The sequence below is a fragment of the Hemiscyllium ocellatum genome, chromosome 26, assembly GCF_020745735.1.
Source record: "Hemiscyllium ocellatum isolate sHemOce1 chromosome 26, sHemOce1.pat.X.cur, whole genome shotgun sequence".
Classification (NCBI taxonomy): Eukaryota; Metazoa; Chordata; class Chondrichthyes; order Orectolobiformes; family Hemiscylliidae; genus Hemiscyllium; species Hemiscyllium ocellatum.
Window position 1 is genome coordinate 11,085,830 of NC_083426.1, and position 72,089 is coordinate 11,157,918.

At 42.7% G+C, this 72,089-nt stretch overlaps 1 protein-coding gene across 1 annotated transcript; it reads left to right on the plus strand.

Annotated features, from left to right (window-relative positions):
- The first annotated feature begins 7,508 nt into the window (after nucleotides 1-7,508).
- LOC132828330 (ethanolamine kinase 1-like) lies at nucleotides 7,509-59,819 on the plus strand. The gene is made up of 8 exons (XM_060845343.1): nucleotides 7,509-7,817; nucleotides 20,648-20,907; nucleotides 34,263-34,403; nucleotides 39,069-39,211; nucleotides 47,286-47,369; nucleotides 49,493-49,653; nucleotides 53,539-53,612; nucleotides 57,068-59,819. Exons 1-8 carry the CDS (start codon nucleotides 7,671-7,673, stop codon nucleotides 57,138-57,140), a joined length of 1,083 nt encoding a protein of 360 aa, XP_060701326.1. The 5' UTR covers nucleotides 7,509-7,670; the 3' UTR covers nucleotides 57,141-59,819.
- The last annotated feature ends 12,270 nt before the right edge of the window (nucleotides 59,820-72,089 follow it).

Below are 72,089 nucleotides of genomic sequence, written 5' to 3' on the forward strand. Positions count from 1 at the left end.
CAGCTGATTGTGTGAATTTGCACAGTCTCCCCGTGTCTGCGTTTCTTCCGGGTGCTCCGGTTTCCTCCCACAGTGCAAAGATGTGCAAGTTAGGGTGGATTAGCCATGGGTAATGAAGGGCCAAAGGGATAAGATAGGGGGATGAGTCTGGATGAGATGCTCCAAACCCAAACAGCCTGCTTCTACACAGTAGGGATTCTATGATTTTATGATGATAGTGACATAGAGATCTACAGCACACAAAAAGGCCTTTCAGTCCATCAAGACTAAGTCAATCAAAAACAACCCCTAACTATTCTAATTCATAAAGGCCCATAGCCTTTATGCTTACAGCTTCACTCCAAGGCTCACAATCTCCCTTTCAGAGACTATCGCGCAAGCTTCATATTAAAAATAAATAATGGTTCTCGCATCAATGGCAATCTGCAGAAGAAAGTTCCAAACTTTTACCATCTTTTAAAAGTAGAGGTTCTCTCTAACTTGACTATTGGAAGGTCTGGTTCTAACAATTTATACAATGCACCCCTCTCTCCTCGGCCTTGACTCCTCAACCAGTGGAAATGGTTTCTCTCTCATTCACCAAACCATTGCCGTGACTGTGCTGAAAGTCAATCAAATCACTCTTACCATCTAAATTTCTAAACTTTAGGGTGGCACGGTGGCACAGTGGTTAGCACTACTGCCTCACAGCACCAGAGATCCGGGTTCAATTCCCGTCTCAGGCGACTACTGTGTGGAGTTTGCACGTTCTCCCTGTGTCTGCGTGGGTGTGCTCCGGTTTCCTCCCACACTCTAAAGATGTGCGGGTCAGGTGAATTGGCCATGCTAAATTGCCTGTAGTGTTAGGTAAGGGGTAAATGTAGGGGTCTGGGTGGGTTACGCTTTGGCGGTGTGGACTTGTTGGGCCGAAGGACCTGTTTCCACACTGTAAGTAATCTAAATTTAAATGAACATATTTTGACAGCTGAGAAACCTGGAAGTAGCAATGAGCCAGGAATAAACAAATACATCGCAATAAATTTTGTGGCCTCCATTCTTTCTATTGTAACCCAATGATCAAGACAGTGCAGGGTGTTATGGACTAGGCCAGATCACTCAAAATATTGTAAATTGTTTCGTTGAGTGTACAGTGAAAATTACCTGGATTAAGTTAGCAAGGTTGACTGCCAAATTTAAAACAGGCAAAAAAAATGTCTTCACAAAATTACACAATGAAACACAAAGAACAGAATGAAGAGCCCCTACAGAACTCAGTCTATCCAAACTAGACTTAATTATGCTGTTCTGAATATACACAACAGTCCCAATAAGCAAACTCCCTTTAAAACCCACTATAAATGGAACACATGCTTACAGGTTGAGGTTTAGAAGGGCAGAAAGACAGTGAGTTTGTTTCCACCAAGCTCACTGTTGAACTCCCAAACAGTTCTGGACTGGAATAAACTGCTCAGCTAGAGAGCTGTCCACCACCCCCCCCCCCTTTCTTTATACAGGTCACTTCTAAAGCATGACAACTTTGGCCTGAAGTCTCATCTGTTTACATATAAACAAAAGGCCTCTCAAAATCCTTTTCATCTCTGTACCAAACCAGTCTGATTGGAGCCCGGTTCGGTTTATTACCCCGCTGACAAAAAGTCAAGGACAAAAGCTGCTCCTTGAGCCAAGGAGCAGCTTTTAGAAAAAAAAGGACTTGTTTTGTGACAAGGATAAAGCTGAAATCTCCCCAGGCTGTGATGCCAGCAGCTGAGCCAGAACGATCGCTGATAATGCACTCCAATGCTGACCCTGGCCACGTTAATAGTATCAGTGCCAAGGTCTTACTCTCAAGGCCCTTTGATGCCCACCAGTCATACAGGTAGCTGGAAGCTTTGATCATCACCTATCCTTAGCTGAAAGCCAGCAAGTTTTCTTGGGCCCTCTTTATATAAGGTTACCCACCGTTCCCCAGAACCTTTCCTATCTCAGGAGTAAGGGATGGGTGATTAAGTCGGCATTAATCTTCGGAATTCTGTCAAGGAATTACCTGACTTCTGTGGGGGCTCTGGTTCAATTGTTTTTCTCTTGATCTATTGGACACTACTGATTTGTTTGAGTTACCATGCTGGGGTCACTATCCATGACAGAGACTGGGAACTCCAGGCAAAGAGCGATCCTGCCTCTGGCCTTCTCCTGACCTGTCCCTGAACTATCCCTGTCCTGTGATTTGTCTCACGTGGGATAGACCAATGTGACACCAGTGCAGCCATTGAGGTGGAACCTTGGGAAATTGTCTATGACCTGACATACTAGGTGTGACCCATATCTTTGCCAGGTGTTTCAACTGCATACTGGCAGGGGAGTGGTACCACCCTCCCATTTGAGTTCAGGATCAGACTTGCTATCTGGCAAGAAGCTACTGCCTGTGTTGTTTTAAATCTGAACAAAACTCTGAAGAAATCTTGTATTGTTAGTCAGGCCAGTGAGGGATGAACCTGCTTAAAGATATTGCAATAAATGTGTAAAGAGAAAAGATTAAGATTGCAATTTGGCGTTTTGAGATTGGGATCATATTGATCAATAATGTTTAACTGAGATTCACCCATTTTGTGGGACCACAGATTAACTTAATAGGCGTGAGTAAGTTTTAAGGTTTGAAAGCCACAGATTACTCAAACAAACAAACCTACAGTTGGAGGAGGAGAAAGTGAGGACTGCAGATGCTGGAGTTCAGGGTTAAAAAGTGTGGTGCTAGAAAAACACAGCTGGTCAGGCAGCATCCTAGGAGCAGGAGAGTCGATGTTTCGAGCAGAAGCTCTTCATCAGCTCCTGCTCCTCGGATGCTGCCTGACTGGCTGTGCTTTACCAGCACCACACTCTTTGAAACTTACAGATGGCAGAATGTATATTGATTGTTGTAGCTTCTGGTGGCAGCCTTCTGCTCTCTAGACAAAATGTCAGACAGCTCATGACATTTCCTTCCTCCTTATGAAAAAGGCAGCCACCTAATGAAGACTATCTACTGCCTCCAAGCATTCCAAGGTGACTAATTCTACCTCCCTGACATTCAAAACCTAAATACAGGTCAGACGGTGGCACAGTGGTTAGCACTGCTGCCTCACAGCGCCTGAGACCCGGGTTCAATTCCCGACTCAGGCGACGGACTGTGTGGAGTTTGCATGTTCTCCCCGTGTCTGCGTGGGTTTCCTCCGGGTGCTCCGGTTTCCTCCCACAGTCCAAAAAAGATGTGCGGGTCAGGTGAATTGGCCATGCTAAATTGCCCGTAGTGTTAGGTAAGGGGTAAATGTAGGGGTATGGGTGGGTTGCGCTTCGGCGGGTCGGTGTGGACTTGTTGGGCCGAAGGGCCTGTTTCCACACGGTAAGTCTAATCTAACACAGGTTTCGTCAACGTGAATTCACTGCAACATGATCGATAAATTGGGGATGTTGTTTCGACAGAGTGAACTTTTAAAACATGTGTTGGCTGTAACACAATTACATCGCCAACACTTTAAGTGCTGTTCCTAAAGCGCAATGTTTCTATAACACGTGGTTGGACAAGAATGCAACCGTCGCATTATAGAAGAAATGGTGTTAAGTAATAAAACCTAGCGTTTCTTATCAAAAATAATTAACCTTCTTTAAGGGAGAAGGAGGGATGTGTGGCAAAGTAACTGATTAGGATTTGATTAATGAAACCTATCAGAAATTATTTTCAAATGGTTGTTGGTTTCGTTGTTAAAGAGGAAGTTAGATAAGCACAGCTAGGAAAAAGGAATTGAAGTCTACATTGTTAGAGTTAAAAGAAGGGGGTGAGAGAGGGCTCATGCTATAAGTGCAATTGTCATAGAATCCCTACAGTGTGGAAGCAGGCCATTCAGCCCATCAAGTCCACAGTGACCCTCCAAAGAACATCACACCTAAACACACACCCCCTTTCCTGGTATTTCCCATAGTCTGCACATCACTGGACACTATGGACAACTTATCATGGCCAATCCCCCTAATCTGCACATTTTTGGACTGTGGGAGGAAACTGGAGCACCCAAAGGAAACTCACGCAGACACGGGGAGAATGTGCAAATTCCACACAGTCACCCAAGGCTGGAATCAAACCTGAGGACCTGGCGCTGTGAGGCACCGTGCCACCCCTTATTATCTTTAATAAGCATCCCCATGTTGCCAAGACTCATTGGGAAATTCTTTAGCTACATCAGCTCCCTAACCAATTCTGTTCTGAATTTGCCAACTGCACCTATGTCATCTTTTGACTATTTGGTGCCAGTCATTTTATTCCGAGCATCAATATCAAGAAATGCATTAATTTGATGACCATCAGAGAAGACAGTAGATTCTACAACTTTCCTATAATGTCAGTGGAAGATTTGGAAAAATGTTCAAACATATTCCATTCATTTTTGATATTAAACATTCCATTTCATTAAAATGAAAGATCAAGGTTAAAAACATTTCATTTCATGACCAATGCAAGGAAGCCTTTAATCAGATCTGTATCAACAAAGTAAAATACCAATAACAGATACATTATTGACTGAGAGATTCAGGCCCAACCAATTACGACCTTTGTGACCCTAGCTCCTATTTGACAAAACAGGTCAAACTTGCTGAAGCATTATTGTTGTAGATATCGAATAGGGAGGTGCCAATAACATCAAAAATGCAGATGAGTGAGACAAATTAGATTATTCTTCAAACAGTTGGAACAGGTTCAATGGATCCACTGTGACATTCTATGACCAAGAAGCAACAGGCACAAGCATGTCAAAGTGAGACTAAAGACTTGCCCTGGGAAATTGCTACAATTGCTAATGCACCAGAAAGCAGCTTTTGAAATAGAGACACAGCACAATGTCATGATAAGTAAATGGGTGGATGACATGATAGCAGAGCGAAAAGAAGGTATCACTTTGAACGAAGCTCAGAGAATGGGATATTTGCTGTCCTTACCCTGGCTGTCCTGACTCCAGTGCCACAAGCATGTGTGGCAGCTGTTATATCGAATTCCTTTTTGTAGACATTCAATGTTTTGGCCTAAACTGCTTTCTGTGGCAGAAAATTCCACATACTCACCCGTCTCTGGGTGAACAGATTTATCCTCATCTTAGTCCTAAATGTCCAAACCTGTATCCTCAAACTGTGACCCCTAGTTGTGTTCTCCCTAGTCATCAGGAGGCAGTAATGACCCCTGCTGAGCTCGGACTGAGTCAGAACAGCAGTACTCTGCTCTTAAGATGTTGCCAGTCTCCCAGTTGAAACTAAGTTGTTGAGGCAATTTTAAAGCCTCAAAATGGGGGCAAGTGTGAAAAAAATTGAGAAGCCCCGGTTTAGAAAAAGTAACTGGAAGCATAAGCAAGGATAAAGCTGACAATATAAAATGCTCCAATTTTTAAGAGATCTTCTGTAAGGCATCACATATGGTTAACTCAAAACTAAAGTCAAAATATATTGAATCATAGGCTAACCAGCAGTTTGGGTGACTAGCTGCTACCAAAACAGTAGGGTCGAAAATAGTGCTCAGATTGATGGGAGATGAGAAGTGATGTTCTACAGTCATTGATACTCTGATGGCCATGTTCCCCACTAAAATAAATCAAGGACAAAGGAATTGAAAACATCAGTTCATAGGTGGACACTCGACTGAAGGGTATTGCTAATATTGAGGAAACCGTTGATAAAATACAAGTCATGAATGAAGACAGAGTTGAAAATCACACAACACCAGGTTATAGTCCAACAGGTTTAATTGGAAGCACACTAGCTTTCGAAGCGACGCTCCTTCATCAGGTGGAACGAAGACAAGTAGAATGGCCATGAATTAGCACATTAGTGATAAGTGTGGTCCATTTTGGTATGAGATGTAAAGACCAGAAACTGCTGAGAAAATAAGGGCATAAATGGGGCAGCACAGAGATGGAGTGTACTTTTACCAATCAATAAATGCGGCAATGTTATAAGAAAAATTCAGACAAATTACTAGCATTCACTTTAGAGGACTTAAAATTGATAAGAAGGGAAGTTATTTTAAAATTGTATTTAACCTTGATTAAACCACACTTGGAACTCTGGGTACGTGCTTGTCACCATGTCAAAAAAGGACAGAAGGACACTGCAGCATGTTCATAAAGCTGATAGGGAAACAGATGTGTAATAGTCATTGACACAGATGCTCTTGTGACATGGGTTCATTTCACCATGCCATCAGGTGGAATATGAATTCAATTAATAAATCTGGTATTGGAAGTCTCCGCGATGGTGACTGTGAAGCTATCATGGATTGTTATAAAGCCTCATTAGGTTCATAATGCCCCTTAGGAAACAAAATCTTTACCTGACCTGTTCTCACTCCAGAGCCACAGCAAAGTACTTAGCTCTTAACTGCTTTCTCAAATGGCTGGAGACAAAAAAAAACTGGGATGCTGGAACCCAAGGTAGACAAGCAGGGGGCTGGAAGAGTGCAACAAGCCAGGCAGCATCAGGAGGTGAAGTCAACGTTTCATGTGTAACCCTTCTCTAGGACTGGCTGAAAATTCACTCACTTCAGAGTCATTCAAGGATATCGGCAGATCCTTGCCAATGACACTCCATCTCAAGGAAGAAAGATTCACAAGAATAATACCAGAACCAAGAAGTGATAACTATCGAGAAAGACTGAAATCTTGTTCTTTACCCTCAGTCGTCCAATGCCTTAAATTTGAAGTTTTTATCTTTGTTTTCAAATTCTTCAATGGCCTCACTCCTTCCCATTTCAGTATTCCCTTGCACCTGTCTGAGGTGCATGGCAGCAAGGGGATTCATAAACTCTGAGGCAGTAATAGATGTCCAGCCAAGTTACACAAACTGTGCTCCTTCTCTAACAAGCCCCACATTCACAGGTTTGGGAGGTAATGGGCTATGCAGATCAGGTTAGATGAAGTAGGAATACTGAGAAGCTTGTATGGAGCTACACCCATTGGATGAAGCATCCTCTGATCTCAGGAGCTGTCCTGTCATTCCACGAAATGGGTCAAAACTCATTCCTCAGCCAAACCTTTCCATGGCTGATGCACTTTCAACAGTGAGTGACAATCTGTACAGCATTGAACTCACTCTATCATGAGAAGAATAATGTAGCAAACAGGCAGGACATCCCCAAGCTGTGACATTATGAGGTATTTTTGGATCAGTAACACATACATCACAATGACTCTGAGGCACAGTATTAGTTCATGTGTGTGCATATGAAACATACGGGGGTAAGTGAGTTTTCACCCCCTCCCCCAACATTATGCATTTTCTTTGAAAGGAATACATTTTTAAAAAATCACTTATGATCCATGATCGGCTTCAGATGCCCAAATCTATATTTATGCATCAAAAGGTGCTCACCAGCTCATCTTTGGTGACCACTGCAATGTTTGGCGAGATACTGGGAAGATGCTGGTTGCAGGCAGCAGAGTTTAAAGGTCTAGACAGCACTCTTTGCTCCGATGTTCCGACCTCCGGCTGATAGGGGGCAGCAGTCGCACAGCCCAGAGGATGGCGAATCAGCCGGCGGCGGTGGCGGCTCCTCCTGCTCCCGGTGCCCGAGCTCCAAGCCGACTTGTGCCCCTTTCCAATCGGAGGCGGAGCCCCGGGCCGTCTCTCGGCGCACATATAACCCGGGCAGAGCCCTGGCTGGGTACAGGAGCCGGGCCATGGAGACCGAGGTCCACGTTCCGGTCGGGGCGCCTGCCGTGCCGAAGTTCGCCATTTACGTGGACGAGAACGACGTGATCCCGGGCGCTTTGGCGCTGGTCGGGAAGCTGCGGCCCAAGTGGGACGTGAGCCAGGTGAAGACCAAGGTAAGGAGGTGGGAGTGGGAGCGCTGCCTGCTCTGGGGTTTGACAGCATCGCCAGCTGTGCTGCCAACAGCTGGGAAACTAGTAACAATCCCAAATGGTTACATTGTTGCATCAGGCGGCGACTCGATACATTCCGTTTTGATACATTCTTCTTCCGCGGGGCTGCGGCAGCGATTCCTCTCGTTTGCAGATACAATGTTTTTTCCTTGCCTGATCGAAACGGGATTCTGCCCACTTGCCTCTTTTTCCCCCATTATTGCCAGACTCGCTTCTTCTATCCTATCAATCCTTGCTACCTATTACCAGACTCAGCCTCCCGCCCTCTTTACCTATTGCCTGGCTCAGTTCTTCCCCCTCCTGCTTTTTTTTTTGCCCCTGTTGGGTAAAAGTGAGGATGTAGATGCTGGAGATCGGCGACCAGAATGAGGTGCTGGAAAAGCACAGCGGGTCAGGCAGCATCCCAAGAGCAGGAGAGTTGACGTTTTGGGCAAAAGCCCTTCATCAGGCACTACTTTTCCCTATCTTTGTCTACCCCACTCCCACTCTGTGGTCAAGCACCCTCTCTTTTCTCTCTCTCACTCCCTCCTTTTTGCCAATGTTTGCACCTGTTGAAAGTGAGCCATTGTGCTGTGAGAGTGATAGAGGATCCTATCCAGCAGTTCAAGGTTGTGGTTAAAATGTTGTCTGTCCACTTCTCTTTCCCAATCTGAACCCTGGATTGAGGATCTATAGCTGTTAAACAGTTCCCTGATCTCTGGGATGCTGAATCCTGGTGTACTTTTCCTTGCATACCTGTTGAAATTTGTAACTTAGTTAATGACCCTGAAGTTCAGTTACTCCAGGGGACTCCTGTTCTGTAGTGGTAGTATCCATGCCTAGGGAGCTGGGATGAAGTCCAACCTGCTCTAGAGGTGTTCAGTAACCTTTATGAATAGGTTGAGGAAAATATCTGCACTTAATCCTGAAGGCTGTGCAAATGTATTGCAGTTTTATTTTCCAAGGACTAGTTATTCTTAATCCAGCTGTTTCCCATCCTCAGATTTTTGTGACTTCTGTCTTTACAACAAACCACTTTCTTTCAGCTGTATTGTCACACTCTTTAAATGCATTTACCTCAGCTGTTTGGTTCATACTTTACTTCTAAAGGAAAAGTTCACTCCCTGGAAGTGATCTTTTTAATTTCCTATTTTCTGTGAGTAACTTTTTTTTTGTTTAAAATCAACTTTTTGGTTTTATCTGTTCAAGGGGTGTATTACAGTCATACAAATCTTGAAATAGTCTGATTTTAGAAGCTACATTTAAAAAAAAAAATGCCAATTCTCCAGCTCCTCAGATGCTGCCTGACCTGCTGTGCTTTTTCAGTGCCACACACTTGTTTTTGACTCTGATCACCAGCATCTGCAGTCCCCTCACTTCTCCAAAATAAAATCAGGCCTGATTGGAACTTTGATTGCATACCAACTTGGGTTACCTGATTGAAATAGGGAGGGATCTTGTGATGCAGTGTTAGTGTCTGTTGTTGGGCCAGAAGGTTCGGATTGAAATTCTACCTTATCCGTAGGTGTTATAACGTGTCTGAGCCAGTTGGTTTTTTTTAAAATCACATTAACCAACTTATTTGAATGCATGACTCTGACAAAGTGTAGTGAAGATAGTTCAGCTATATTAATGTTACCATGTACTTGTTAAGAACTTGATCTAGATGTGCAGTCTTTGCCTTGTATTCTTGTGATATTGCAATACATTATATGTAAAAGTACTTAAATAGTTTAGTCACTGCTGTAATGTGGGGAATGCAGCTAATCTGCACAGTAAGTTCTCTCCGACATAATACGATGATCCGTATCTGTTTGAGATGTTTTGTGCGATGAGTATTGGCCAGGAAATTGCTCTTGGACTAGAACCAATAGAAACTGCCTCTTCATGGGAGGGCAGAAAGGAGGCACTTAATGTTTTAATTGAAGGACAGTACATTCTGGGAGATGGTAACATAGTGGTAATGCTACTTGGCTAGTAATGTGTATGACCAACATAATTTTCACATTCATTGTGGTGGCTGCTATAATGGTGACCACAATGATTGTTACATAAATCCATCTGTTTCATTCTATTTTTCTTAAAAATAGCTATCCTTAGCTGATCTGGCCTACATGGGATTCCAGACCCACAGCAATGTCGTTGACTCTTGGAACTGCTTTGTTCCAAAACAGGTAGGTAGTCAACCAATGCTGGCCTTAGTTGTGGTGTCAACAGCTGAAAATGTGTTGCTGGAAAAGCGCAGCAGGTCAGGCAGCATCCAAGGAGCTGGAGAATCAACGTTTCGGGCATGAGCCTCCCTTTCTGAAGAAGGGCTCGTGCCCGAAGCATCAATTCTCCTGTTCCTTGGATGCTGCCTGACCTGCTGTGCTTTTCCAGCAACACATTTTCAGCTCTGATCTCCAGCATTTGCAGTCCTCACTTTTCTCCTTATGATGTCCACATCCTAGTAAAGAATATGGACAGAAAAACTTTCTGATTTTAAAGTAGCAATCCCTGCACCCAATCCTGGAATAGACTTGAACGCAGAACTTTAGATAACTAAATTTTCTTGCTTTCAAGCCAACTGTAATTCTCAGGGGGAGTAGACATAAGCCACTCACCTGTCACTTCCTGGAGATGTGCTGGGTCAATGCATGGAATTATTTGAAATGCTGCCTTGCTGGTTGTAAGCTGGAAATAGTAACTGAAAAGGCACTTTTTTAGGTTGATTCTCTGGTAAACAAGCTGAGCAATTTGGATAAACGTTGTCATGTTATCCTCTAATGTGAATTGTTTGAAACCTTGTTTCATTTTGCCCCTTAATTAACTTTCAGTTACAGAGAAGGAAACTGTTGGGAAGAAATTTGAGCAACTTGTGGAGAGTGACCAAATTGTGTAATCATAGTGACAGGTTAGTGCAAGCTGTTCGTATTATGTGCAGAATCTATAATAGAAATGTACTTTTTTGAGTAAGGACAGCATTTTAGTTACAGTAGGAACTAGATTTGTATGCCTTGGTTTAATGGTAGACTTTGAAGTCATGGCAGGGAAAATACTGCTTATGATTGAGACGGTTTCCTAAGTGACAACTCCTTTTTCGATGTCTGTGCTTGCTTTTGTTCCTGACTCTCTAACTAATGTAACTCTTTAGTAACCAGAAATGCTTAGAATTATCAGAAAGTGAAGTGAGCTGAAGTCTTATGAAGAGGAGAGGTACTACATATTGTGTTTGGAAGGAATTTGTTAGGAAATGACCAAAGAGCAGGTAAGGGTGTAGGACTAGATGAGGTTAAACTATAACTCAACCATGACTGAAGTTTTTAAGATGCTGAATGAGCTACTCCTGTTCATCTATTCCTAACTGGATTTTGAGGAGCTGGCTTCATGCTAAGGGCTATTACAGTCAGCTGAATGGCCATTGCCAGTGCTATAATTTCTGTGTAGTCCTAAGGCAGTATGAAATTGGGCAATTTAAATAGAAGTGATTGCATCATTCAAGAATATCTGGAATTAGAGTGCATGGTTTTGGTGGAGTTCATGCCACTTTGTTTTTGTGATTCATTGTATCTGCAAGTCATGAGTCTTTCAGTTGTCATTACAATTCAATCCCTAGGTGATCCAACAGGAGATCAATCTCTTTCTCCAGGTTAGAAAGTGGATGGCTGCTATTATTCAGCATTACATAATCCATTCATCTGCTAGAATGGGTACCTGTTGAACATTAAACCTCTTCACAGCTGCTTGCTGGATGTTACCTCCACTGTGTCCAATTTCAAAGTGAACTCCTGTGCGTAAGTATGGAGGAGCACTGTAGAGCTTTTACTGCTTACAGTCATGACCATAGTCTTTAGAAACTTGAATCAAATTCAAATAGCAATTCTGAATTGATCCCATTTAGCCAATGAATGGAGATGGGTTCAACTAATGTCTGTAAGGTGATTCATTCCTAAAATAGATTTGATGGTCAAGGAAATTACCTCTAAATTCCTAATCCAGATTTGAATTAACCAGAGGCACTATCTGTCTCTAGGAAGGTCCTTGCCTTGAACTCTATTCTAGAATGTGTAATGTTGAAGATGTAGGCATCACTGGAGATATTACACTTTTTTTAGTTCTCTTGGAATGTATGTGCTTAAAGCGGTCATTCCCTGTTACTTTGTTTGTCACTGTTCATTCAGTGCAATGCTTTAGTGAGAAGGTATTTGATTAAAGTAACGTAGTATTTGGAGCCAGGAGCAGGTGGACCTCATTTGTCTGAAATCTGAGTTTGGTATTAACTTGGGGCAATCAGGGAGCCCTGGCTGATGAACACAAGAGTTCAGAAGGGCTCCTCGGTCTCGGGACTGTCTGAGTTAGCTGTTCACTGCCCATTTACTGTGCACATGGAAAGAAGGGCCACTTGGTAACAGGATACCTCCATGCAGTTTGTGTCCTCAGTGTGAAAAGCTACGTAGCTATGATATTTTGGATGAGGAACTCAGGCTATTTGGGTCAATGCAAAAATCTTGTCCTCTCAAAGAGGAGCCAAAATGCTGGCTTTAGTCAACTGTTGTCTCTGGTGAAGAGCCAAATAGGAGCCACTGAAACATCTGGGTATCCAAATTTAGGAACCTAAAATGAAGGATCTCATCACTCTCCATCTAGGGATGGAGCTGGTGAGCAGCTAAATAACTGGGCTTGAAGAATGAGATCATGTGGAAGTAGTCAAAGTTTCATCTTGCCAAGATGCTTATCTGAGAAATGCTGTTACTCTTCAGTTTCTTTTGGCATACAGTCCTGGGGCAGCTTAATGGGATGAGGTAAGCTGGATGGCTGTGATTGAACCTGTGCTATTTGAATCAATTTCCACATGAGCTTACCATGAAGGTGCCACTTTTTTACAACTTTCACTCTGCCTGAGGTGTGGTGACCATCTGGTTAAATGACCACTAGTCATCTCCCTCAGTTAGACTATGATCTGGTAGCACTATGACTTTTAATAGGATAGATGAAATGCAGAGTAAAATTCCTACTGTAATGACTCAACAATGTACTATTTCCTTCCACAGTGTAAATGTATTTAATTCGGCCCCTTTATTTCATGAGCTGTAAATGAGATTTTTCAACGTTGCTGTTCAGAGGGCCTACTGATGGCACTGGCTGCCAACATGTTGGTGGCTGAGCAGGATTTATGGCAGTATTCACTGTAACTACTGAATTGTACAGCAATCGGTGTGCTTATTCAGCAGCTTTAGTTCACTAATGCAAACATTCTACTGTCTATTTAAGACTGAATCTCTGCAAATGGTCTGATACTGAGACCGCTGCAAAGTAGATTATATATTGTGCAACAAAGTACAGTTGGTGAAGGATAGCAATACAAGTTAGAATCAAATACTGATTCTAGCCACTTGCAGCAATTAGCCTGCTAGTATGACTGGTAAAGGATCATGTCTGTTCTGAGTGTGGTGCTGTCTCAGTGCAACCCTGAAATTGGCTGTTTAGTAATCTAGTAAATTGATCACAGCCCTACTGAACCAGTGGGTGCTCTCTAATTAGAGATGACTGGTTTAATGAGTTTCACCATGCCTCAGGTGAGGGGAAAGGTTGGGAAGGAGGGACTTTCATGGTAACCTCCATGCAGGAGTTGAACTCTCTCTCTGCCTCAAACTAGCCATCCAGCCAACTGAACTAACCAGCTTGGTCATCCAGTAAGGATACAAGTTCCTGCTGTGAATTGCTAACAAGCATGGCTAAGTTGCCACTAATTTGCAGTGTGGAAGACAATGGCTTTGTGGTATTATTGCTGGACTCTTAATCCAGAGACCCAGGTAATAATCTGGTAACCAGGTTCAAATCTAGCCATGGCAGACAGAATTTGAATTCGATTAAAAATCTAGAGTTGAGTCTAATCATGAATCTACTGTCAAAAGTGGACTAGATGGGTTTCTATGCTGTTTAGGGAAGGACACTGCCATCTTTTACCTGCCTGGTCTACATGTGACTCCAGACCCACAGCAATGTGGTTGACTCTTAATTGCCCTCTGGGCAATTAGAGCTGGGTAATACTGGTCTAGCTGGTGATGCCCTCATTCCATGATTGTCTTAAAAACCTTTGATTTAATCTTGTGCAGCTTTGAGTGAGTCAAATTTTAGCTCTTTCAGTAATGCCAGTGACTAATAATTTTTTTTGTAGATTGGTAAATAGCAGCTTTTCAGAGTAAGGAAGAATGACATGGGAGTAGATTAGTGTTCAAGAGCTTTTTAAAAAATTTGTGGGTGGCACAGTGATTAGCACTGCTGCCTCAGGGCCAGAGACCTGGGTTCAATTCCTCCCTCAGGTAACTCACTTTGGAGCTTGCACATTCTCCCCATGTCTGCATGGGTTTCCTCCAGGTGCTCCAGTTTCCTCCACAGTCCAAAAAAATGTGCAGGTTAGGTGAATTGGCTAGGCTAAATTGCCTGTAGTGTTAGGTGTAGGGGAATGGGCCAGGGTGGGTTGTACTTCGACAGGTCGGTGTAGACTTGTTGTGCTGAAGGGCCTGTTTCCACATGAAGTAATCTAATCTTAAAAATAAATCTGTTCCCAGGATGTGGGTGTAGCTGGCTAGACCTGTACTTATTGCCCAACTACAGTGGAGGAGGAGCATGATGTAGGATTGGTGGAAAGTAAATTAGAAATCCAACTACAGTCAGAACAATTTTCTTTTATTTTTAAAAGACACCAGGGCAGTTTATAACCTGATGCTGAGATAAGCCCATTATAAATTTGTATCTTGGAATGCTGTTGGCTACTACAATTTGCTGAACTGGAAACAACAGTTTACAGAAATAAGCAACATAAAATTCAAATTGATCTGACTAGATTTGATTTTGGGCAGATTTTGGTTTTGTGAAGTTGACACTCAGGATGCACTATTGACATTTTTCATAATGTCTGAAGTGACTGTAGGTCTGTTGCCCTATCAATGTGCCATTCAACTTTCTGTTCCTCCAATAACTGGATTTGGTGCCTCTACATTTTGAAGTCCTCCAATGGCTGAATAAAGTACTAAACTTTCCTGAACTAATCTATGGATGGTAAAGCCATAATAAGCCTTTTGTTTATTGAGGCATTGCAAGATGCCATTCTTTCTAATGGAGTTGCATATGTTGTAATATTTGGGGTCAGTCCCACACTACTCAAATGTACAGTCAAGACTGAACTGACTCTTTCTTTCAAACCCATTCAAGAGAGCATTTTGTTTTGTAATATAATTTGCAAATATTAACTTGCAAATTTTAATGAATAGAACATTGACTTGTCTAAACCCTAGCCATGATTCCCTCCCTTAGTTGTTCTCTTGTCCTTACCCATCTCTGGACTAGAATTCTTCCCACAAGGAACTGTGTGCCTGGAAGTATTGATGGCTGCCTGTGAGAGCTCACTAGAAATTGAGATCTGCTATTTTTCATGTCATAAAAATTAGATTTTAAAAAAGTATGCAGAAGTTCATAATTTACCTGTCCTCTGGATTCAAACTGATGGAAAAGTGTGGACCAGGTTGAATAACCATGAAATGTCAACATCTTTCTACCAGGTAAAACTCTAACCCTATAAAACATTCCTCATGCATGCAGACAGTCAAGTGTTATGGGTGGCAGGGAAAGTTGGTCCCTGTCCATAGCATGGCATTTTTTTTGGGGGGGTTGGGGGGTGGGGTTTAAGTTGCAGGGAGAGAATTTAGATTTTCATCACCTTGTATGAAATGCTTTCTGATATCACCCCTATGCAGCCTAGCTCTTTTTTGCTAAAGTCATTCTCTAGGTCTGCCATTTAAGAGGAAATATTTTCTCTCTGCTCCTTCAATCAGTAAACATTTTCAATTTACGAGTTGGTCAAGAGAATGCAATCTGTCTACCATTTTAACCCTGGTATACTGGTAAATCTGTATTGTGCCCTCCATTGTCAATGTATCTGAGATGTGATGATCAGTTGGAACCTATGTTGAAGAGCAGCAGTCACATGCTGATGTAACTAAAACTGGTTGTGAAAAGTACCAAACAAACCATTGAAAATGGGCAAGGAATCAGCCCATCTAAAGGCTTCCTGCCTTTAAAAACCTACCAACCCATCACTTCAGCCAAATGTTTGATCATGCCAAACTGTCTCAACTTCTGCACATTTAAACTCCCAGCAACCCTTTGACAAAACCTATCTATATATGCCTGCAAGTAACATTCTGTTTTAGAACTGGATTGAATTGACTGACTCAGCATTGAAATGTAGCTGCAATGTGACACTAAACCAGTTGTCTCAGTAAACATAGCTCATGTTGTTCATTCATCGCACTGACCTCCCTGCTGAACTTGATGTTTGTTGCTCTATATAGCTTCCCTTAAGTGGTGGTGAGCTGCTTTCTGGTACTGTTGCAGTCGGGTTATATCCTCCTGTTAGGAAGGGGAGTTCTAGGATTTTGACTGACTGAGAAAACAGTAGTATGGTTACACATCTAGCTGGTGTGTGGTTTGGAGGTAGCCTTCAGGTGATGTTCCCACTGTCCTCCTTGATGGCTGATGTGATGCTTTTTTAAAAAGCATTGTTGAAGGAGCCTTGATCAGTTACTGCTGTGCATCTTGTAGCTGGCTGCCAGTGTCAGTGGATATTTGTAGTCATGATATCCAATGAGCCTGCTGCTTTGTCCTAGATGGTGTTAAGTTTTTCTGGTTGTTGCAGCTGTATTCACCCAGGAAAGTGGGGAATATTCCGACAGTCCTAAGTTGTGCTTTCATAGATAGTGGACAGGTCTAGGTGAGTTAATTAGATAACTTCAAGCCTCTGGTCTGGGCTTGTGGCCACAGTATTTGTATGGCTGCCTTGGAATTTTTTTGTGCTCTGGAGAATGACTTTGACTTTGACTTTGCAGTAAGTAAACTGCTGCTTCCCCCCCCCCCCCCCCCCTTCAGTCTACTTCCAGGTACTTGCCTTTTGGTGAGGTAAAGGTAAGATTGCCATCCTTCCAGAGAGCCATAAACATGGTTTCCCCAGTGAGGATTAATGGTGCATTTTAACCTGGGGTCACTGCTTCTGGGTGAGGTTGAGAAAGTGGGACCTTCAATGGTAACATCAGCCAGTGTAGGAGTTGAACCCACACTGTGATGTTTCTACATCACAAACCAGTCATCCAGCCAACTGAGCTAACGAGTAATTGTTTTGACTGTTGAGCAAATGTTTAGTCATGTAATTATACCTAATAACTGGCTATGAAACACATTTATTTACCAGAAGTAGCATAATTGTCCCTAAACAAATATTTGCTTATGGATCAGTTTTCCAAGTATCTTTGGTTTAAACAGACCCATCTAGATTAAACCTTGTTGGTATTTTGTTGCCTTTTTGGATGTACTTGATATCCTCAAGATGATATTTAAATTCTTTTTGCTAGTTGCTCAGTTGTCAAGAGGTGCACTTCCCACAAACAGTTGGAACACTCTTCCTTCTCTTTCCCCCAACTGCCCCCATTAAATATCCAAAGACATCGTTAAAGGAAAAATCATTTTCATATTGATTAAGCTTTTTTTTTTAAAACTTTCTTTTTACATCTTTCACATTTTGACACTGTCCTAAAAGCAAGTCTAACCTATGGACAGTCAGCAGACCCACTTTGTCACTGAGAATGTGATAGTGTGGCTCTTGATGCTTTTTAAGACCAACTTAATAACTAAGTTAGCTTGTTTTAGGATACTAAGCCAACAGTAGAGCAAAGTGTCAGTCTGTGGCTGGACCAAGTAAGAATAACAGTATTTGAATACAGAATATTATAGTTGTTGGAAAAACTCCACAGGTCTAGCAGCATCTGTGGAGAGTGGAACAGAGTTTGAGTCCAATGTGACGATTCAAACCTTGAGTAAGCTTTTATTTTGTTAGTCAACCACCTTTTTTTACTTGAACAGCAATCTGCAGCTTTCATGGTTGTATGTTTTTTTTTTATTTTCCCTCTGCCTATCTTTCATCAATGATCTGAAAATTACTGAAGCAAAATATAAGTTAATGCACAACTGACTTGCTATGCTTCTCCACACTTCACTCTCCACCCTCTCACCTGCAACTGCCAGCCTCACCTTTTCTCCTGATTTTGTAGGAGTATAGTGAAGAGGAAATCAGGAGGGCAAAAAGGGACATAGCTTTTGCAAATAGAAACCCTTTGGATTCTCCTTAATTCTACAAATTCCTTAAGGACAAAGGGTAACTAGGGCACCTCAAAGATCAGCAAGGTGACCTTTGTGTGGAGCCGCAGAAAATGGGGGAGATGCTAAATGAGTATTTTGCATCAGTATTTACTGTGGAAAAGGATCTGGAGGATATAGACTGTAGGGAAATAGATGATGAAATCTTGCAAAATCTCCATATTACAGAGGAGGAAGTGCTGGATGTCTTGAAACATGTTAAGATGGACAAATTCCCCAGGACCAGATCAGGTGTACCCTCGAACTCCTGTGGGAAGCTAGAGAAGTGACTGCTGGGCCCTTTGCAATATTTGTATCAATACTAGTCACAGGTGAGATGCTGGAAGACCTATGCTCGAAACGTCGAATTCTCTATTCCTGAGATGCTGCCTAACCTGCTGTGCTTTGACCAGCAACACATTTGCAGCTGGAAGACCTGGAGGTTGGCTAACATGCTGCCACTATTTAAGAAGGATGGTAAAGACATGCCAGGGAACTATAGACCAGTGAGCCTGACATCAGTGGTGGGCAAGGTTGTTGGAGGGACAGGATGTACACTCCTTTGGAATGGAAAGGACTGATTAGGGATAGTCAACTTGGCTTTGTGCATAGGAAATCGTGTATCAAACTCTTTGTTACGTCATCAAAACTCAGGATTGAGGGCAGCGTGTTAGATGTGATCTATGTGGGCTTGAGTAAGGCATTTGACCAGGTTCCCCATGGGAGCCTGGTTAACCAGGTTAAGTCTCAGAATACATGGAGAACTAGCCATTTGGATACAGAACTGGCTCAAAGGTAGAAGACAGGTGGTGGAGTTTTGTTAGTCAGACTGTGACCAGTGCAGTGCCACAAGGATTGGTGCTAGGTCTCTATTCTTTATCATTTATGTAAAATGATTTGGATGCTTGCATAAAAGGTTGTTAGCAAGTTTGCAGATAACACAAACTGGAGGTGTATTGGACAGCGAAGAGGGTTACTTCCCAATTAAACAGGATCTTGATCAGATGGGTTGAGAAGTGGCAGATGAAGTTTAATTCCAACAAATGAGATGAGGTGCTGCAGTTTGGGAAAACAAATCTGAGCAGGACTTCTACACCTTTAATGGTAAGGTTCTAGGGAGTGTTACTGAACAAAGGGACCTTGGAGTGCAGGTTCATAGTTCCTTGCAAGTGGAGTCGCAGGTAGATAGGATAGTGAAGATGTTTGGTATGCTTTCCCTTATTGGTCAGAGTATGAGTACAGGAGTTGGGAGGTCATGTGGCTGTACAGGACACTGGTTAGGCCACTGTTGGAATATTATGTGTAATTCTGGTCTCCTTCCTATCGGAAAGAAGTTGTGACACTTGAAAAGATTGATAAGGATGCTGCCAGGGTTGGAGGGTTTGAGCTATGGCTGTTTTCCCTGGAGTGTCGGAGGCTAAGTGGTGACCTTTTATAGAGATTTACAATTTTATGGGGCATGGATAGAGTAAATAGGCAAAGTCCTCTCCCTGGGTCAGAGTTCAGAACTAGAGGGCATAGTTTCACAGTAAGAGGAGAAAATTTTGTACACAGGGCGGTACAGGTATGGAATGAGCTGCCAGAGGAAGTGGTGGGGGCTGGTATAATTGCAACACTTACACATCCAGATGCCTTTTATGTGAAAAGGTAAGCTTTTTTAAGAGGGATATGTGCTGGCAGGTGGTACTACATTGGGTTGGGATATCTGGCCAGCATGGACAGGTTGGACTGAAGGGTCTGTTTCCCTGCTGTACATCTGACTAAGTGCTTTATCAGCTATACAACCAGACCTCCTTATTGTGAAGGCAGTATGTTAAACTGTTAGCCATTAAATCTGTTCCAGAATAGTTGAGATCGGTGGATGTGAATTTGGGGGAAGAGGGGGAGGAGAAAGGTGTCAACCTTAAATCCTCCTGCTAGTAAAACTTTTTTTTCAAGTCCGTTTTAGATTGGATCACTTGGTGTGGAAACAGGCCCTTCAGCCAAACAAGTCCACACTGACCCTCTAAAGAGCATCCCACCCAGACCCATTCCCCTACATATACCCCTTCACCTAACACCTACAGGCAATTTAGCATAGCCAATTCATGTAACCTGCCCACTTTTGGACTGTGGGCGGAAACTGGAGGACCCAGAGGTAATCCACGCAGACATAGAGAATGTGCAAACTCAACACAAAGTTGCTTGAGGCAAGAATTGGACCCAGGTCTCTGGTGTTGAGGCAGCAGTGCTAACCACTGCCGCCAGGTTTTTTTGAGTTCAATATGACTTGTGCTCCTCCAAATGGTAACATCCATCTGAACCGAACTGTCTTGATGGTCCATTCATTCCTGGGATCGAAGTACAGCAGGTTAGTATCCATGCTGTTGGCTTGAACTTGTGCCTTTGCATGTTCCCAACACTCCAAAGGATGGCAAGTGGAGATGGGAATGAGGTTTCATTAGAGGGGAAAGTGAAAAGTAACTTTTTCAACTTGTAACTATTTCTATTGTAAACAGAAGAGGGCATCACTTAAATCATTTTATTTTAGAGTACCTATAAGCTGCTGGTACAATGCTGTCCCAGAATTCTCCAATTATGTGGGTAACCATCTTTTTTTTTTCTCCACACCACCACCACCTCCCCAGTTATTTACAGATGGAATTACAAACAAACTAGTCGGTTGCTATCTGGGGAACCAAATGGAAGATGTTGTCTTGGTGAGAGTTTATGGCAACAAGACTGAGCTGTTTGTGGATCGGGACAATGAACTGAAGAGCTTCCAGGTCCTGCAAGCCAATGGTTGTGCTCCAAAACTCTACTGCACATTTCAGAATGGTCTCTGTTATGAGTTCATGCACGGGACAGCACTCTGCCCACAAAGTGTACGGGAGCCAACTCTGTTCAGGTACCAATGTTTTACTTAATGTGTTGCCTCAGCTTGTGGTGGTGCTGTGTAGAACAAGTGAAGATTTGTTGCCCTTTCACTTTTTTTTGTCATCTTTAACCCTGATCAAAATCACAACAGCTTGTATCTAATTTTATGGGGAGCTGTGTGTGGGGTGGGGGGGAAGGGGAAATGTCAAGCCACAATGAGGCACTCTGACAACTCTCCAAAGACTAGAGTTTGACTGCCAATGTGATAATTCTCTTGAATAAACTGGACAGGTAGGGAGGGGGACAAAATCTCCCCTTTTATGCTTTTCTCCAAGAAAATGAGACCCTTCTAATGAAGGACTTGATTGTGAACTGTCGTCATAAGAATAAGCTCTCAACTTGCCTCTTCCAACTCTGTCTCAAACAAAGCTATATAGATTTTTTTCCTTTTGACTCTGTGCATTCCAAACATTGGGACTATTTGTAAGTAGCTCTGAACTGAAGTTTCAGTCAAGTGCTTTTTTTTTGTCCTTGCAGATTTCCATCAAATGCAATTGGGTTTTGTTTTAAATTCACCTTTCATTGCCAGCTGTATGGTTCAGCTTTGATTCTTTTTACATCCATATTACATTTCAGACACTAATTTTCCAACTGCTAACTTAAATGGTCAAAGATTCGCAAGACCTAATTCACCTGAATTTTATGGTGGTGCTTGGTCTTCTTCATCAAATGATCCTCCTTTTCCTGAGGAATGTTTCACTCTTCTGTTCCCAAAATGTAGAATGTCCACTTCAATATTTAGATACTAGTCTATTTCTCTAGTCTGTTCAGTCCTATGGTTTTAGTGACTATTACCAATTTGTTTGTTGAAACCAGTGTTACATATAAAGTCTTATTTTAACATGAATCAGGGAAGCGATTCCACCCAGGGAATCTCACAGGTAAAGCATAACTCAGCTGATTTGAAATCATACTTTCTATCTTTTATAAATTTTGAATATTTTATAGTTGTATAACAAAACGCATGGTAATTTGAGGCATTTGGCTTTGATGTTGCTCTCTAGACTGAGGAGCTGAATCCCTCACTAGAGCAATACTATAGCTGGAGGATGTAATTAAAGTATGAAAGCTTTTATGTAGAGCAATCTCACTTGAAATGGAGATATCAACAATATCAAGTGACCAGAGTTGATACAGCTCCTGACACCATTTATTGGTGGATCTACATTTTGTGAAATGGTCTTGACACCAACTTGGAAAGCCCACCCAGTTGTCAACACTGCTCTTTTTTTGCTGCCTTCCCAGCATTTTTTTGTCACCACTGTGAAGGAATCTCAACACTTTCTTTGGTCTGGCAACTTGTCAAATTTTAGACTCTTTGTTTGTCAGAGGGGTTTGGAATGGTCAACCTCGAGTGAGGAAAACTGCAGAGAAACCCAGAGGCGGCCATTTCTCTGGATAAATAGGATTTCATTTCCTTTGGACTTTGGGGAATGTGATGTTTTGATTGCTTCCAGTTAAGTGACCATGTTTGAGCCTGGAAAAAGGTAAATCTGCACATGTGCTGATGTGTGTATTACTCACTAGGGTGCTGTGGCTGATCATGGATGTCATTTAACATTGTTCATATTTCTGCAGGACGAACTAATCTCGACTATCTCAAATTCTTGTTCTTTGCTGGTTTGCTTGCTGCTTATTTCCCTTGTGGTTAGCAGAATATCTTTTTTTTTGTTTTTGGAAGCCTATCTTCCAATCTAACTAAAACCAGTTTCTGTTGTAGAAGCACTTGTAACCTGAAGGCAGCCAAGAACCAAGGAGACTAATATTTCTTGCTGCTAGGTGCAGCCTGGACCACAATCTCTTTAGCAAAGAGACGTGCCTTTTCATGAGGCTGGTTTTCTTGCAGAACACTTAAGTGGCAGGTCAGTTTAGGTCACTGCACTTTCCACTAACCTTCCCTTTTTTTTTGTTGTGCCATGCTTGCTGCATCAATTTAGGTCTGGGATTTGCATGATATGATGAAGGAACCATCTACATTGCATGTACAGAGGTCTAACTGTGTTTTGAATGCATGTTTAACTCCCTCAATGAGAATGCAGTACATTGATAACCCAAATAGCTTTTCAATTAGCTGTGCAGTATAGTGGGTCTTAAATACGTTCATTGTCATGAACAGTCAAAGTGGATGTTAAATGGTAAGTTCAGATGTTGCAAGCTGAACTGCATGAACATCGTTCTACTTAAGAGAATTTCTGTAGTTGGCAGTTGTGATACTATCCAAACATCAGTCCAAAAAGTACACTTCATTCTCTGGAATAAAATGTTCTTGTACTTTAGTCAACTGTTGACTTCTTAAACCCATGGATGGTTGTATGGTTTTTAATCTCCTTTCCTGATCCCACTTCTCATGAAGTATAGAACAGATTTGCCTGTAAGTTACTGGTTCAATGCTGGCAATTTTGAATTCCCCAAAATGAATGAAGGAAAAATAAGTTTTTTTTTTGGGAAAATTTCTTTCAAAGGCAGAACCAAACCTTTTGTACGATCAGTGCTCGGGTATCAAGGTAACAAAAATGTTCACTTCTTGGGCTGGATAATCAAAATGTTTTTTCCAAAGACTTTTTTTATCTCATGAGTAATAGAGATCCTTCTCACTCGTTTGTTGTTCAACTTTTTTTTAAAAAAAAAATCAGATTGACTGAAGTTCTCTCCCTTGTGGGAGAGAGAGCTAGCAATAGATTTTTAAAGTTTTTGGTTTGGAATTGTAAATGGAGATAAGAATTGTTCTCTTCTAGTCACTATAAAAATTGCTGAAAAGTTGTAAACACAAGGTCACTGAATTTTAAGGGTGAGTTGGATGGATTCGTGATTGTTGGGAGTCAAAGTGGGGGTGGAAATGGGGGTTAAATGGCCTAATGGTCCTAATTCCTATGTCCTTTTTTTAAACAGGAGGAAGATAACGTGAGGTGTAGCAATATATACTCAACAGGCCACTGGTTTGTGCTCTTGAAGTATTTCTTTGACAGCTTATTCTTCCAACAGTGGCAGAGTCACTGTTTAAGAAAATGTTTGCAATTTGGAGTGCACCTTTTTTTTGAAAATCTTTTTTGTTCTATTATGAAAATTTTAGCACACTATATATAGCAGTTAAGTGCTACAGTCAAAATAGCGTGTGAATGAGTCCACTTGCTAACCAATTGGCACTGTCCTCTCCAACAGCATAATTTTCACACCTTCTCCTCCTTCCCCCCCCCCCCCCCCCCCCAAGCCAAACTAGTAGTAGTAGTATCCTGATGAGTGCATGACAAAAAGCCTGAACAAAATGTGCCCCCCCCCCCCCCCCCCCCCCCCCCCCAAAAAAACCTCATTCCTAAGACAGCTGAACCAATCTGATGCAGAAATCCAAATGTGGAAAAAGTTTTAGGGACTGCTTTATCATTGTGCTCATGGAATCTCCAGGCACTAACCTTTCTCAGTACTAGCAATATGTAAAGACTTTGTTCCAAGCTCCAACAAAGCAAGAAGCTTGGATCCAGGACACTACAATCTGACTGATTAGTATCCCAATGCCAATGTAAACATTAAGTCCTTGCACCACTGGTGCCAAATGACAGCAGTGTGTATCATCTGATCTGCACTACAGCAACTTGCCAAGGTCCCTTTGGGTTCAAAACCACCACCTATTTCCATCTAGGTTGTCAAAGGGTGCGGGTATCAACATCTAGAAGATCCCCTCTGATATCCTGACTTGGAACCATATTTCCATTTCTTCGCTGTCTCTGGGTTAAAATTCTGGAAGTGCTTTCAATATAGCATTGCAGTAGCCTTGAAACTCTAGGATTGCAATGGCTCAGGAAGCTAACTCCTCACCTGCATGAGGATAATTAGGCAGCAAATACAGGCCTTGTCTAGGATGTAAACATTATTGACTACTTCAAAACTCTGAGCACTTGGTGGCTAACAGCAGTGCCTGGGACAATGCTACATTTCCTGCCATCTCTAGGGTAATCCTGGAAGATTGACAAGCCTATTCCTGCTGTGGTAGACTTTTTTGGGCACATTTCATGGCCTGGCAGATCTTTTTAATTCATTGCTTTACCCATTTGTCAACTTGAAACTGCATATTCATCTGTGAAGAGAAGTCCTCCCCATCCTCCTCCTAGAGGGTAGATTTTATAATTTGCTGCTTCATAATTCCCTCACACGTTGTAAAAACATCAAATACCATTCATCAGGTGAATGAGCCAAATGATGCTTCCTCAAGGCAACAGTGCCAAGAGATATTGCAATGAGTGCATACTGGCATCTTTTTACTAGCCTCTGGCATGCTGCCTCACTTTACACTCATTTAGAAATCCCTTATCCAAAGCCATTTTAAAAGACTCGCCACTTTTCTTTTTGCAACTGTATTCTGACGAGACTTTTAATTGGGCAGCTTTTTATTCCCTCTGGTGAATAAATATGTCAAGCTGCATAGTTTGAACAACATAAAGCAGGCTTCTATTGTTGTCAAGCGGAGCAACAATTACAACTTTTTTATTTTGGTTTCAGTTCTAGCCACTTCTCCACTGTTCCTGTTTGTTTGGAAGGCTTCAGAGAGACTGCCCCATGTGGAATGAATAATATCCAAAAACTGGATGGTGTTTGACCAGATGTGGCACCAAGCCTTTCTTAATTCTTGACATCAAACCAATGTGGAAAAAAAACATTTCAGTGTTGCTAACGTTCTACAATGTGTTTTGTTGTTTTTTCTGTTTAACAGTATCGTTCATGAGCTAATCTTTGCCCTTTTGATCCTCCTTGACCTTTAAGAACCACATCTGACAAATATTCCCCCCAAGCCTTTGGTGTTTTTTTTAGTAGAGGTTTGCCTGCAAATGGCCTTGGGATGTTTGTCCCTGTATTAAAATTGGTAATGGCTCACCAACAATATTACCCACATGACAACAGCAAGCTAACATGACCACCTCAAAGAAAACGATAAAAGACACCACTTTGAGATGAGCTTTCTCCTTGCTTCTGTGGGACTTTAAAGCTCAAAGTTTAATGATCCAAGCAGCAAGTTTCTGTACATGTGTTGATCATTACATTCCTAAGTTAGTGGTGGTCTTTGGATTAAGAATCTTGTATTAACAAGGCTAATTATTCTGAGCTGAAGGTGATGGTGGTTTTTAAAACTACATTTCTGTTGTAAATGTGGTGAGTTTTTGGAGGCCCAGATACCCAAAAGCTGAAATTGTAGAATCCCTACAGTTCAGAATGAGGCCATTTAGCCCATCAAGTCTACACTGACCCTCCTGAATAGCATCCTGCCCAGACCTGGCTCCCTATCCTATCCTATCCCCCTAACCCTGCATTTACCATTGCTAATCTGCCTGACTTGTGCATCTCTGGACTCTATGGGACTAGTTAGCATAGCTAGTCCACCTAACCTGCATACCTCTTGGACTGGTAGAAAACCAAAGTCCCAGTAGAAACCTATGCAGAAACTGGGAGAATGTGTATGCCTCAGTCATCCAAGGCTGGAGTTGAACCTGGATCCCTAGCAATAGGAGGCAGCAATGCTAATGTTTTGCTTCAAATCTACTTTTATTGCCTATTCCTGCTTTCCCACAGTTCTCTGTAATGAAGAATCTGTCCACCTCTGCCTTGGAATATACACCAGACTATCTGCAGCTTTTATTAGACCGTTCCAAAGATTCAGAACCCTCAGTGAAGGTTTCTTCTCCAATCAGATCTTTTATCCTCTGGTTTTATCTGTTGGCCAGCCAAAAGGAACAATCTCTCCATCTCTATCCTCAAACATTCAGGAATTCATTTGATATTGTGACAGAATTAAAAGCTGAGATAGTGGGACAGGGTGGGGATTTCTGTTCCATTAACCTAAACCAGTTTCCTCAAAACATGGTAAAGAATGGGAATGGGCCACTCAACCCACCAAGCCTGAACCAGCATTCTAGGTCATAGCTAATCATCTCTGGGGAAAATAGCACTATCTCTATAATCCCTCCATCTCCAGAAACTTAAATTCTGTCTTGAGTCTGAGTGATTTTTAACTTCCACAGCTTTCTGGCAGGAATTCCAAAGATTCACCAGGCTCTTGACCTCCTTCAGTCTGTGCACATAACTCTTTTTTTTCAGCTGGATGTTGATAAGGATTGGCCAGTATGTGTTTCTTTTCTAGGCATCCAAGCCATTTACTGGCCCAAAGCTTGAATGTTGAGGAAAGCGGGATGAGGCCTGTAATCAGCCGAAAACAGAAATCAATGTCGTACCTTCTGCTTTCAGTGGCTTTAAACCACTCTAGGCTGTGTTTTGTCCCCAGGGCTGAGTGGCTACATTTTGCATTAATCTTCATGGAAATGATTCCTGCCAATCCAAAATTTTGTATTCACTCACTGCACATTCATTTAAATCATGGATCTGATGTCTCCTTTTCCAGTTTTTCCTCCATACCTGTCCTGTGCCTGACATTCACTATCCTCTGTGGAAACAGTTAAATCTAAACTGTCTCCTCTTAATCTGGAGTTTGAGCCCCTGATTGTGGATGTTGTGGCAGTGTGGTCTATCTAATTGCAGATCAACTTTTTTTTGATAAGTCTGAACTTTGGAAATCATGATCACTTAAGATTGCTTCTTCCAAAGCCAAAGTTCTTCACCACTCCTCCCACTTCAGCTTGATCACCCTTTGTGGGGAGTCTCCACTGTCCAAATACCCTCTGTGGTAGAGGTGGCCAGGCCAGAATTACACACTATGCTCCAGACCTAGCTGTCGTCAGGGCTTTGCACCCTTGCATGTTGGACTTTAGGATGTCTTGTCACTTAAATTCACCTACCTCCACCTCTTAAATGGTGTTGGCTAGTTTACTGAGCCCAAGTTGATCCTGCATGTGTTTGCTTTGGTCACTTGGCTTCATTACATAAGACAAATTGATTTTTAGAAGGGAGCCAACTGGCCCCATGTCTACATGTCATCTTTTGTAGACCCTACTCTTTTTGGCTCTTTCCCCATATCTCTGCAATTTGAATTTCTACAGGATGTGTTGGATCTGCTTCTACCAATCATCACTTTAATTAAAATGATCATTCTCTGCTCGTGTTTTATAAACAGGTTTCCTTTTGGCACTTACTAGCACAGTCCATGTTTGGCTGACTTTAATGTTTCCCACTTTTGCTGCCTCATCTCCACTCCAGTCTGCCTCAGTGGGCAGTGCATTTGACTCTGATACAGAAGATGGTGGGTTTGAGTCCATTACCTACTTGCCAAAGGATCACTATTGTGGAAATTCCTACCCTTCAGGAAAGTTAAAGTGAATGTGAGCATAATCTCAGGACTGTTGAAAACCTATGCTAATTGCATCATTTTGCAAGACAAACCAGCTGTCCAGATGGTTGATCCCCTGCAGGTTTGACTCCCTTTACCTGCTAAAGTCACAAAGGCCCTGCCTTAACCTCTTTCCCACCTAAAGTGTGGTGACCCTAAAGTTAAACTCACCACCAATTGTGTGCGTCTCTGAGAGCAGTCTGTGGTCCCCTTGGATTATAGTGACTTTCAGATAAAATATTGTAACCAGAGGTCTAGGAGAAAACCAGAAACAAGTTGTCTGACTACATATATTTCAACAATAATTCCATTAGGTATAGTGGATGAGGGTAAAGCAGTAGATGTTGTGTATATGGATTTTAGTAAGGCGTTCGATAAGGTTCCCCATGGTAGGCTAATGCTAAAACTTCGGAGGTATGGCATTGAGGATACATTAGAGGTTTGGATTAGGAATTGGCTGGCTGGAAGGAGACAGAGGGTAGTAGTTGATGGATTATGTTCATCTTGGAGCGCAGTTACTAGCGGTGTACCACAAGGATCTGTTTTGGGACCATTGCTTTTTGTTATCTTTATAAATGATCTAGAGGAAGGACTTGAAAGCTGGGTGAGCAAGTTTGCGGATGACACAAAAGTCGGTGGAGTTGTGGATAGTGAGGAAGGAAGTGGTAGGTTACAGCGGGATATAGATAAGTTGCAGAGCTGGGCGGAAATGTGGCAAATGGAATTCAATGTAGCTAAGTGCGAAGTCGTTCACTTTGGTAGGAATAACAAGATGATGGATTACTGGGCTAATGGTAGGCTACTTGGTAGTGTGGATGAGCAGAGGGATCTTGGTGTCCATGTACACAGATCTCTGAAAGTTGCCACCCAGGTAAATAGTGCTGTGAGGAAGGCATATGGTGTACTGGGCTTTATTGGCAGAGGAATTGAGTTCCGGAGTCCTGAGGTCATGTTGCAGTTGTATAAGACTCTGGTGCGGCCTCATCTGGAGTATTGTGTGCAGTTTTGGTCGCCATACTATAGGAAGGATGTGGAAGCTTTAGAACGAGTGCAGAGGAGGTTTACCAGGATGTTGCCTGGAATGGTAGGAAAATCTTATGAGGAAAGGCTGAGGCACTTGGGGCTGTTCTCATTGGAGAAGAGAAGGTTTAGGGGAGATCTGATAGAAGTGTATAAGATGATTAGGGGTTTAGATAGGGTAGATACTAAGAACCTTTTACCGCTAATGGAGTCAGGTGTTACTAGGGGACATAGCTTTAAATTAAGGGGTGGTAGGTATAGGACAGATGTTAGGGGTAGATTCTTCACACAGCGGGTTGTGAGTTCATGGAATGCCCTGCCCGTATCAGTGGTGAACTCTCCTTCTTTATGGTCATTTAAGCGGGCATTGGATAGGCATTTGGAAGTTATTGGGCTAGTATAGGTTAGGTAGGATTCGGTCAGCGCAACATCGAGGGCCGAAGGGCCTGTACTGCGCTGTATCCTTCTATGTTCTAAAAGTTTTTTGGGATGCCTGGAGGATGTGAAAAATACTAATAAATATAAATTTATTTGTCTGTTGGTTTATTTTTTCCCTTTTGCCCAAGCCATTTAAGTTTGGGGAACATGTCAACATGCCATTACTTGGTCCAAAGGTCCAGCTACATACACAAATTTGCAAAACTGCACTTCTGGATCATTTTATAAATAACTGCTGACCCACTTTGTGCTGCATAATAAGTCACGTTGACCAAATTAGATTAATGTTGATTATCTTTTTGTTTAGTTGTTATTTGACTAAAACTTTTTTCCAAACACCTTGTTAAAGTCAGATTAAATGATAAAGGCAGAAGTACAAGGTCCACAGAAATATGGGAAAGTTCGTGTCCTTTAGCATGTGAGGATCAGGTGGCATCAGTAAATCAAAGACACTGGATAATTCCAAAAGTTAATAGTTCAGCTACTCTGGGTACTAGTTGCAGTAGGTTCTTTCACAATTGCTTAATATCAACAGTATTGGTATGCTGCATAAGTAACTTTTGCCTATAATGCTTATTTAACAGCTGCCTGGTTCCAAAGCCCAATCATGTTCCCATGACCTTTAAGAATATCAGGCAAGCACTTAGACTGATTCTGACAATCATAATGATCATGCTGAACTGTAGAAAAAACTTTTTAATTTTGTTTTGACTCATTAGTGATTTGTCACTTAAGGTCATAGAGCTGTACAGCATGGACACAGACCCCTTGGTCCAACTTATCCAAGCTGACTACATATCCAAAACTTAATGTAGTCCCATTTGGTCCAAATCCCTCTCAACCCTTACTGTTCATACACCCATCCAGATGGGTTTTAAATGGTGTAATTGTACCAGCCTCCACTAGCTCCTCTAGCAGCTCATTCCATTCACTCACTGGAAAAAGTTGCTTCTCTGATCCCTTTTTTTAAAATCTTTCCCTGCTCACCTTAAAACCAAGCCTTCTGGTTTTGCATTCCCTACCTTGTGGCAAAGACCTTACTTTTCACTCTATCCATGCCCCTCCTGATTTTATAAGCCTCTAAAGTCATCCCTCCGCCTCTGGTATTCCAGGGGATACAGCCTCCAGACTATTCAGAGGCTGTGTTAAAACACAATGTAAGTGGTTTACATTTCTTTGTCTATATCTAGATGTGCTTTTACTGTGGTGTTTTTTTTTTTTGTTGTTGTGTATTAGTGAATCATCTGCATTTTCCAGTTGATTGAGATCATGTTCTTTTATTTAAAGGTCTCTCACCTCCCAGACACTACCACTGTCCCACATGTGCTCTTACCCTAGCCTTTCTTTTCTTTCTACACCCAGTATCATGCCTGCACACAACTGAGTGCTTTTTTTTTACTTCTCATCTTTGTTAACAACTGCCCAGTTTTTGAATTAGCTGGTTTATGTGGAGGGAAAAAAACATTAAAGGCAGGGGAGATCATGAAAGCTGAGGGGGAGAGAAGCAAGGGGCCACAAGCAGTTTGTGTATGCTTTTTTTAAAAAAAAAAACCCTAAAATTGCTTAACAGGACTGTAGGAACACCTTCTGATTTAAGAGAAAGACTTGATGCCACCCTCCTGAGATCCGCTGGGAATATACAATGCACGTTAACCTTGTCAGGAATGCCCATCTTTCTAAGAACAAATTTTTGTTTATTAGAAACACATTCATCAATTTTGTTGCTCTAACATAAGAGTTCCTGTAAATCCCTGGCATGGACTGCCTTTTGTTGGGTAGTCCTGGTTTAGCCTTGTCACCTCTTCTACTGCAAAGCTCTCCCTGATCATCTTGTTCCATAATCAATTCAAACTTTTTCCTTAACTACAGTGGGTGTAATCAGCTGGCCAACCCACTTTTTTTTAAAACTGAGCTAATTTTAGCTCAATGCCCAGCAGTTTTATTTTTAGTTAATTCAAGGACTGAGTGTTCCTAGCCAGGCCAGCATTCATTGCCTACCCTGCATTGCCCAGAGGGCAATTAAGAGTCACTATACTGCTGTGGGTGTGGAATTACATCTAAACCAGACCAGGTAAGGGTGGCAGATTTTCCTCCCTCCAACCTTTTTTAAATGGTAACTAGGCTAGCTTTTTAATTCCAGATCACTTATTTGAATTCAAACCTCCCCATCTGGCATGGTGTGATTTGAACCCAAGTCCCCAAAATGTGACCTAAAGGGTTCTGGATTACAGGTCCACTGCTGTATCATTGTGGTGTAATGACCTCTGCTACTGTTTAGAGTCCTATAGCATGGAGACAAGCTCTTTGGGCCAAACTCTATATATGTGAATATATTTTAACTGTAATAAACACCCCATTGTCACCTTCCCCAGAGACATTTAGAAGCTTTTCATTTTCCTTTTTCAGCTGTTCTGACTGTGCTTTTTTTTTATCTTCCGGACTTCCTACTGTTTTTTTCTCTCTCTCTCTCTCTCTCTGTTTTAAAACTGCTGAACTATTCTTACATCTCTCTTGTCTTCAACAGTCCACAAAGTGCTTCTAGTATGTTGTTCCACATGAGCCATGTGTTTAATTCTTCTTGTTACTTTCTTTGTACAAATTTTCAAAAGACCATCTTTTCCTTCAAACTGTGCAAGTTTAAAATAAACTTGTTCATAAGCTATGATTAACCAAATAGGCTTAGGTTTCTTTGATACTCAATTTTTGTTACCTTTTCCCCTCCTTCATAGTCAGTTTAGTTCTAATTCAGCCATTTCTTAGTTCAAGACTTGGGTTAGGGGACGAAGTTTGCCTATCTAACCATCTGTCAGTATCTTCATAGAATTTCTCTTTAAATTAAATCTTGTCAGGCTAACATCATGTCTACGTTCAGTATTTCTTGCTGTAATGGGCTCAGATTTGCAGGAGGTAGTGGCAGTGTCACTGGACCAGAATCCCACGCCAGCATTATGGGGACATAAGTTTACATTCCACCATAGCACGTGGTGAACTTTGGATTCAACAAAATATCTGAAATAAACTAGCCAACGGCACCCACGTGGATTGTCAATAAACACCTGTCCAGTTTGCTGTTGTCTTTTTGGAAGGAACTCTATCTTCACCTGATCTGGTCTACACATAACTCCAGATCTATATTTTGCAGTTGACTCTTAACTGTGCTCTGGGCAATTAAGTCATAGTCTTAGGATAAGTGGTAGAAAACCTAAAACAGAGATGAAGAGAGATTACTTAGTGTGGAAATAGACCCTTCAGCCCAACAGGTCCACACCAACCCTCCAAAGAGCAACCCACCCAGACCTAGTCCCCTATGTTTATCCCTTCACCTACCACTACAGATAACTTAGCATAGCCAAGTCACCCACCCTGCACATTTTTTGGACTGTGAGAGAAACTGGAGCACCTGGAGGAAACACACGCAGACACCGGGAGAATGTACAAACTCCACACAGGGAGTTGCCTGAGGTGGGAAATGAACCCGGGTCTCTGGCGCTGAGCGACACCATACCGCCCAAAATGTTTAGAATCTGTGGAATTTGCTACTCCAACTCCAGCGTGCAATGGATGCTGTGGCAGTTTAACGAGGAGTTAGACAAATCTTTAATTGGTTATGGGGAGGAAGCAGGAAAACAGGGTTGAGAAGCATATCACCCATGATCAAATAGCAGAGCCGAATGGCCTAATTCAGCTCCTGTATCTTATGATCTTATGAATTAGGAATGGGCAATAAATGCTGGTCTATGTTCCATGAATGAATAACAAAGATTTGGAACTGAAGTAGAGTGGATGGTCTGGGTATACTCTGCTGTACTGCTAGTCAAGGATGGAGTGACTTTCTGGGTCATGGATCTCCTCCTGGATTTGCCCAAGGGACTGAAACCAAAACCGGATCCACGGTGCATTCATTTGAGGCTTTCAATGGTTTCTCTCTTTCCATAACCACTTCTGTGAATTTTCACCAACAGTGGCCATGCCAAACCTCAGTTGAGTGCCATACTCCAAAGTTCTCTTCTTTTCTATTACTCTTTTCTCTCCTATCAATCTTTCTTAAAATCTACCTCTGACTCTATTTTCCTGCTGATGTCCACTTTATGTCTTGCATCTCTGTAATTTCCTTTCTGCTGTGCTTGGAGCGTAATCCTTTTATACAGCGAACCCTTTTAAAGTGTCATCCTTTTATTCAGCTTGTCTGATGGTTAGGTAACTGCTTTTGGTGCAGTCTTGCTGTGTGCAAATTGGCTCTCATGCCTCAACACTGAGGATACTTCACATTTATAGATAAATCAGAATACTGCAGATGCAGGAAATCTGAAATAAAAACTCAACTGACATGAATGTTCAGCAGGCCAAGCAGCAACTGTGGAGAGAAAGGGTTAATTTCTCAGATGAATAATGTTTCATCTGAACTTTTCCCCAACATGGCATTGCTGTGAAAAGTGCTATATTAATGCAAGTCCTTTCCTACAGCAGCACTTCAGTGGGAAATTCACAAGTCAAGATTCCTTGGATCAATCCATCCTAGATTCACAACATAAATAGGAAAGTGCATCTGAATGCTCTTTGGGACTGATATGTTTGAATGACATGTGCCTTCTATCTCTTCGTAGGCTCATAGCAACAGAGCTAGCAAGGATTCATTGCATTCACGCCCACAATGGTTGCATTCCGAAACCCAACCTCTGGGTGAAAATGCGGAAGTACATGGCTCTCATCTCGTCTGAGTTCACACCAGAAGCTAAAAATACCCGGTATGTGCTTGACCATGATGGTTCATTGAAGTCAGACAGACTAATGAGACAATAAGAGATGTAGTCACCCTGTTAGACCAATTGTGAATTCATTCTGTAACTACTGATCTGAAAATTATTCCAGATGTATGTTATGTTACACATTTAGGAACAATGTTTGTGTTTTCAGATACTCAAACTCGTTTTTGCTAAATTGGAAAAGAAACAATGTCTTCACTATTTCCACAACTCAGATTTCTCCAGTTTCCTCATTTCCCCTCCCCCCACCTTGTCTCAGTCGAATGCCTCGAACTCAGCACCGCCTTCCTAACCTGCAATCTTCTTCCTGACCTCTCCGCCCTCACCCCACTCCGGCCTATCACCCTCATCTTGACCTCCTTCCACCTATCACATCTCCATCACCCCTCCCCCAATTCCCTCCTCCCTACCTTTTATCTTAGCCTGCTGGACTCACTTCCCTCATTCCTGAAGAAGGGCTTATGCCCGAAACGTCGAATTTCCTGTTCCTTGGATGCTGCCTGACCTGCGCTTTTCCAGCAACACATTTTCAGCTCTTCACTATTTTCATGCAATTTGTGTATTCCTTTCTGCTCAATGCCCTGAAAAGGCTGTTTAGAAAGTTGTGCAGTTTTATTTGGAAGACCATTGATTGGAGACCAGTGTTTGCTCTTTAATTGAGGTTCCTGACCACATCATTTGATCAAGATCCCTCAGGATCCCCTCAATTTATCAAGGTCTCAGACAGCTTTCAGCATTAGTTGAAACGTAGTCCGGTAACCACACCTTCTTCAATGAAAGTGGAGAGTGAGGCAGGTCAGTGCCATGATTAAACACAAATACAAACCATGTAGAGAAGTGAATACACAATACTGTACAGATAGTGTACAATTTATCACAAATGTTACTACAGAGTACGCAATCATAGTACACATTAAACAAAGTGTCTGTTATTTTATAGAGATGATCTCTTCACTCAATGAGGTCTTATATCTGAACAGATTTAAAGCCATAATTCTCTAATCAAGGTTATGGCCATTGGAATCAAAAACTAATCTAATTACTTTTGTTTTATAGAAACTGATAACTTCACTATGTAGCCTTTCCAGCTACATAGCTACTATGTGAACATTTCCAGCAGCTGAGAAAACCAGTTCATGGGTTAGGTTTGTTTTTGATTCCAATGGCCATAACCTTGATTAGAGAATTATGGTTTTAAATCTGTTCAGAAATAAGACTGCATTGACCGAAGAGATCATCTCTATAGAATGACAGACACTTTGTTTAATGTGTACTGTGTGCTATGATTATGCACTGTGTAGTAGCATTTGTGATAAATTAGACACTATCTGGACAGCATTATGCATTTACTTTTCTACATGGTTTGTGTTTAATCATGGCACCGATCTGCCTCACTGTCCTCTTTCGTTGAAGAAGATGTGGTTACTGGACTATATTTCAACTGATGCTGAAAGCTGTCTGGGACCTCGATAAATTGCTGTTTATCCTGAGGGATCTTCATTAAATGATGCAGTCAGGAACTTCCGTTCAGGAGCAAACGCTGGTCTCCAGTCACAGCTCTCCAATCGGAGATGACCAGAATAGTCAGCCTATAAAGTCTATGAAGGGCTTTTCCTTGCACAAGATTCCTGATCTAACCCCACTCTCTTGATCAATCCACAATTTGCTAAATGTTCCTCTTCGAATCCATAGAATTGATGGACATTTTTTTTTTTCAACAGTTGTTTATGTCAGCTGCTAACGAGAGTTTTGTTTGAAGCACATTTTTGTTGTAAACTGTTAACCTCCCTTTATTTTTTGGGGGGATTGTTATAAAATTGTGCCATTTGTTATTGTGGAAGTCGTCCTCGTCCTAGAGGACTACAGGCTGTGTGTGTGTGTGTGTGTGTGTGAGAGAGAGAGAGAGAGAGCCTTGTGGCACGTTTAGCCTGGACAAAGACCAACCTTCGTGGTGACCTCAGCTAGTCTGGGAACTGAGGAAACTCTGGCATCTCTCTGTATTGCACACTGGCAACTGAGTCAACTGACCTCTCCCACAATTGCTGTTTGCTTCATCAGATCACCTCATGCTCTTCCAAGACTTCACCACCTATTCCCTTTCAAATGGAACAAAGTACAAATTGTTCTGCTGTAACATACGTTTCATTAACGCCAATTCGCTGTAACGCGATTGACAAATTGGGACGTTGTTTCTAAAGTGCGAACTTTTAAAATGTGTATTGGCTGTAATGTGATTACGTCGCCAACACTTTAAGCACTGTTTCTAAAGCGTGATTTTTCTATAATGTGGCATTGCACAACATTGCAACCTTCGTGTTAAAGAAGAACTCACTGTACTAATGCCTCAAGATTTCTGTGACTCATTCTCTCTGACATGCAGCCTCCAATACCTAGAATGACTAAGGCATCTAAGCATGGCAACATCAGCCCCTCTAAGCAGCACTCTATCCTCATTTGAGGATTCCTTCATCGTCACGGGGTCAAAATCCTGGAACTCCCTACCTGCTGTATAGGTTAGGTAGGACTCGGTCGGCGCAACATCGAGGGCCGAAGGGCCTGTACTGCGCTGTATCCTTCTGTGTTCTATGTTCTATGTTCTATGCTGTCACTGTGCGTATACTTCACATAATGAGCTAAAAAGGCACGCCATGACCTATTTGACAGCAATAAGGGATTGCTGCTAAATATCAGCCTTGCCAATGGCGTCCATAGCCTGAAAATCAATAGAAATTTAGGTGTTGTTTTGTCATATGTGTAAGCCCTCTTGCCACATTACATGCAAATGAATCTATCCTGCAGTTTCCTTTTATGTGGTGGTATGCTTCCTAAATCCAAGTACCCAGATTGGGAGCAATATTCTGTGACCAAATTGAGGGTTAAATTCATTATTATCTTCCATTGCTCTTATGTTCAGTGAGTGGTCTGCCCCACCTGTCTGTGGAATGCTGCCAGTCTTTCACCTCACGCACCTTTTGTGCGTGTTGCAAATTTGATCAATGTTCCTCCCTCAACTAAATTCGTATCATTCATGTATATCCAGCTGGGTGCTATCTGACAAGATCAAGGGGCAGCCATGAAAAATGGGGGCCCCCAACCCCAGATTCTTCCCTCCTTAATCGTAGAATCCCTACGACGTAGAATCAGACCATTCAGCCCATTGAGTCCACACCGACCCTCTGAAGAGCATCCCACCCAGACCCTACTCTGCCTCCCCTAATCCAGTAACACTGTATTTCCCATGGCTCTTCCAATTGATCCTGAACACTATGAGCAATTAGCATAGCCAATTCACCCTAACCTGCACATCTTTGGATTGTGGAAGGAAACCAGAGCACCTGGAGGAAATCCACATAGGCAGCAGTGCTAACCTTGGGTTAAGTTTGACCCAAGGACACTGAGGCCAGCTGAGGAGTTGCTCAGCCTCTGTGTTTTTATTTCTCTAAACCTGGGATCTTCCATATCATTATACTGCATGTGCTCACTAATCCACCAGGCTGGATTCTTAATTGAAGTAGGGATGTTCCAAATGACAGGAGAGTGCAAAACAAGGAGTCACAGTCTAAGGATGCAGGGCAGGCTATTCAGGAGTGGGATGAGGAGAAATGTCTTCATCCAGAGAATGGTGGCCCTGTCGAATTCTCTGCCTAAGGAAGTTGTTGAGGCCAAAAAAATTGAATGTTTTCATGAAGGAATTAGATATAACTGCTTATAGAGTCATACAGCACTTAAACAGGCCCTTCAACTCAACCAGTCCACGCCAACCACGTTTCCAAACTAAACTGGTCCCACCTGCCTGCATTCGGCCCACATCCTCCAACCTTTGCTGTTTACATGCTTTTAAATGTTCTGACTGTGTACCTGCACGACCACTTCCTCTGGCAGTTCATTCCACACATAAAGCACCCTCTGTGTAAAAAAACAAAGTTGCCCCTCATGTCCTTTTTAAAACTTCCTCCTCTCACATTTAAAAATATGGCCCTAGTTTTGATATTCCCTCACCCTATGGAGAAGACCCTATATCTATAGATATAGATTATCTATACCCCTCACAATTTTATAAACTTCTACAAGTAACCGCAGCCCATGCTTATTGTTGGTGCTCCACAGTTTTCAAAGTGAAATCTTCTATCTGATCACCCACATCATCCAGCCATTTAGATAGAGTTAGCTATAGTTCTTAGGACTAAAGGGATCAAAGGTTATGGACAAAAGCAGGAACGGAATACTTAGTTGGATGATTAGCCATGATCAGATTGAATGGTTGAGCACGGACGAGTGGCCTACTCCTGCTTCTAATTTCAATGTTTTCTTTGTTTAAAGACACTTGCATGAGAATTCGCAAATGCTAATTCTCAGCTACTTATTGACAGGAATATGGGAGCAGTTTTATCATGAATAAAGCACTACGTTATGTCAATTAAAAATAAACTGTAAAATGTAAAGCCTTTATTTTCAACTGTTTTTGCAGCATAATAGGCTCATGCAAGTCACAAAGAAATAGTGGCCATTTCCTGGGTGTCCATAACAAGGGAGGTACCCTGTATGGAAAGGATAGGGGCAACAGAGGAATGAAATCCAGCAAGATCTTGACAAACTTGTCCCAGGTTTTATGGGGTGCATTTCTAAACGATTTTCATTTTGGTTTAGGATTCAGAAGAAGGTGCCGCCTTTAGAGACGTTGGAGAAGGAAATGGTGTGGATGAAGGAGTACCTGTCAGAGCTGAACTCCCCCACGGTGCTCTGCCATAATGATCTGCTTTGCAAGAATATCATCTACAACGAAAAGGAAGGTGAGGACCTGGAGATGGAACCGTTTCTTCCCCTTCCTGCTGCACCCTGGCACATGTTTTCATTCTACTCTTTTTTTTTAAATAAAACGCCAACTGTATCAATTTACAGGAAATGGAGTGGATCACTAACCTGGGACTGGATGCTGAGCCAGTTCCCATAGATACTTGGGGCAGTACCCATGTTCTGGCCAGTAATTATCATTAGCAAGTCTTGTTCGGCGTTCATTTAAACGATCCCGGGTTGTTATGTGTGGTAACTGTGTAATTTCTCCTTTAATTGGGTCATCTTTTATTTACAAATACATTCACTGATTTGTGCGCATTTTTTGTCTAGTTAACATAACTTCATCAAGGGTTTGTGAAGCTGTTGTGAATAGATTTTACTTTGAACAAATAAGACAATCGCCAAATCATTGAGAGGTTCCCAGCTTGCCATTCAATAATTGTCGACTTAAATATGAAATAGAGATTGAACCCTGATCATTTTGAGTGTTGTCACATCCTACTGGTGTACCATGCTGCGTTTGTATTTCTTTGAGTGATCTGCCTTGCAGGTAGTCGTGCCCTCACACGCTGCCAGCATATATTATCTCTGCTATATCTGTTTACCACACAATCAGTGCCCTACCAGAGATCGTCATCACATGAAAGTAATCTGATACCTAGCCGTGATATAATAACTAAGCTGTCACCACTGAGCTGGCTCCGGCTGCTACTGTTTCTACACATCTCAACGCTAAACTGAAGTGGAAAGTTGGTACTATTAATTTAATATTTGTTTATTAGAATCTTGCTGTTAACGGGTATGAGGTTGACAGTAAAACTGTGAATGTGCAGGCTCTGAGTGAACATAGGGCTGCTCCAGTTGCTAGGATTGGCTGTGGGATAGATAGTGACCCTGTGATTGGCTGTGGAGCTGACAACGATTCTGTAATTGGCTGTGGGTCTGGCCGTTATAAAGAAAATTACAGCACAGGAACAGGCCCCTTCAGCCTCCAAGCCTGTACTGATCCAGGTCCTCTATCTAAACCTGTCGCTTATTTTCTAAGGATTAGTATCCCTCTTCTACCTGCCCATTCATATATCTGCCGAGGTAGACCTTAAATGATGCTATCGTGTCCACTTCTACCACCTCCACTGGCAACACGTTCCAGGCAACCATCACACTCCTTTTCCCCTCTCACCTTGAACTCATGACCCCTAGTAATTGAGTCCCCCACTCTGGGGTAAAGTTTCTTGCTATCCACCCTCTCTATACCTCCTGAAGATTTTGTAGACCTCAATCAGGTTCCCCCCCCCAACCTCCAACTTTCTGATAAAAATAAGCCTAATCTACTCAAGCTCTCCTCACAGCTTGCACCCTCCATACCAGGCAACATCCTGGTGAACCTCCACTGCAACCTCTCCAAAACATCCACATCCTCTTGGTAATGAATGTGGCTCCCACCTCTATCAGCGTAAAAGATCTGCGACTCCCTCGTCAGGTCCAACCCCCCCACCTCCCCACCCCCTCCACCAGCCCACACACCACTCCTGGTACCTTGCCCTGCCACAACAGGAAGCGCAAAACCTGCGCCCACACTACTCCCCTCACCTCCTTCTGAGCACCTGGGGGATCCTCGTCTCACATCTGTGAGAGTAAATAAGTCTTTATTCTTCTACTGTCTTTCTTTCAAATTTGAAGCTAATTCCAATGCCACAAACTGATCACCTAACACGCAGAGGAAACAATGGTACCCGGGTTTACCCCCCAGTTGGTATGGGCCAAACACTGAGTCCTGGGGAAGTACAGAGGCGATTTTATGCGTGTTGCCTTGCACAAGGTTATTGTTTTGTAGCTTTAGATTCCAATTACTGCCGTTTCTGGTTATCAAAATGTCTCCACGTTGGGTAGAAACCTTGAGCTTTCAAATTTGCTAACTGCTTTAAAAATGTGCAGCTAATGTTTTAAGCTAAACATACAGAAAAGTGAATTTGTGATATTGTAAATTGGAACTTCTGAACTTTGTCCAAAACTAAATTTTTGTTGTTTTTGGGGGGTAATAATGGTGGACTAGGTTTTAGCAACAAGTTTATGTTTATAGGTGCAAGGATAGATTTTCTAATTAGGAAAAAGTGAGGACTGCAGATGCTGGAGATCAGAGCTGAAAATGTGTTGCTGGAAAAGCGCAGCAGGTCAGGCAGCATCCAAGGAACAGGAGAATCGACGTTTCGGGCATGAGCCCTTCTTCAGGAATTAGATTTTCTAATTAGTTATTTATATTTATGTTTACCACGGACAAGGAGTTAGACAGGTGGCAGATGAAATATAACTGAGAAGTCTGAAGCAATACATTTTGGTAGCTGGGATAGGGTGAGTCAATATAGACTTAATGGCATAGTATCACAGAGTGTTTAGAGGAGCAGAGGGACCTGGAGTGCAAATGCCTTGTCCATTGAAGTTGCCAGCACATAATGAGAGAGTAGTTAGCAAATTGTTAGATTAGATTAGATTACTTACAGTGTGGAAACAGGCCCTTCGGCTCAACTAGTCCACACCGACCCGCCAAAGCGCAACCCACCCATACCCCTCCATTTACCCCTTACCTAACACTATGGGCAATTTAGCATGGCCAATTCACCTGATCCGCACATCTTTGGACTGTGGGAGGAAACCGGAGCACCCGGAGGAAACCCACGCAGACACTGGGAGAACGTGCAAACTCCACACAGTCAATCGCCTGAGGCGGGAAATGAACCTGGGTCTCTGACACTGTGAGGCAGCAGTGCTAACCACTGTGCCACTGTGTCGCCCACTATTTGGGGGCTTGGGCTTCATAAATAGTGGCATTGAGTATAAGAACAGGAAGATCAGGCTGAAGCATTCTACAGATGTCGTTAAGCTTCACCTAAAGTATTGCATGCAGTTTTGGTCATCACACTTTCGGAAGGCACTATTGGACATTGAGAAGATACAGAGGAGATTTACCAGATTTTTCATAGGATGGAAGCTTCGAGTTTTAACGTTTGGCTGGAAAGTTTGGGATGGTTCTTTTGAAACAAAAGATGGCAATTAATGCTGCCCTGACTGTGGACACCCACTTCCCCTGAACAAAGAGAACGAAACACTGACTGGAGAGTTGATGGAGGTGTGCAAGATCATAACTGGCTTGGATAAGATAGACAAGGGAAAACAAAACTCTAACCACTAGCTGATGGTGCGAGGACTAGGGAACACAAATTCAAGAGATGGAGGGGAATGTGGAAAGGAATTTTTTTTTATGTAGCCTGTAGTAATGATCTGGAAGTCACTGCCCATGAAACTGGTGGAAAGGGAGACAATAATTGATCTTGAAGGGAAATAGGCACATGAAGGAAATACACTTGCAGCTATGAGTATTGAGTGTCAGACTGGATAGTTCCAGAGAGCCAGCGTGGATGTAATAGTGTGAATGAACTTCTCTGTGTTGTTCGTGAATCTGTGACTCTGTGAAATTACTGCATTTTGATTGCTGCTGCATTCTGTAAACAGCACGTGTCAATCCTGTCCTCTAGAGAATATCATACAGAATGAGTGTAAAGTATAGCGTTATATATTTTGGGAAACAGTGCAAAGTACAGCTGTTACTTTGCGTAAAGGTTAACTGAATTGAATTACCTTTATTGTCATGTGTACTTTAAATGACTGAAAAGTTTACAGTCACCACATTATACGCTACCTTAGGTACAAAGGTACTTAATTATAGATACTTAAGATCAAGTTCTTAGGAAACAAAAACAAATTAGAAAAGTAAAAGAATAAATAGTCCAGCATCGTAGTTACTGTATTAAAGTGCATTATATTTATTATATTAATTTTGTCGACTACTGAATCTGTATAGTTTGCAGATAAAGTGTAGTGGATGTTTGTGAATTACTGATTCATTTGTGTGCATTAGAGACAAGGCCAGTGTTTATTACCCATCCCTAATTGCCCTTGAGGCAGTTCTCTGAGGGAGTTGGCTCAACTGTGAGCTACTAGTCTCCACATGACCCACCAAGTCCCCGAGATGAGCAAACAGTCTCCATCTTGCCCCCCAGTAAATCACCAAGAGCCCATTCTCCATGTGTTTGCTGTGGACAAAGGATTAGACTCTGGGAGACAACAGAGAAGCACCTAATCCTTTCCGTTTCCAATCTCAGCTCAAGTCATAGGGTGAGGATATCAGTATGGGGATGACTGCACAAAAGTAGGCATGAGCCCATTCACCTTTGTTGGTGGTCATGTGGTGTTGGAAATATATGAACATACAGAATTCAGTTCTGATAGGTGCTCCCTGACCTGCTGTGTATTTCCAGCAAGTTTTATTTATTCCATCATGGGATGTGGGCATCGCTGACTGATCCCATGTATTGCTATCTGTGATTACCCTGGAGGAGGTGGTGGTCAGCTGCAAACCACTGCAGTCCATTTGGTGTAGAGACATCTGTGAGTGTGGGATTCCCAGGGTTTCGACCCTTTGGCAATGACTGGGGAATTTCTATAATTCTGACCTTTTCTGAAGATATCCTGTTTGTTTTGAATGCATTGTTAAGTTTTTTTTTCATATGATGAACACTGTGAATGATGTGGGTTGTAATATTGGCTGGATGGCTGGTTTGCAATGCAGAGTGACCCAACAGCGTGGATTCCATTCCCACGCCAGCTTGGGTTACCTTGAAGTATTCTCCTTCTCAACCTCTCCCCTCACCTGAGGTGCGGTGACCCTTGGGTTCAACCACCATGGATTTTCTCTCGCTCTCATGCTCTCTCTCACGTGCGTGGTCTCTTTTTTTCTCTGCCTCTTTTTTTTTCTCGCGCTCTCTCTCTCTTGCTCTCTCTCTCTCTCTCTCTTGCTCGCTGTCTCTCGCTCTCGCGCTCTCTCTCTCTCTCTTGCGCGCGCTCTCGCCCTCTTGCGCGCGCTCTCGCCCTCTTGCGCACGCTCTCGCTCTCTCTTGCGCGCTCTCGCGCTTTCTCTCCTTTTTCTCTCTTTCTCACGTGCGCGCGCTCTCTTCTCACACACGCTCTCTCGTGTTCTCGCTTTCTCTCTCTCTCACGCTATCTTGCCCGCCCACTCTCTCTGTCTCTGTCTCTGTCCGTCTCCAGTGAGTGGTCTGCTGGGACTGGGGTGACTTTGGCTTTACTATTCGCAAATGCAGCTGATCCTTGATATGCCAAAAAGGACTGAAGAAAAATTCAGAGCTGTATTCAGCTCGCACCTACACCCCAGACAGTATACCTCCTTCCCATGATTGAAATTGTTATGCAGTGAATCAGAAGAATTGTTGTGTGTATAACTTCAGAAATCTCCCCAGTGAACTTTATTTTAAAATAAGAAGCCTTGTAATAAAAACTGTTTGAGCAAAGCCGGGGTGGAGCAGAATGGCCAAAAATATCAGTGGAAGCTGAGAATAGTGTGACTAAAACCTAATCTTCCGATCGAAGGGAAGATCAATGTTGAAGCTGTCGGGCTTGTAATTTTGTTAATAATACAGAAAAATATTCTACTTAAAAGTAATTTGAAGTGGGAGGGGCAAGATGATATAGTTGCAAATAACACACTTGACAAATGCAGTGTGCACTATTTTAGATATGAGGTGTGGCTCAGCTGGTTATCCAAGGTGAAAGTTCAATGTCGTACAGGGGACATTTTGCGCTGCAGGATGGTTTCTGACATGGTGGTGATTATGGTTATGCTGCTTTGTATTTGCTGTCGTTGTTCCTCTCGATGTTAGAGACTGTGGGCCTTGGCAGGCGTGATTAAAGAAGCTCCACTAAATTGTTGCATTGCACCTTGAGATGCAATATGTTGGTTACTGCCTTTTTATTTGGAAAGTTCCATTATGCTCTTTGCAAAAGGGGCATGCATTGAAACATTGAAAAATTTACATTTGTATCAGATGTCTCAAAATGCTATATGACCAATAATGTTGTAATATCAGAAATGCAGCAGCTAATCTTGACATCACGACCTCCAACAAAACAATTTGATAATGGCCAGATAACCTGTTTTAGTGATGTTAGTTGAAGGATAAACATTTGAAATGATGCTGTGGGATCTATCCCATCCATCAATGGGCACAGGCAGGGCTTCAGTTTATTGTCTCCTGAAAGTTGGCATTTCTGGAGCATTAGTCAAGACTGTTGGACTCGGGTACTTGAAAAGGACTTGAACCACTCGTGGTGACTTGGAGGGAGGGCACTGTCTGTTGAGTTGATGGTTTAACAGGGAGCTAGTTTGCAAATAAGCCATGGAATCTGCTAGTGTCTATTAATAACTTCTTTTCCTCTTTCTTTAAGATACAGTTATTGTCTTGTGAAGGTAAGTTTTCTCTCTTCTGGGTGGTATCTAAATTTGAATCAGAATGATCCTTGCTGACTAGACTCAAAGTTTAATCCTCACTAAGTACTTAAGAAATGTATTCAACATACCTCCACTGTCTGCCTCTGATCATCAGTGCATCTTAGCTATCATGATAGTAGCAATTCCTGCCAGTATACTATACCGTGAATAGCCTCCCTTCTTATTTAACTTGGTCAAGTTCCCTTTCTTTGAACCAGCAACGCCAATATTCAACCACTGGAAATCTGGCCTCGGTGTGGTTTTTGATTTATTATTTTCACATATACCTAGGTACAGTCAAACGTTTTGTTTTGTGTGCAGTACAGGCAGATCATACAAAGTGTATTTGGTTAAAGAACAGAGCGAGGAATACAGTGCTACAGCTGAAGAGAAGGTGCACAAAGAGGGAGATCAGCATCAAATTTAAAATTTGACAAGTCCATTCAGAAGTATAATAACAGCAAGGAAGAGGCTGTTCTTGAACCTGTTGGTTCATGTGTTTAAGTTTTTATATCTTCACACTTCGTACCTTTTTATATTTTTAATTTCTTACTGTCCTGCATGGCTCAGTTCATTCAACTCTCACTCTGTGGATTCAAAACTCACTCCAGACATGTGTGCACCACATCCAAGCTGATAGTCCGGTGAGGGAGTGCTGCAGCGTCAGGCTGGGTGCCATTTTGGATATTCCATTAAACAGAATCCTTATGTGCCATTACCCTAGCCCCAGCCCCCTCCATCTTGCCCAGATCTTTGGTGTTCATGGTGGTGATTGTAGTTGTGTTCCTATGTATTTGTTGTCTTTGTTATTCTGGGTGTTAGAGATTGCATACTTGGCAGGCGTTATTGAAGAAGCCCCACATACTTGTTGCATTGCAGCTTGAGTGGCAATATGTTTCTGTGTGGTCACATTCTGGAATGATGGTTGCTGCCTCTTCATTTGGAAACTTCCATTCTCTCTTTCCCTTTGTATTTCTGTTTTTCTCCTTTTGTTTTATTCTTTCTCCCCTCTTTAATCTGTTTCATGCTGTTCCATCCCACATCTCTTCCCACTCCACCTCGCCCTCCTAGTCATTTGGGAATGTGACAAGTGAAATTATGTCATTGTGAGGGGGTGAAGTTCAGATATTACACTAGACTAACACAGAGGAATAAGAACTTACTTCAGCACTGAAAAATAAATATAGATTATTCTCTACATAACCGTCCCCGCAAATTGGCATTCTAATGAATGAGACAATGCATTCTGTGCACTTTACCCTCATTATAATCCATCAGCTTTTGCAAATACATAAAGCAACAATGTGCTTGGAGTAATTTCAAATTTATTCTCAATCAAAACAGTTTTGCACAGGGCTTGATTGTGGGATGGATTTGTCATTTTATTGTACTGGTGATAGTATGTCTGAGCAGAGCTGAATGACAATTAACAAACCAGGGGCTCTTTTGTGCAGTGATAGTGCCTCTACCTCTGAGTTAGGAGAGCCAGGAACCTCTACACCTGCTGTAGAAGTACATCATAATACATCGGAACAAGATGATTAAAGAATATCTATAAACAAGCCAGTGTGAGTTGGGGAAGTGCTGACTCTTTTTAAAAAGGCAACAAAAGTGTTATATTTTCCAATCTGAACCCTGTTCACATTTTACAATGCCTGACATAATGGATTTGATTGTTCTCCTCTGTGCAGCCTTGCTGTGGTATTTACTAATTTTGGTTATTTATTTCTCAGGTTGGGTGAAATTTATTGACTATGAGTATTCTGGTTATAATTACCAGGCCTTCGATATCGGAAACCATTTCAATGAATTTGCAGGTGAGTGTTTAGTAATCTGCAGCTTCCCCAGGGCTGGGCTGTTCAGGAACGATTATGGGCAATGATTCTCCAGGAGGCTCCCAAGCACTGAGGATGTTACCTAGACAGGGGACGAAACATCTGCAACACAAATTCCCAGCTCGGCAAACAGAACCACAACAATGATTCTGCAGACAAAAGGCTATGGAAATCCAGCAGTCTTTCTCCCTGCCCCTTTTTTGTTTGGGCTGGTGGTCAATTTAACATTTAAAAATTGAGGTTGTAAGGAACATAGAGCTTGGAATGAAGCCCTTTGGTATCATTTCATCATTCAACTACATGATCGCTGAACTTTTACCTCAGCATTATTTATTCTACTATTCACACAGGACGTAGGTGTTGTAGACTAGGTCAGCATTTATTGCTGATCCCTAATTGCCCTTGAGAAGGTGGTGGTGAGCTGCTGACTTCTTAAACTGCTGCTATTGATGGACAAGAGGAAAGGGGCATGTAGATTCAGCTGCAAGACGGTTAGGAATGGAGTTATAGGATTTTGACCCAGTGATGGTGAAGGAATGATGATGTCGTTCCAACTCAGGATGGTGTGTGTCTTGGAGTGAACATTTTATGTATCGGTGGTGTTCGCAGCTGGTTGTTTTACCCATTATCCTCATATCCTATAACAACTTAAATGTCGAGACGTCAATAATTTCACCTTGAATGTGCTCAGCCACAGCCCTCTGGGATACAGGATTCCTGGGATTCATCACCATCCGAGTGAAGAAATTCTTCTTCTTCCCAGTCTGAAGTGGTCTCTCTTTGTTCTTAGGCTATGCACCCTGGTTACTGACTTGCCCAGCTCCCCAAACTGAGGGAAACATCCTCCCTGATAGATGTTTGTTAGGCAGGGGTATTAAGCACCAAAGTAGTTGATGAATTTGAGTTACAAATCAGGGATGATCTAATTGAATGTCAGGTTATTCTTAAGGTATTGAATGATCTACTCATGTAACTATTCACCTTATGAATTTAAAGAGTAAAACTGGTATATTTTGAATGTCTCACTTTCTTGCGTAGCTCTAGCTTTATAACAACAGCACAGAAATAGGCTATTCAGCTCACCAAATCCTTGCGAGTACTTGCATTCCGGGTGAGTCTCCTCACCAACCTTTTTATTCTATCACCATCAATGTGTCCTTCTATTAATTTTTTCATTGTGTGTTTATTTAATTACTCCTTAAATACATCTACATTGTTTACCTCAGTTACTCCATGTTCCACATTCAAACCATTCTTGCATAAAGAAGTTACTCCTGAATTCCCACGGCGTGCAGGTTAAATGGATTGTTTGTGCTCAATTGCCTATAGTGTCCAGGGATGTGCAGGCTAGGTGAATTAGCAATGGGAAATGTAGGGTTACAGGGATAGGGTGGGGAGTGGGTCTGAGCGACCCTCTTTGGAGGGTTAGTATGGCCTCAATGGAAGCAGGCCATTCAACCTACATTGTAGGGATTCTATGATTCCCAGTTGGATTTATTATTGATTGATTGATTGATATTGAAGACCTTTAAGTTTAGATTTCTCCATATCTTCTGGAAATATACGCTGTACATTTACGCTATCAAATATTGATTCTTAACTGCTCTCTGGGCAATTTAGATGCGTAATAAATACTGTCCAACCAGAGACATCCACATTCGGTGAATGTTTTGTTTTTTAAAAGTTTTTAAAGATCTTTTACCAGCACCTTTTGTCGTGAGTAGTGCCCAGAACTAATTGTCATAACTGTTTTCTTTCTGAATTGTGTTTTGATTCCTCCCTCTATGTACCCTCTTGTTCAGTCTAAACCTTTCTTCCCATCATCCATGCTATCCCTAGACCTCTGTCAACCATCATGATTTTTCCACTCACAATGTCTTTATTACAGATAAGGCCATTTTCCATCATTTTCTGTACCACTCTCCACTCTCGCCCTTCACTATCCACACCTTTCAACACCTGTATCTCAGGGTGCCATCAAAATTCACTTGCTTGACTTCAGTCAACTCACAGAGACTGAGAAATAAAAGTGTGTATTGATGTACTGCACTTTGGCTGTACATGTTGGACTTGTATTAACGTAATGCTTTCTCTTTCTCTGCTAGGAGTGAACGAGGTAGACTACAGCCTGTACCCAGACCATTCCTTACAGTTCCAATGGTTGAGAACCTATCTAGAGGCTTGTAAACGGTTTACTAAGAAGGGAGGCGAGGTAACCGACAATGAAGTACAGACACTGTATGTTCAAGTCAACAAATTCTCTTTAGTAAGTACAATATGCGAACCTAATTGGAAAGTCCTTGAGTCCCCGCAATCTTCTCCATTGGAATCATTTTAATTGAAAGACTCATCGAAGTTGGTGGGTTATTGCATAGTTAGGGTAGGCCTTCTCAGGATGTTATCCTCATGAGTGGGTGAAGTGTAGACTTTGAGATCTGTCTGGGTTCTCTCCCACTATAATTTCTGAGGGTTGAACCATGGATTTCCATTGGATGAAACGAAAGGAAATAGGGAAATCCCCTGCAATTACAGACCAGTAAGTCCCACGTCGGTCGTCTGCAAGGTGTTAGAAAGGATTCTGAGGGATTGGACTTATGACCATCTGGAAGAGCATGGCTTGATTAAATGCAGTCAACACGGCTTTGTGAGGGGCATGTCATGCCTCACAAACCTTATCGAGTTCTTTTGAGGATGTGACTAGAAAAGTTGATGAGGGTTGAGCTGTGGATATGGTGTATATGGACTTCAGCAAGGCGTTTGATAACGTTCCCCATGGTAGGCTCATTCAGAAGGTCAGGTGGAATGGGATTCAGGGGACATTGCTGTCTGGATACAGAATTGGCTGGCCAACAGAAGACAGCAAGTGGTAGTAGAAGGAAAATATTCTGCCTGGAAGTCTGTGGTGAGTGGTGTTCCACAGGGCTCTGTCCTTGGGCCTCTATTGTTTGTAATTTTTATTAATGACTTGGATGAGGGGATTGAAGGATGGGTCAGCAAGTTTGCAGATGACACAAAGGTTGGAGGTGTCGTTGACAGTATAGAGGGCTGTTGTAGTCTGCAGCGGGACATTGACAGGATGCAGAGATGGGCTGAGAGGTGGCAGATGGACTTCGACCTGGATAAATGCGAGGTAATGCATTTTGGAAGGTCAAATTTGAAAGCTGAGTACAGGATTAAGGATAGGATTCTTGGCAGTGTGGAGGAACAGAGGGATCTTGGGGTGCAGGTACATAGATCCCTTAAAATGGCCACCCAAGTGGACAGGGTTGTTAAGAAAGCATATGGTGTTTTGGCTTTCATTAACGGGGATTGAGTTTAAGAGTCGTGAGATCTTGTTGCAGCTCTATAAAACTTTGGTTAGACCGCACTTGGAATACTGCGTCCAGTTCTGGTCGTAGAGGGTTCAGAGGAGTTTTACCAGGATGCTGCCTGGACTGGAGGGCTTATCTTTTGAGGAGAGGTTGACTGAGCTTAGACTTTTTTCATTGGAGGAAAGGAGGAGAAGAGGGGACTTAATTGAGGTTTACACGATAATGAGAGGCATAGATAGAGTTGATAGCCAGAGACTATTTCCCAGGGCAGAAATGACTAACACGAGGGGTCATAGTTTTAATCTGGTTGGAGGAAAGTATAGAGGGGATGTCAGAGGCGGGGTTCTTTACACAGAGTTGTGAGAGCATGGAATGCGTTGCCAGCAGCACTTGTGGAGGCAAGGTCATTGGGGACATTTAAGAGACTCCAGGACATGCATATGGTCACAGAAATTTGAGGATGCATACATGAGGATCAGTGGTCGGCACAACATCGTGGGCTGAAGGGCCTGTTCTGTGCTGTACTGTACTATGTTCTATGAAACACTTTTATGGATGAAACACCATGGTGGTTTACCATTGCCTTCTACAGGATGGCTGACCAAGCTCTTATAGCCCAAAATGAATGTACTGGAAAGGTTTACAAATAGGAGAAAGTGAGCATGGCAGATGCTGGAGATTTAGATTTAGATTACTTACAGTGTGGAAACAGGCCCTTCGGCCCAACAAGTCCACACCGACCCGCCGTAGCACACCCACCCAGACCCATACCGCTGCATTTACCCCTTACCTAACACTACGGGCAATTTAGCATGGCCAATTCACCTGACCCGCACATCTTTGGATTGTGGGAGGAAACCGGAGCACCCGGAGAAAACCCACGCAGACACAGGGAGAACGTGCAAACTCCACACAGTCAGTCGCCTGAGGTGGGAATTGAACCCAGGTCTCTGGAGCTGTGAGGCAGCAGTGCTAACCACTGTGCCACCGTGCCGCCCCTTTTGAGAGTGTTGTGCAGGAAAAGCACAGCAGGTCAGATAGCATCTGAGGAGCAGGAGAATCAACATTTTGGGCAAAGGCCTGCGACTCATTCCTAATGAAGGGCTTAAACCCAAAATGTCGATTCTCCTGTTTCTCGGATGCTGCCTGACCTGCTGCACTTTACCAGCATCTCACACTCAACATAGGTTTACAATTGTTCAGACTGGAAACCTGTGACCAGCAATGTGCTGCAAGGATTGATACTGCGTCGATTGTTGTTCACCATCTATAGAAACGCTTTGGATGAGAATATAGGAGCTATATGTAGACACTAAATAAGCTGGGGCTGCTTTCCCCGGAGTGTTGGAGGCTGAGAGGTGACCTTATAGAGGTATATAAAATGAGGGGCATGGATAGGGTAAATAGACAAGGTTTTTTTCCCTGGGGTGGGGGAGTCCAGAATGACAGGGCATACATTTAGAGTCAGAGGGGAAAAATTTTAAAAGGGACTTCAGGGGCAATGTTTTCACACAGAGTGTTGTGTGTATAGAATGAGCTGCCAGAGGAAGTGGTGGCTGGTACAATTACACTATTTAAAAGACATCTGGATGGTTAAATGAATAGGAAAGGTTTATAGCGAAACAGACCATGTGCTGGCAAATGGAACTAGATTAGTTTAGGATACCTGGTCAGCATGGACAAGTCGGACGGAAGGGTCTGTTTCTGTGCTGTATGTCTCAATGACACAATGACAAGGTTAGTACATTTGCGGATGACACCAATTTTGGAATCTTGATTAACCAGTGGGCCAAGGAATGCAGATGTAGTTAAATTCAGACAAGTGCAAGGTGCTGCATTTTGGTAAGGCAAACCAGGGCAGGACACACACAGTTTCGCAGCTTTGGCGAGCATTGTGGAACAGAGGGCCGTAGGGGTGCAAGTAAATAGTTCATTGAAAGTGGCATCCCAGGTATATCGGGTGATGAAGAAGTTGTTTGGCATGCTTGCTTCATCAGGCAGAGCACTGAGTACAGGAGTTGGAATGTCATGTTACAGCACTTGAAGGCATGACCACCACATAGTGGAGTGATGACACTGGTGCTCAAGAGGCAAGAATTGGAGGGGTGCAGGTATCTTGGAGAGTTGTAGGACTGAAAGACGATATTGAGATTGGTAGGAGTGAGGTCAAAGCTGAAAATTCATTATGGGGCTTTGTGCTCAAAGGGTTATTGCTGTCTTGATGTGGTGGCGCTGGTGTAGAACTCAGGTGGGCAAGGTCAAAAGTCACATGACACCAGGATATCTTTGGATAGGTTTATTTGAAATACAAGCTTTCGGAACACTTGTTCATTGTCAGATGAAGTGAAAAGAGCACCCAGGCACCAATTCTGCTCCTAATTCATATATCTGTATTGTTGGTGGATCAGACAGAGTTGCAACTAGTTAAAATCAAGCTTGTTTATCGAGCTTTTCCCAAGTTGGTCAGTGGCTGATTTGATGGAGGCAGGAATCCTGAACTGATGATACAAGAATAGTGCAGTGCTATGTAACGTACAGTTTGCTTCCTCACACATTAACCTCTGAATTCTTATCTTTGAAGTCTGTTCATTTCCACAATAACTAATTTGGTCCTCAAGCACTTTTCATTGTCACAATTCTTGATTCAGCCGCCAGGAAAAGTCCCACTGAAAATGCACAAATCCATTATGATACACTGCATTTTCATGACACCATTCCAGCCGCTACATTCCATATCACGTTCTGCTAGAAACAACATGACCACATAGTTGACTGGTAATAACTTATTGAGACACCAGCAAGCACTGAATTAACACTTCTTTTGTCATTTTTGATTCCAGGCATCTCATTTCTTCTGGGGGTTCTGGGCATTGATTCAAGCCAAGTACTCAACCATAGAGTTTGATTTCCTTGGGTAAGTACCTGAGAGAAACATTGATCACCTGCAGAAACTTTGCTAATCCCGCATCCTAGCCTAGTGTCTCTTTTTTTTTATTTTTGTGTGGGATGTGGGTGTCACTGGCATGTTGCCCATCCCTAGTTGCCATTGAACTGATTGGCTGTCCCAGCCATTTCTGTGATTTAAGAATTAATCACATTGCTGCAGGTCTGGAATCACATGTAGCCCAGACCAGGTAAGGACAGCAAATTTCCATCCCTAAAGGACATTAGTCAATTAGTTTTGTTTTTCACAACAACTGATGGTGGTTACTTGGTCACCATTTAATCAGCTTTTGGATTTTTATTATCCAGTTTTTGAAATCTATTTTACGTGTTTAATTTCTTGAATAGAAAGATCCTAAAGAAATGCTTTCACATCCCGAAGTGTTAATGATGCAAACCCTGCCACAGTGAATCCCAAAGGTTTTCACACTGTGACACCATTTTGCTGTTTGAGACTTTCCCACTATCGTCAGTGAGAACTATAACAGTTGGAAGGTTGGATGGTGGGGGAGTGATATGAGAATTTCGGGAAAGGAGTGCAGGTTGGCCATTGTTGCTTTGCATCTTGTGCCCCCACAATATCAGCCTATCATGCCCAAAGTTTCATCTTGTGACGCCTACTTGGGATTTCAATCCCATGTGAGGAAAGCCTGCCCTAGAGTTTTTCTTTGTCCAATTCAATTGTAATCCCCATTAATGTTTCACTGCAAACTCTGGGAGGCAGTGGCCAGTTCTTATCACTAGATAATTAATCCAGAAACTCAGCTGATGTTCTGGGGACCCGGGTTCGGATCCTGCCATGGCAGATGGTGGAATTTGAATTGAATCGCGAATCTGAAGTTAAGGATTTAATGATGCTCATGAAATCGCTGTCAATTGTTGGAAAAATCCATTTGGTACATTAATGTTCTATAGGGAAAGAAATTGCCATCCTTACCTAGTCTGGCCTACATGTGACTCCAGACCCACAGCAATGTGTTTGACTCTTAACTGCCCTCTGGGCAATTAGGGATGAGTAATAAATGTTGGCCTAACCAGTGATGCCTACAAATTCATTCATCCTGTGAGTGATTTTTTTTTTAAAAAGCTCTCGACTTTTTAAAAAATGATCTGTGTCAGTAGATTTCATACACACCTTCATATTTAATCTAAGTTAAGCCAGCCAGTAATATAAAGCAAGACTATGAGAGTTTCTTTAGATATACAAAGGGCAAAAGAGAGGCAAAAGTTGACAATGGGCTGCTAGAAAATGACGCTGGAGAGAAAGTAGTGGGGAGCAAAGAAATGGCTGAGGAACTGAATAATTACTTCCCATCAGTTCTCACGGTGGAAGACACTACTAATATCCCCAAAATTCAAGAGAGAGAGGGGGCAGAGCTGAGTATGGTAGCCATCACCAAGGAGAAGGGGCTAAAAAAACTGAATGGCCTAAGGGTTCATAAATCACCTGGACCAGATGGACTACACCCCAGAGTTCTAAGTGAGATAGCTGAAGAGATATTGGAGGCATTAGTGGTCTAGTGACCCTTTCAAGAATCACTAGAATCAGGAAGGGTCTGAGAGGACTGGAAAATCACTAAGGTGACACCCCTGTTTAAAAAGGGAGTAAAAAGACAGAAAATTACAGACAGAGAGCCTAACCTTGGTTGTGGTAAGATCCTAGAATCTATCATGAAGGATGATATTTCTGAATACTTGGAAGTGTCTGGTAAAATAGGACAAAGTCAGCAAAGTTTCATCAAGGGGATTACATGTCTGATAAATCTGCTAGAATTCTTTGAGGAAGTAACTAACAAGCAGATTAGACCACGGAGAACCAATGGATGTTATCTACCTGGACCTCAAGGATGCCTTTGACAAGGTGTCACAGAAGAGGCTACTGAGTAAGATAAAGGCCCATGGTGTTAGGGACAAGCGGCAAGCATGGATATAAGCTTAGCTGTCTGGCAGAAAGCAGCGTGTGGGGATAAAAAAGGCCCTTCTCAGGGTGGCAGCTGGTGACAAGTAGTGTTCTGCCAGAATCATCAAGTTGGAACCACAACTTTTCAATCTATACATTAACAATCTAGATGAAGGAACTGGGGGCATTCTGGCTACGTTTTCAGATGATACAAAGATAGGGAGAGGGACAGGTAGGGTTGAGGAGGTGGGGAGGCTGCAGAAGGATTTGAGGAGAAAGTGAGGTCTGCAGATGCTGGAGATCAGAGCTGAAAATGTGTTGCTGGAAAAGCGCAGCAGGTCAGGCAGCATCCAAGGAACAGGAGATTCGACATTTTGGGCATAAGCCCTTCTTCAGGATTCCTGAAGAAGGGCTTATACCCGAAACGTCGAATCTCCTGTTCCTTGGATGCTGCCTGACCTGCAGAAGGATTTGGACAGGTTAGGAGAGTGGGAAAAGAAGTGACAGATGGAGCACAATGTGGGAAAGTATGAGGGAGAAAGAATAGAGGCATGGATTATTTTCTAAATGGGGAGAAAATTCAGAAGTCAGAAATGCAAAGAGACTTGGAAGTTCTAATCCAAGATTCTCTCAAGATAAACACAGGTTGAGTCAGAAGATAAGAAGGCATGTATTTTGAGAGAACTTAAATATAAAAACAAGGATGAAATTCTGAAGCTCTAAGGCTCTGGTCAGACCACATTTGGAGTATTGTGTGCAGTTTTGGGCCCCATATCTCAGGAAGGATGTAGTGCCCCTGGTGAGTGTTCAGAGGAGATTCACGAGAATGGTCCCAGGAATAAAAGGTTTAACATCTGAGGAATGTTTAAGGACTCTGGGTTTATACTCTGAGTTTAGATTGATGAGGCAGGATCTAATTGAAACTTACAGAATATTGAATGGCCTGGACAGAGTAAATGTTGGGAAGAGGTTTCCATTGGTAGGGGAAACTAGGACCTGAGGGCACAGCCTTAGAGTTAAGGGAAGACGGTTTAGAATGGAGATAAGGAGAAACCTCTTTAACCAGAGAGTGGTGCATCTCTGGAATTCATTGCCACTGAAGGCTGTGGAGGCCAGGTCACTGAGTATATTTAAGATGAGGTAGATAAGTTCTTCAATATCAAGGAATATGGGCAGAAATTGGGAGAAAGGTTTCTCAACCCCAATCAGCCATGAGTGAATGGCAGAGCAGATCAGATGGGCTGAATGGCCTAATTTCTGCTCCTATGTCTAACTGTCTTATAGTCAGACCATTTTCAAAGTTGATATGTATTTGACATATTCAGAAAAGTCTTGGCTGTGGGAGATGGGGCATGAAGAAATAGAGAGGCAGCCTTCACTGAATGTTTCAGTGACACAGATCTCATAAACTGTGACATGTCCCTTTTCCAACACAACTCACTGGCTGCAATTTTACTTTAACGTGCCTTGTTCTCCAGCCCCACCCAGTCTTGTCTGTCAAGAACATGAATGTTTTTGTCTTCCAGGTATAGTGTGCTGAGGTTTAACCAGTATTTCAAGATGAAGCCTCAAGTCATTGTTCTCCAGACGCCTGCATGATGGTGTGAATGGCATTCCACCCATCGCTGCACAATCTGTTGGTCTTTCCAGCTCCCTCCCATGGACAGACTTCGACAGCCACTTCTTCCCATCTCATGCTGCGATTTGAGAAGTAGACTTGCCCCCAAACTCTCATCTACTGTACCCTTTAAGCGCAGACAGCTGTGAGAAATCGGCATACATTCCTCTCATGACTAAAGCCTCGGCTCCATGTTTTACCTTTTGATTTGGATCCCAGTTGTACCCAGGGCTGTGGACGCAAGGGCCTTTTGGAATCTTTCCTCTGACCCCCTTTTCCCAGTTACTCTGATGGCAAGCTGTATCCAGTTTACTTTTGGTAGGGACCAAGCTGAGGACAGGTGGCTGAGTGAGGGAGTAATGAAGTGGGGAGGGAGAGAAGGTTTGTTCTCTTTTATTTATAAAGTAGCATTGCCTATATTTCAGTTGCTAATTAGTCATTTAGTTTATGCCACCATGATTGCAGGGAGGTCCACACACTGGCAATGATCAAAGGTTTAAAATAATTTCTGTGTTTAACCTTTTCCAAAAATTGGTCAGAAGAAATGATGATTTGTCTCAGCCCTAACTCTGCAAGAGTGGACTTAGTAAATCTGTATTGCATTTTTCCTTATTAATAAGCTGTGTGGGTGTGCGTGTGTGTGTGTATATATATTATTGAACATACGTTTTGTTTGTATGTGCGTGTGCGTGAGAGTGAGAGAGAGAGAGAGAGAGAGAGAGAGAGAGAGTGACCACAAACAGGAATGGGACTCAAAGCTTTCTGAGAGATACATATAGCCTTGCCCTTGGGCATCACTGCTGTAAATTAGAAATGGGGGGTAGGGGGTTCAGGACTGGCAGGAAGTGATATGATAAAATGACAAGGTACAGAATGAGAAAGTGACACATTTGCCCTAGTGAGTTATCTCTGATTGACAGGCCTGCACACACTATTCTCTCAGGGAGCCTACCCAATTTGTGAATGGCCTTGAGTGTTAGCCCCAGCAAGCTGCACTTTACTACTGTCACAGAGTGACAGGGTGAACCTTTTGAACTACACAGTGGCAAGTTCCCATAGGAACTACTTAAGTTTAGTTGAAGGGAAATGTGTAATAAAGCACATGCTGTACCTGCCTGTCACATGATCCTGTAGTGCTCAGAGATGAACCCTATCCAGCCTGCAAGCATGGTCAGCACAGGGTCGAACCAGTTGATTTTTCTTTTTGGATGGAGGCTGGTGTGAGAAACAGGTTCCCTGCATCAGAAGTGCACATAAATGCAGGGGTGCATGAACCCTATTTACCCCTGCTTACAAAGGAGTTACAGAACAGCATCATAGTGACCAGAGAATTGGGACAGAGACAGCAGACACCTACTGCTCCTGCTCAAACTGCATATCCAGATCAGGAGAGAATGAGTGAATCACTTCGATGCCATGTCACTGACTGATGGCCAAAGCCTGTGAACTTTGATAGCTTTTATTGAATCATTTTCCTTTTGCATAACTCCCTATCACTGATGTGAATTAAGTCGGTGACTACTGAGGGAGGGTCTTGTATGATAGCGTGTATAGTAACCACTAACTTAAGACTTTACATTTTCCCCACTGTTATCAATTGACAGCATTTTACACTGCTGTTACTTTGGGTTTCTGTCTGCCGATCTACTTCTTTGCTGAGGCCACTGGGTGAATAAAAGCAAGAGCAGTATGGTTTTTGGCTTGATTGGAAAGACTCCCTTGGGACTATTGATCAGGGAAGCGAGGCAGGACTCTCTCAACTTTTTGGGTTAACCTTGGGCCAAAGAAAACACAATTCCTCTTGCTGTTGCTGCTACTACTTTGATATATAGGGAGGTGCACATGGAAAATATCAATCGCCCTAAAATTCAATCAAGCACTGTGATCTGATCAGAAACTATTGCTATTTTCTCTCCCCATGTTTACAGCTGATTCCAGTGATTTTGTACAGTACCTGGTCTTAGATCTGACAGCAGTTCTGAAACAAGAACTCGGATGTCTTACATTAAATCAAACTTGAACCAACTGCTTTGTTTTTTTTTATTCCAGTCAACAGAGGCAGGTTTGTAGCATGCCTGTTGAAGCCTTACTCCTGGGGCAGAGCTGCAATGCATTTACCTTGGTGATCTTCCCATTGCAACAATGTGCCACAGATACACTTTGATCAGAGAAGCTATCACTGAGCAACTTTAAATCTGCCTTTGTTTGACCGTGAGGCCGAGTTGGCAGGAAATTGGCCAATTTGGTCCAATGCGTCCTCGGTCAAATTGTAGCCACTGACCTCTTCAAGTCTCCGAGGTGGAGGACAGTGAAGGAAGAGTTTATTCTTCTCCTTTCCTCTGAGCTGGTCAGAGCGGCCATGGGCATCGCAGTCATGGGGAGGGTATCCACACATCTCAGTCAGAGGGGCAAAGTCACACTGGAGCAGTACCAGAAATGGTATGCAGACCTGTCACCATTTCAGAATTCCCTCCACTCCCCACCTCCCCCTAGTTTCCAATCCCAGCTCCACTTCTGACCATGAGATGCATCTCAACCAGTTATTTGCAGAAACCTAACATTGAGATTTCTATCGAACTGTAATTCGCTTTGTAATTATGGTGCAACCTTTTTTTTTGTGAAATGCCTGTTTATAAACCAGTAAAACCATGTAATATTTATCAATGTGCAAACTCTGTCCAGTTTGAAAATAGTGACAGTGGTTTCTGACAAAAGTATATGGTTATTGAGCCAGACATTGAACTGTGACAAATTGTACCCTTTGGTGGTCTCTTGAATCATTTATACTCAACTGAATGGATTGGAGGTTAGTTTGTACTGGGGATTTGCCTCCTACCAAGTCTGTCATCAGTCAGTACCCAGGGTAAGAGAGACTTGGAGTGGAGAAGGAGGCAGTAAGGAGAGGGATGGAGGTGGCTGAGAGATTTGGGGAGACTTCATCTCGTTTTGCTTTGGCCTGTGTTGAAAGTTCATCAAGCCTCTCTTAATAATATCAATAACAAATTCCTCCCAGTTGTAAATCAAGATGTTAAACTGAGGAGAATTTATTCGCACTGTTTGCACTTGTAAATTTTAATCCTGCTGCACTTCGAGCTTTGGGTCCTGGCCTTGTGTGAGCTTGAAGAGGGGTTGCATTATACTAAGCTATTTGGTTTTACTTGACTAAACCTGTACTTCTGGTTGACTGTAATAATCCACATTCCCAAATGGTATTGAACAAAACTGACCATTTGATAAGGGCAAGATCACCTGGGGTAAAACTGACAGCTGAGAGGATCTGGGACCAGTTGGTTTCTCCACCTCTTGACGAATCCAATGAAACAGTTTGATTGTATTTTATTTACACGATTATTAGTAATACAGTCTCTGTGCACTCACCTTGAAAGTATTAATGTTTAATCTGAGTGAATTTATGTCAATGCACCTCACACTCCGTGAGCTGTGTAATGCACTGTATACAACGACACCCAAGTGTAAAAGATGTGACGTGTTCTACACAACAGCACAAATGCATTGATAAGCATTGGGACTTCACTGCTTCATCTGCAATTGGATCCTTGCATGCATCTTTGTTTTATTACTTAAAAATCACAACACCAGGTTATAGTCCAACAGATTTATTTGGAAGTACAGTACTAGCTTTTGGAGCACTGCTCCTTCATCAGATAGCTGTGGAGCAGGATCAGAAGACAGAGTTAATTGCAAAAGATCTATGTCATGCAGCTGAAATGAGATGCAAATGAAAAAATATATATCTTGTTTCAGTTGTATGACACAGATTTTTTGCTACAAATTCTGTATCTTACGATCCTGCTCCCCAGCTACCTGATAAAGGAGCAGCACTCTGAAAGCTAGTACTTCCAAATAAACCTGTTGGACTATAATCTAGTGTTGTGATTTTTTTAAACTTGTCTACCCAATCCAACACATTCACTTCCGCATCATGTTTATTATTGCAAGTGGTGCTAAACTGGCAAGTTAACCATTGGTAGTGACCCTTGCTCACTGGCAATGTACTTATCCATAACATGGGGTGTTCAACTCTGTGCTGTCGCAGAGCACTTCATAGAGCATTGTGTTGTGACTGATTTAAGAGAGTAAATCCAATGGCAGAAGGTTAGTAACTGGAGGATATTGAGTGAGGTGATTGTCAAAAGGACCAGAGGTGTTGTGAGGTAAATTGTTAAGATCTGGAATATACTGCCTGAAAGAATGATGGAAACATGTTCAATAGTGATTTGCAAAAGAAAGACTATTGATAAATACTAGAAAGTGACAAAAGAAAACAGGGAAATAAAAATTGTGGCTGTTAACTAAAAAGAAAGCAGAAAACTGGCTGAAAAACCTCAGCAGGTCTAGAGCATCTAAGGAGCGTTCTGAAGAATGGCCACTGGAATCGACACATTAACTCTTCTTCCTGTCCTCACGTGCTACCAGACCTGTTGAGTTTCTCCAGAAATGTCTTATTTTTTGAAAAATAAATGTAGGGCTATGGAAAAGCAGAGGGAAGTGAAATTAATTGGGAAATTCTTCCAGACAGGCATGATGGGCCTGTGGTGGTACAACAACTTAATGTTATGTAACACACAAACAAGTGCAACTTCGTCTATAGCATGTTTGATGTAGCAGTGGACAGACAGAAATTACTCAAGAAGCATACAGGAGTAACTCTGAACTCCCTCTCCTCTGTTCATCTGACACAACAATCTGGCCATCCTTCATCTGACAATGGGTCCTGGCATGTATCTTTTTTTCCTTTTTTTTCACCCCACACTACCACCCAACTGTGGCAGTGCTTATTTTTTCCCCAGCACCCATGTGTGTGTGCAGGTGAGAGACACAAGGTGGGCATGTATCTTATTATTACAAGTGCGTGTTGCTGCTAAACTGGCAGGGTAACCATTGATAATGATCCTCATTTGCTGTGATAATTTACTTATCCATAAAATGAAGGAACTTTCAACTCTGCAATGTCAAAAGGAATCAGTCACACTTCACAGAGTCCGTGCGTAGAACATAAAACAGTATGGCCCTTTGGCCCTCGATGTTGTGCCGACCTGTGAACTAATTTAAGCCCATCCCCCCCCATGCTATCCCATCATCATCCATATGCTTATCCAAGGACTGTTAAATGCCCCTAATGTGACTGAGTTAACTACATCAGCAGGCAGGGCATTCCCTACCCTTACCACTCAGTAAAGAACCTGCCTCTGATATCTGTCTTAATTCTATCACCCCTCAATTTGCAGCTATGCCCCCTGGTACAAACAGATGTCATCATCAGGGAATAAGAATCTCACTGCCCACCCTATCTAATCCTCTGATCATCTTGTATGCCTCTATTAAATCCCCTCTTGGGTCTGTTCTCAATGGAGAGAAGAAGGCTAAGTCCCTCAGCCTTTCCTCATAAGACGTTTGCTTCAGACCAGGCAACATCCTAGTAAATCTCCTGTGCACCTTTTTTGCATGCTTCCACATCCTGTAATGGAGTGACCAGAACTGCACACAATACTCCAAGTGAGGCCACACTAGCGTTTTGTACAGCTTCAGCATGACATCACAGCTCTAGAACTCAATCCATCTACCAATAAACCTAACACACCATATGCCTTCTTAACAGCACTATCAACCTGGGTGGCAACTTTCAGGAATCTACTTACATGGACACCAAGGTCCGTCTGCACATCCACACTACCAAAATCTTTCCATTGTCCTAGTATTCTGCATTCCTGTTATTCTTCCCAAAGTGAATCACCTCACATTTATCTGCATTGAAATCCATTTAGAACATAGAACATAGAAGGATACAGCGCAGTACAGGCCCTTCGGCCCTCGATGTTGCGCCGACCGAATCCTACCTAACCTATACTAGCCCAATAACTTCCAAATGCCTATCCAATGCCCGCTTAAATGACCATAAAGAAGGAGAGTTCACCACTGATACGGGCAGGGCATTCCATGAACTCACAACCCGCTGTGTGAAGAATCTACCCCTAACATCTGTCCTATACCTACCACCCCTTAATTTAAAGCTATGTCCCCTAGTAACACCTGACTCCATTAGCGGTAAAAGGTTCTTAGTATCTACCCTATCTAAACCCCTAATCATCTTATACACTTCTATCAGATCTCCCCTAAACCTTCTCTTCTCCAATGAGAACAGCCCCAAGTGCCTCAGCCTTTCCTCATAAGATTTTCCTACCATTCCAGGCAACATCCTGGTAAACCTCCTCTGCACTCGTTCTAAAGCTTCCACATCCTTCCTATAGTATGGCGACCAAAACTGCACACAATACTCCAGATGAGGCCGCACCAGAGTCTTATACAACTGCAACATGACCTCAGGACTCCGGAACTCAATTCCTCTGCCAATAAAGCCACCTCTCAGCCCAATTCTGCAGTTTATCCAAGTCCCCCTTCAGCCTGCGACATTCTTCCACACTGTTCACAACTCCACCAACTTTAGTGTCATCTGCAAACTTACTAACCCATCCGCCTATGCCTGCGTCCAAGTCATTTATAAAAATGACAAATAGCAGTGGTCCCAAAACAGATCCTTGTGGCACACCGCAAGTAACCGGACTCCAGGCTGAATATTTTCCATCAATCACCACTCGTTTCCTTACAGAAAGCCAGTTTCCAATCCAAACTGCTAAATAACCTTCAAGCCCATGCATCTGCACTTTCTCCAACAGCCTAACATGAAGAATCTTATCAAAGGTTTTACTGAAGTCCATGTATGCCACATCAACTGTCCTGCTCTCAACCATATGCTTGGTCACCTTCTCAAAAAACTCAATGAGATTTGTGAGACATGACCTGCCCTTGACAAAACCATGTTGACTATCTCCAATCAACTTGTTGCTTGTGAGATGATTATAAACCCTATCTCTTATAATCCTTTCCAAAACTCTTCCTACAATAGAAGTAAGTCTCATTGGTCTATAATTACCTGGGTTATCTCTGCTGCCCTTTTTTTAAATAAAAGCTTTTTTCAACAAAAATATTTAAGTTTTTTACAAAATTATAAAACCAGCACAAAATAGTATGACAGCTTTATAATATAATAGCAATAATAGAAACCGAATACTACTCTATTCCACAAACTAACAAGACACAAAAAAGACCTCTACAAAAACTACAATTCAATAAATAACCAAGGAGAAAGAAGAAAAATAGATAAACAAATGAAATAAAATCAAACCAAGTTATAGCAAGTTAAATTATATTCAATTAAATTACTACACTCAGCGCAATCTCACTGAAGCTCCCCACCAACAGGAGCAATAGTAAGTAAACCCATATTTGTTCAGGTTTCTCCCCCCAGGACAGACAGACACAACCCTCACGGCTACGCAAAGGTCCTGGATAACATAGCCAATAAGTCTGCATTAACATAATTCAGGAAGGGACACCATGTTCTGTAAAACAAATCCGTTTTCTGGTGCACTATACCATGACTATCCTACGCCATCTGCAGAGTCCTGGGGATATTCCTGACACCCAGCTCATTAGAATGTTCTTCCTCGCACAGAAAGAAAGAATATTAAACATTTTTTTCCCATGTGCCTCCAGGGAGGGAAGATTTGGAAGACCCAAAAGGAGGGACACTGGATCCAACTTAATCTCATTCCCAAAACCTTAGCCAAAACACTCGCTATGGTATTCCAATACCTGTGGAGCTTGTAGCATGACCACAAGCAATGAGTAAGAGTGCCAACCTCCATTTTATACTTGGGCACATTGGGGACACTCCTGCCTTGAATTTCACAAGCCGCTCTGGTACCAAGTGAGCCTTATGGAGTACACCTTCAGTTGAATAGCCTGGGTCCTGTTACAAATTGAGTTCTTCCGAACATGTTCCCATATATCCTCCCACATCTCTGATGAGATTTCCAGCTCTAATTCTCGAGTCTAGGTTCTGCATAGCCCGTCAATGTCCTTCGAGACATTACTACCTAACAGGTGATAGAGAATGCTAACCGAGAGGGTACCCGTAGACCGGAGCAGTCTCCTCTCCATGCCCAACTTGTAGGGACTAACCATCAATGTAGGCAAAAAATCTCACAAACAAGAAATTCCTCTGGACTCCCAGAGCCTAAAGCTAGAGTCCATCAAACCAGCTGGAATCCCAATATCCCCACTATGGAAGTGAAAGGGGAAGTTTTTTTGTAATTTGCCCCTGCCTTGTCGCATCATTCCCCATGCTTTAACTGTGTTTAGAACAATCGGGGTTTTTACAATGATCCATAAAATTCTCATCTTGTCCATAAACAACAGATTAACAATGGGGCATTTTGTCTGGGAGGCCTCAATGTCCAATCAGATTGATCGCGTATCCTGACAGGCCCATTCAGCCACATAGGATAGTAAAGAACTCCATTGGTATTTCTTAAAGTCTGGAAAGGGTAGACCCCCCTCCCCTACCTTTCCCGCGGAAGCTGCAATTTATCCAGCTTAATAAGAGGCTGCCTATGATGCCAAATAAAAGATCCAAGCCAGCTGTAAAGCCTGCACAGTGCTTGTCTTAGCAGTATCAAAGAGAGCATTTGCATGGAATATAATAAGCGAGGAAGAACATTCAACCAAAGCTATTTTGCCCAACCAAGATATTGGAAGATTTTCCCAGCACCAAAGGTCCTTCCTTATCTTCTCATAGTTGGCTTTATATAATTGATCGAAAACTAGGGTAATGAAGATACCTAAATACAGAAAACCTCCCTGTGGCTCCATCCCCAAAATTGGATATACACCAGTAAGACCCCCCATAGGCATGGCCTCCGATTTCATGAAATTAATTTTATATCCTGAAAACAAACCAAATAGATTAATCACTTGTATTAAACGGGGCACAGATGTCATTGGATCAGTTAAAAAGAGAAGGACGTTATCTGCGTAGAGAGTGATTTTATGCCTGCCTGGCCCTACCTCTGGGGTAGTAATATTGGGATCCGTCCAGATGGCTTCCGCCAGTGGATCGATTACTAGTATAAATAATAGTGACGAGAGAGGGCACTCCTGATGGCAGCCTCTGCCGACCCTAAAACTATCTGACCTTATTAGTGAGCACCGCTGCTTTTGAATCACTATACAGCACTGCCACCCATTTGTTAAAAATCTCTGCAAGACCAAACCATTCCATGACATAAAATAGGTACGGCCACTTCACCCAATCAAATGTTTTCTCTGCATCTAGGGTGACTACAAAACCCAGGATCAATCTTTGCTGACACATTTGGACTATACTTAATACTCTTTTAATATCGTTGGTATACCTACAACCCTTAATAAAACCCATCTGGTCCTCCTTTGCAATAAAAGGCAATACCCTCTCCAGCCTAAACGCCAGCATTTTAAAATCCACATCTAATAAAGATATGGTGCTGTACAAAGGGCAATTCACTGGGGCTTTTCCTTTCTTAAGAATAAGAGAAATATTTGCTTCTCTCAAAGAAGATGGGAGGCAGCCCTGACTGAATGAGTAATTGTACATATGTAAGAGTGGCCTGGTCAGCGTGCCTATAAACTCCTTATAAAACTCACTTTGAAATCCATCTGATCCAGGCGCTTTACCACTTTGGAGCAGCCTCACTGCCTCCTGTACTTCCTGAATTGTCAGGGGGGCATTCAGAAAGGACGCTTGTTCTGAGGTTTTATCCAGAAGGTCCAGGGTCTTAGAAAAGGATTCCACCTTCATCATTCTATCCTTACAGCCATCTGACTGATACTGCTCAAAATAAAACTTTCTAAATGCTGCATTAATCTTTTTAACATTGCAAGTAAGTGTACCATCACTCTCTCTGATGGATGTAATAGATTGGGGGGCATTCTACTTTCTGGCCAAGTATGCTAGATACCTACCCAGTTTATCACCATACTCACATAATCTCTGTTTTGCAAAAGAGATTTCCCTCCTTGCTGTCCGGGTAAGTGCAGCATTCAATGCAGCCCTAAGGGCTGTAATCCACTGCAATTTAGTTATAGATGTCAAAGTTTGCCAACTCAACTGCCCTCAGGTGAGCCTCAAGCAAACATTGCTGCTCCCCTCTCTGTTGCTTCCGGGTCACAGAGTAAGAAATAATCAAACCCCATGCATAGGCCTTGGCAGTCTCCCACAGCATCAATGGGTTGCTGGCCACACCTAAATTAATATCCCAAAACTGGCACGACAAATACTCTATAGACTTGCTATCTTTCAGGAGGAAAGGGTCCATGCGCCAGTGCCAGGAACCCATCCTACCCCCTCCGGCCTTGACCTCCATACACACTGCCACATGATCAGAAACGGCTATGTTCCCTCTTCTGCAAGACAGCACCGAGTTCAAAAAGATCAATGGGACAAAAAACATGTCAATTCTGGTATGGTACTTATTTGGATTAGAAAAAAAGGTAAAATCCCTACCTTCAGGGTGAAGACATCTTCACACGTCCACGAACCCCCAACTCCTTGTTCAGGTCCACCAACTGCCTAGATCACAGGGACACACCTGCAAGACCCCGAGGCATCCTCAGGGTCAATAATAGGATTAAAATCGCCCCCTTCAATTGTATGACACGCCCCAAGAGCCATCAATCTAGAAAGCACATCTATTACGAATCTAAGGGGATGTGCTGGGGGGCAATATAAATTCAGAATCCCATATTCCTCTCCATGTATTAAAGCTTTAAGAAACAACTCGGTGACTTTTACTTTAGTGATGGAGAGGGATAAGTGTGCACTGCAGGGCAAGAGTTATAGCTGGGGGCATGGAAATTATGATGCGGTGAGGCATGACTTAGGATGTGTGGATTGGAAAAACAGGTTTCAAGAGAAGAATACTAATGATATGTGGAGATTGTTCAAGGAACAGCTACTGAGTGTCCTTGATAAGTATGTACCAGTCAGGCATGGAGTTAAGGGTCTTGTGAGGGACCCGTGGTTTAATAAGGAATTGGAATCCCTTGTGAAAGGGAAGAAGGCGGCATATGTAAAGATGAGGCGTGAAGGTTCAGTTGGGGCGATTGAGAGTTATAAAGTAGCCAGGAAGGATCTGAAGAGAGAGCTAAGAGCAGCGAGAAGGGGACATGAAAAGTCCTTAGCTGGTAGGATTAGGGAAAATCCAAAGGCTTTCTATAGGTATGTCAGGAATAAAAGGATGACTAGGGTAGGTATCGGTCCAGTCAAGGATAGTAGTGGGAAGTTGTGCGTGGAGGCGGAGGAGATTGGAGAGACACTAAATCAATACTTTTCGTCAGTATTCACTCAGGAACAGGACACTGTTGCTGGTGTGAATATTGAGTCACAAGTGATTAGAATGGATGGCATTGAAGTATGTAGGGAAGAGGTTTTGGGAATACTGGAAAGGATGAAAATAGATGTCTCCTGGGCCTGATGGCATTTATCCTAGGATCCTCTGGGAAGCTAGGGAGGAGATAGCAGAGCCATTGGCCTGGATTTTTATGTTGTCATTGTCAACGGGAATAGTACCAGAAGACTGGAGGATGGCGAATGTGGTCCCCTTGTTCAAGAAGGGGAGTAGGGATACCCCGAGTAACTATAGGCCAGTGAGTCTGACTTCTGTGGTGGGCAAAGTCTTAGAGAGAATTGTAAGGGATAAGATTTATGAACATCTGGATAGGAATAACGTGATCAAGGATAGTCAGCATGGTTTTGTGAAGGGCAGGTCGTGCCTCACAAACCTTATTGAGTTCTTTGAGCAGGTGACTAAGGAGGTGGACGAGGGTAAAGCAGTAGATGTTGTGTATATGGATTTTAGTAAGGTGTTCGATAAGGTACCCCATGGTAGGCTAATGCAAAAACTACGGAGGTATGGCATTGAGGGTACATTAGAGGTTTGGATTAGAAATTGGCTGGCTGGAAGGAGACAGAGGGTAGTAGTTGATGGTATAGGTTCATCTTGGAGTGCAGTTACTAGCGGTGTTCCACAAGGATCTGTTTTGGGACCATTGCTTTTTGTTATCTTTATAAATGATCTAGAGGAGGGGCTTGAAAGCTGGGTGAGTAAGTTTGCTGATGACACAAAAGTCGGTGGTGTTGTAGATAGTGAGGAAGGAAGTGGTAGGTTACAGCGGGATATAGACAAGTTGCAAAGCTGGGCAGAAAGGTGGCAAATGGAATTCAATGTAGCTAAGTGTGAAGTCATTCACTTTGGTAGGAGTAACAAGAAGATGGATTACTGGGCTAATGGTAGGCTACTTGGTAGTGTGGATGAGCAGAGGGATCTTGGTGTCCATGTACACAGATCTCTGAAAGTTGCCACCCAGGTAAATAGTGCTGTGAGGAAGGCATATGGTGTACTGGGCTTTATTGGCAGAGGAATTGAGTTCCGGAGTCCTGAGGTCATGTTGCAGTTGTATAAGACTCTGGTGCGGCCTCATCTGGAGTATTGTGTGCAGTTTTGGTCGCCATACTATAGGAAGGATGTGGAGACATTGGAACGAGTGCAGAGGAGGTTTACCAGGATGTTGCCTGGTATGGTAGGAAAATCGTATGAGGAAAGACTGAGGCACTTGGGGCTGTTCTCATTGGAGAAAAGAAGGTTTAGGGGAGATTTGATAGAGATGTACAAGATGATTAGGGGTTTAGATAGGGTAGACACTGAGAACCTTTTACCGCTAATGGAGTCAGCTGTTACAAGGGGACACAGCTTTAAATTAAGGGGTGGAAGGTATAGGACAGATGTTAGGGGTAGATTCTTTACACAGCGGGTTGTGAGTTCATGGAATGCCCTGCCAGTAGCAGTGGTGAACTCTCCCTCTTTATGGTCATTTAAGCGGGCATTGGATAGGCATTTGGAAGTTATCGGGCTAGTGTAGGTTAGGTAGGATTCGGTCGGCGCAACATTGAGGGCCGAAGGGCCTGTACTGCGCTGTATTTTTCTATGTTCTATGTTCTATGAATTACCCGGACTCATCCTTAATTTGGCTAGCATTTCAAATGGGAGATTCTTCCAGATGAGAATAGCAACTCCTCTACCTTTTGAGTTAAAGAATGAGAAAAACATCTGGCCAATCCTCACTGTTGCAACTTCAAATGCTCCTTATCAGTTAAGTGCATTTCTTGTAACAAGGCTATACTGACCCTCTCTTTTCTAAAGCTTGACAGTATCTTTTTTCTCTTAATTGGTGAATGACTCCCCTTTACATTCCAGGTGCACCATTTAAACGAAAGGCTAGCTATGATAGTCCGAAACAGTCTGTGACCCCCCCCACCCCCCCCCCACCCCAGGATGAAAAACCCCACTCATAGCGTGCCAAGTGAAAACCATAAATAGCTTGTATAAGTTTTAAAATGCAACTTCCAAAACTACTGAATCAACACTTCTAACAGGTACTTCTACAACATATCAATATATAACATAAATGAAAGGAGACTTCCCTCTTGTCCATAGGGGGACACTCACACCACCCATCAGCCTCACCATGACTCCTCCGCCCCAGACAACACAAAGTAGGAAAAAAATACCAATATCTTATAACAAGAAAGCTAAAAGTGGGCACTCAACCTGTCCCCTGTAATCCTAGGCACTCCTGGTAGAACAAAAAAAAACTCTCTCTGCTTTCCCCCACTGCACCCCACCCCCACCCAAAACAAAGGATAATGGGAAGGGAGAGAGAAAGGAGAGGAAACAAAAAAAAGAAATAATTATGACCCTGACATATATTAAAAAGAAAACCAAGACCAATCTCCAACAACCAGGTAAACCAGGCAAATTACAGAGAAAGAAATAAATCAATTGTCCATATTTTAGTCAGTCTATTTTAAACAATCCAAGAAATCCTTCGCCTTTTCCAGTGAATCAAAGTTGAACATGGATCCTCCGTGGCTGAAACACAATATCACCAGATATCTAACAGAATACTGGATATTCAAGTCCCTCAGCTGCCTTTTTACCTCATCAAAGGGCTTCCTCTTGCTAATCACGACCAGAGGGAAGTCATGGGAAAGCATATTTCGTGCTCCTTTGTAAATCAGAACCTGAGGATCCTTCCCCAGTGCTCTAGAAGCTTCCAGCATCATTTGCTTGTCTCTATAATGCTGGAGTCGCACTAGGATCAGGTGGGGGTGCTGGTCCAATCCGGGCCTGTGCACTGCAACACAATGGGCCGCTCGACCCGCACCCGGCCTACCTCAGTCTCTAGCTTCAGAAACTGCCGGAGCCATTGCTCCAGAAAGCTGACAAGCTGGCTTCATTCCTCCTGTTCGGGAAGCCCCAGCAACCGGACATTCTTCCAACGACCTCGATTTTCCATATCATCAGCCTGCTCCTCCAAGACCCATACTTGACATTCCAGGACCTGAACCTGACCCACTGAGGATTCATAGTGGCCTTGGAAACCACGGCCCATTGCTCGGCCTCCCCGACACGCTGCCCGAGACGCAGGATCTCGTGGTCATGCCTCTGCAGCCTGACCGAGATCAATTCAAGCCTGGCCCAGGTCTCCTCCACCGATGAATTGATCTTGTCTCGGAGTTTCATGAACTTCGAGATCAGGCTGTGCTTCCCCCTTGTCCATAGGGGGACACTCACACCACCCATCAGCCTCACCATGACTCCTCCGCCCCAGACAACACCCTGGGGTGGTCACGCAGGCTGACGCTGCGGCCACGGGTGTGTCCGATGTTGTGGGGGGGTGGAGGGGAGTCCCTGCCTGATGTGATCCTCATGCTCCCTTCCCCTTAGTCATCTTCTAAACTTTTCCAAACTGTTAAAAACTGGTACTAAATAGTTCTAAGTGTCAGGAAATGGTTATTTCCAACAAATTAAGCAGAAAAGGAAGGGTGAGTGCCCCACTTTGTCTGGGTTCTGGTTCAGAGCTCAGCAAAGCAGACCTACTGAGTCATCGCCATCAGCAGTCCCCATTGCTGCCCTTACTGAACAAGGGCACATTTGCAATCCTCCAGTTCTCTGGTACTGAACCTGTAGACA

What these genes read in the sequence shown, in the direction of transcription:
- LOC132828330 (XM_060845343.1), top strand. Translation starts at nt 7,671, where the DNA reads ATGGAGACCGAGGTCCACGTTCCGGTCGGGGCGCCTGCCGTGCCGAAG. An exon ending in CGGGAGCCAACTCTGTTCAG is followed by an intron (nt 20,908 to 34,262) that starts GTACCAATGTTT and finishes ATCTCTTCGTAG; the next exon opens with GCTCATAGCAACAGAGCTAG. An exon ending in AAGTCAACAAATTCTCTTTA is followed by an intron (nt 49,654 to 53,538) that starts GTAAGTACAATA and finishes TTTTGATTCCAG; the next exon opens with GCATCTCATTTCTTCTGGGG.